At 38.8% G+C, this 71,854-nt stretch overlaps 3 protein-coding genes and 1 long non-coding RNA gene across 6 annotated transcripts; 2 read left to right on the top strand and 2 right to left on the bottom strand.

Annotated features, from left to right (window-relative positions):
- The first annotated feature begins 38,321 nt into the window (after positions 1-38,321).
- zc3h15 (zinc finger CCCH-type containing 15) lies at positions 38,322-45,851 on the top strand. Its single transcript, XM_080868433.1, has 11 exons — positions 38,322-38,533; positions 40,218-40,319; positions 40,492-40,603; positions 40,703-40,855; positions 41,442-41,533; positions 41,875-42,057; positions 43,281-43,361; positions 43,532-43,597; positions 43,695-43,802; positions 44,622-44,757; positions 44,887-45,851. The coding sequence occupies exons 1-11, from the start codon at positions 38,459-38,461 to the stop codon at positions 45,072-45,074; spliced, it is 1,296 nt and encodes a 431-aa protein (XP_080724559.1). The 5' UTR covers positions 38,322-38,458; the 3' UTR covers positions 45,075-45,851.
- A 765-nt stretch (positions 45,852-46,616) lies between these two features.
- rbm45 (RNA binding motif protein 45) lies at positions 46,617-56,131 on the bottom strand. Of its 2 annotated transcripts, none has more exons than XM_080868762.1 (12): positions 55,993-56,131; positions 52,629-53,136; positions 52,141-52,263; positions 51,642-51,768; positions 51,343-51,468; positions 51,062-51,232; positions 50,415-50,544; positions 49,397-49,487; positions 48,941-49,098; positions 48,594-48,669; positions 48,352-48,491; positions 46,617-47,167 (listed from the first exon to the last, which is right to left on the bottom strand). In XM_080868762.1, exons 2-11 carry the CDS (start codon positions 52,902-52,904, stop codon positions 48,375-48,377), a joined length of 1,395 nt encoding a protein of 464 aa, XP_080724888.1. In that variant the 5' UTR covers positions 52,905-53,136; positions 55,993-56,131; the 3' UTR covers positions 46,617-47,167; positions 48,352-48,374. The 2 variants fall into 2 exon arrangements, with proteins under 2 accessions (XP_080724888.1, XP_080724889.1); XM_080868763.1 differs by having other exon boundaries at positions 51,194-51,232.
- Positions 56,132-56,143: 12 nt separating this feature from the next.
- On the top strand, positions 56,144-60,396 carry LOC308388198 (cytochrome c). 2 transcript variants are annotated; one of them, XM_080868769.1, is made up of 3 exons: positions 56,144-56,293; positions 57,545-57,719; positions 59,246-60,396. In XM_080868769.1, exons 2-3 carry the CDS (start codon positions 57,551-57,553, stop codon positions 59,389-59,391), a joined length of 315 nt encoding a protein of 104 aa, XP_080724895.1. In that variant the 5' UTR covers positions 56,144-56,293; positions 57,545-57,550; the 3' UTR covers positions 59,392-60,396. The 2 variants fall into 2 exon arrangements, with proteins under 2 accessions (XP_080724895.1, XP_080724894.1); XM_080868768.1 differs by lacking the exon at positions 56,144-56,293 and adding an exon at positions 57,206-57,350.
- Positions 60,397-67,788: 7,392 nt separating this feature from the next.
- LOC308388462 lies at positions 67,789-70,988 on the bottom strand. Its single transcript, XR_013970102.1, has 4 exons — positions 70,720-70,988; positions 70,462-70,570; positions 69,762-69,863; positions 67,789-69,166 (listed from the first exon to the last, which is right to left on the bottom strand). It is a non-coding gene; the product is annotated as an uncharacterized lncRNA (long non-coding RNA).
- Between the last annotated feature and the right edge of the window lie 866 nt (positions 70,989-71,854).

Here is a 71,854-nt window from a genome sequence, read left to right as displayed (position 1 = left end):
AGAAATGTAACATTGCTGACTGAATAATGATGAAGCTAGTGGCAAAAGCTTCATGCACTGCAAGTCCCTGATAATTTGATTTCCAAGTTTCTTGTTGAGTAAAAACAATTGTTGTTTTTCAAAGCAGGGGTTTTACAACCCAGTGGTTTTAAAACATTTTAAAAAATATTGTTGCCCAAGGCACACCGGAAGGCAAGACAAACATTATGCCATATTGCTCTAATAGTATCACGCAGTTGCTGCAGATCTAGCAGCTGAACATCTATGGTGCAAACCTCCTGTTCTACCACAGCCCAAAGGAGCTTTATTAGAGTTGGATCTGAGCTCACTTTGGTTACAGTGAAACCGTTCAGTCATGTTAAGGAAACCAATTTAAGATTACTTGAGCTTTATGACATGGCGTGTTATCCTGCCGGAACAGCCATCAGAAACAACATTTCTCAGGTAGGCTGTGGCGGTTAGATAATCCTCAGATGATACCCAAAGGACCGAAAGTATGCTAAGAAAATATCCCTAACCATTATACCCCCAGTACCCTTGAACATTCATACAAGGCAGATGGATCCATGCTTCTATTTTTTGTATAGATTCTAACTCTTTCATTTAAATCTGTTTTTAGAAGTAGAAACTCATGACCAGGCAACACTTTTCCAATCTTCTGGACTCCAATTTTCTAAGCCCACGTGAATTATAGTCTCAATTTCCTGTTGTTATTTGACAGACTCTTCTGCTTAACTTGGTTGTAAGAATTTGAGTTTCTTTTGCATTCTTATTAATTCAAAGCAGCCGGGTATTCCTCCTCTGACCTCAACAAGGCATTTAGGCTGAGGGAATTGTGGCTAACTGGATAGTTGATCTTTTTGGGACAATTTTCTATCAAGCCTAGACATTTTTATCTCAAAAGATCAGCAGTTTTGGAAGCACTCATTCTGGCACCAAATATCATTACATTTTCAAAATCAGTTAAATCACCTTTCTTTACTGTTCTGATAGTCAGTTTGAATTTCACCAGATCATTTTGCACTTGTCTCCATGTCTAAATGCCTCGAGATGCTATTATGCGATTGGCTTAGTTTTTGCTTTGAAGAGCAATTCATTAAGTGTATCAGTGATAGCACAATATATGTTTGCTTCAAAATCTCAAAGCACACCTCTTTGCCTCGGCAATCTGACTTTACCTAATTATTTCATTTATTTTGTAATATGTATGTTACAGCTTCTAATAGGCATGTTTATGTTGAAATACACGTACCTGTAGAAAGAGTAATGTCTCATTCAGTAATGCTTCTGCAAAACACAAACAGTGGAGCTCTTGTTACTTTCAAGAGGCATGTTGTTCATAATGTAATATATCCATGTAGTATATCCCCAGACCTGTGCTGAACACATCTGGGGATGTAGATGATATTGAAGTTTCTACCTTAGTGCCTTCCTTGAATTATACAGTTTAAGAAAACACTGACAACAAAGAAGTCAAGATTTGTATGAAAAGATAAAAAGTCAAAATAATTGTGTAAAAGTCAGATGAGGAGCATGTTTGGACACGCGAGACAAAGCAGGAAGGCACAATTGGTACTGGTGTATCAAACAGTTTGAGACCATTTCAAATATTCGAAATTTATATGCACTAAAAAAAATCAATATTTTCAACAACATCGAACTGTAGTTTGTACATAAGCTTCAAATTGGGAGAAGATTTGGTGCGTGAAAGTGTGTTTGTCAGTGGAGTAGAGTGTGGAGGCAGTGTAGGAGGTAGACAGATGTTTGGATATAAGCATAGAAACCTTTAGGAAGCAGTCATCCATTTGTGCCCATAGATTTCCAAGTATAATTTCATCATATTCACATGACTTGACTGGACAAAATCCTGCACTTTAGTCAATGTATGCAGAAAAATTCCTGCATGAAGGGCTGCAAAGTTAATTTTGTTTTGGGTTTTCTTTCAGTTTATCTGGTCTGGAACATTGAATTTCATAACCTCTAAGTGAGCACTTAGGGGCTTTCCACTCTAAATCAAGACCAGCTGAACAAATATTTCATCTGAATTACTTCTTAATACATAATTTGGATCCATAAAAACTTATTTCAACAGTCTTTCTTCTAACCACAGTTTGAAATCTTTAAACATAAATCAGAAGCAGAGCTCTGAGTGATGAATTTGTTAACATTATTTAAAGAGAAGCACACCTTTACTTCCACAGTGGTGTTGATAGAGAGAGTCTTGAATGCAGCCTATTTAAAAGGTAATTTGAATGGTTGAATGTGTCTAAAATCAATGATTTAAAAAGATTGGTGTCTTTTGAGAAGAAAACACATAAAGCTGCAGTGGAATAATTCTGAATGTTAGCTTCAGTATGCCATTTAAAGTTCAAAATGCATAATATCTGTATTTATTTAAAACATGAATTAAAGCATATTTAAATTAATTGTACTCGTTTCTTTTACGCATGTCTGTTTTAAAATATTTCACTTTATGTGGTTCTAGCACAACTTTTGTTTCTTTGTCATTTGCTATTAGCTTCTTATGGTCAACTTTTACAGTGCTCAATCCACTTTTGTACTTGAAGTTCAAATTTTATGCTTTGTGACCATAATATCCACTTTTTTTTATAGTGCACCTCTGCAAATGTCACAGAAGATATAATAATGGGCTTACTAAGCCATAGAGGAAATGTACCGCATTGCTGCATTTGAGGGTGCAACTGTTTCAAATCAGTTAATCACTATGGCTACGAAATTTTAGAAAGCAGTGAAAGGGGTCAATTACCTAATATTGTAAAGTGGAAGTTAAGTTTTTATACAGCTATCTTCTAAAGAGTTTAAAAACCAAATATTCAGTTTACTTTTACATAAGATAATGAAGAAGTATGGTCTGATCCTGTCACGGCGGTGGAACGGACTCAGGCGCAGACTGAGAAGGCACGGTTCAAACAGATCTTTATTAATCACACTGGTGCCCTATATATATACATGTGAAGCAAAACAACAAACTGGCCAAACTAGGCTGGCCAGGGAGGCACAGGGACCATGATAGATCCTTTGTTGAGAAGTACTTACATGCTTCATCCATTACATTTTGATGGAACTGGTGGTAAAATTATATTAGAAATTGAAGTGGTTAAAGTGAAAGGTGGTCTTACAAAGTGCATTACTGCGAAACCAGAGCCTGAGAGGTGCACTGTAAAGTTACCCTGACACAGCAGGGTAACGTTAACCCAAGGTGTCACAATAGTGGTTCAATACTGGGCTGCCTGGTCAAGGTAACTTGATGGGCTGTGCACCTATCCCTCTCTATGCATGGCAAGAGACTGTGGAAAGAAGCTGTTTAAAACCTTCTCAAAGAAAAATATTGACTAGAGCAGTGGGGGCTGCTTTTCTGTATTAAAGCACTTGTTGACCTTCTAAGATTTCTAAGGCCTCTGTCACACATGCCTAGAGAGTGGTTAGTGACAGCCTGGCAACTATGGGTTGCTAAGGAAAAATGTGTATTCCCTGGCAGCCACAAGACAGAATTGGTTGCAAAGAGGCATATTGTGCTTTGTGTTAGCAGAGCTTTGATTGCTAACAAACTGGTAGCAACAAGTTTGGATAGAAGACACCAACTTGTTGGCAAACAGTAGCCAATTACTACCTGAGCCAACATGGACTTTGCTTCATTTTGGTTGAAGTGACAAAGCTCAACTTTTCCTTTGAAGGTGAATGGGCTCCTTTTCCAGTTTCTGTTGCAATTTTTATTGTTTCTGTGGCGGGGCATGGTCTGCGGTGCTGTGCAGGGAAGGCGGACGCCCCTGTACGACACCCTCAATCATGCTCTGCCAACTTAAATATTGTACTGGGTTCTGTGTTGGGTTGTTGTTGGTGATGTGTGCAGCTGGCAGCAGGAGAGCTGCGGCCATTCGTGTGGGTTTAACAGCAATGGTGAAATAATAATAAAGTATGCTGAAAAGCATGTACAGTGGGGCAAAAAAGTATTTAGTCAGCCACCGATTGTGCAAGTTCCCCCACTTAAAATGATGACAGAGGTCAGTAATTTGCACCAGAGGTACACTTCAACTGTGAGAGACAGAATGTGAAAAAAAATCCATGAATCCACATGGTAGGATTTGTAAAGAATTTATTCGTAAATCAGGGTGGAAAATAAGTATTTGGTCACCTCAAACAAGGAAAATCTCTGGCTCTCACAGACCTGTAACGTCTTCTGTAAGAAGCTTTTCTGTCCCCCACTCGTTACCTGTATGAATGGCACCTGTTTGAACTCATCATCTGTATAAAAGACACCTGTCCACAGCCTCAAACAGTCAGACTCCAAACTCCGCCATGGCCAAGACCAAAGAGCTTTCGAAGGACACCAGGAAAAGTATTGTAGACCTGCACCAGACTGGGAAGAGTGAATCTACAATAGGCAAGCAGCTTGGTGTGAAAAAATCAACTGTGGGAGCAATCATCAGAAAATGGAAGACATACAAGACCACTGATAATCTCCCTCGATCTGGGGCTCCACGCAAGATCTCATCCCGTGGGGTCAAAATGATCATGAGAACGGTGAGCAAAGATCCCAGAACCACACGGGGGGACCTGGAGAATGACCTGCAGAGAGCTGGGACCAAAGTAACAAAGGTCACCATCAGTAACACACTACAACGGCAGGGAATCAAATCCCGCAGTGCCAGACGTGTTCCGCTGCTGAAGCCAGTGCATGTCCAGGCCCGTCTGAAGTTTGCCAGAGAGCACATGGATGATACAGCAGAGGATTGGGAGAATGTCATGTGGTCATATGAAACCAAAGTAGAACTTTTTGGTATAAACTCAACTCGTCGTGTTTGGAGGAAGAAGAATACTGAGTTGCATCCCAAGAACACCATACCTACTGTGAAGCATGGGGGTGGAAACATCATGCTATGGGGCTGTTTTTCTGCCAAGGGGACAGGACGACTGATCCGTGTTAAGGACAGAATGAATGGGGCCATGTATCGTGAGATTTTGAGCCAAAACCTCCTTCCATCAGTGAGAACTTTGAAGATGAAACGAGGCTGGGTCTTCCAACATGACAATGATCCAAAACACACCGCCGGGCAACAAAGGAGTGGCTCCGTAAGAAGCATTTGAAAGTCCTGGAGTGGCCTAGCCAGTCTCCAGACCTCAACCCCATAGAAAATCTGTGGCGGGAGTTGAAAGTCCGTGTTGCTCGGCGACAGCCCCAAAACATCACTGCTCTCGAGAAGATCTGCATGGAGGAATGGGCCAAAATACCAGCTACTGTGTGTGCAAACCTGGTAAAGACCTATAGTAAACGTTTGACCTCTGTTATTGCCAACAAAGGTTATGTTACAAAGTATTGAGTTGTACTTTTGTTATTGACCAAATACTTATTTTCCACCCTGATTTACGAATAAATTCTTTACAAATCCTACCATGTGGATTCATGGATTTTTTTTCACATTCTGTCTCTCACAGTTGAAGTGTACCTCTGGTGCAAATTACTGACCTCTGTCATCATTTTAGGTGGGGGTACTTGCACAATCGGTGGCTGACTAAATACTTTTTTGCCCCACTGTATGTGTCGCCAGTTCTGCCATGGTTATATGCCAGTTTCACTAAGGACTTGTGTGACTAAGACCTAAACCTCTTCAGTGGTTTCATTTTTATTTCATATTTGTTCTTTACTTGTTTCACGATCATTTAACCAAACCAGGGTCACAACTGAAACAAGAAAAGCTTGTTTGTCTCACTCAAGATGAGAAACTACCTAACATATCGATATGATATGCCTTAAAGTCATTTTGAAAAGAATCAGAATACTTTATTTATCCCCAAGGAAATTATGTGGTTACAGTTGCTCCAAGACAATAACAGTAACAAACTGAACTAAATTAAATAATTAAATATATCACAAAATTACAAAATATAAAAATTAGCTCTAATATATATAAATAGCTCAATTATTAACCCACAGTATTACAAAGATTAAATATATATGGTTGACATTTTAGTCTACACTGCAAAACTTTGTTATTTTTTCTGTAGAAGGTGTAACTATTGCATTGTGTACTGTGCATTAGTGCATTTGGGTGATGTCCTGTCTCTGGCCAGCATGTCATGGAGTGGGTGGGAGGTATTGTCCAGCATTGTCCTTATCTTGGACAACATCAGCCTCTCTGACACCACTTTAAGAGAATAGAGAAAATAGAGAGAATAGAGAGAAAAGAGAGAAAAGAGAGAATAGAGAGAATAGACACGACTGCAGCTCTTCCTGTAGAGTGCAGTGGTGTTTTTAGTGCTGTTGTTGAGCCGATATTAAAAAAGAGCAGTTTGGATCCAACTCAGCTTAGGAATTATAGGCCTATCTCTAAGCTTCCATTATTATCAAAAATTCTGGAAAAAGTAGTTGCAGATCAACTTACCACTTTTTTAGAAAAACATGAAATTTATGACAAATTTCAGTCAGGTTTCCGTAAAAGTCACTCAACAGAAACCGCATTACTTAAAGTCTCTAGAGACTTTATGATGTCAGCTGACTCCGGAGCATCCTTGGTTATGGTTTTGTTGGACTTGACATCTGCCTTTGACACCATTGATCATACCATCCTGATTAAAAGGCTCCAGAACGTAGTTGGTGTGTCCGGTCTGGCTTTGAAGTGGTTTCAGTCATACCTCTCCAACAGATCTTTTAGTGTTTTTGCAAATCGGTTTATGTCACATTCTAAAGATCTGACATGTGGGGTACCGCAGGGTTCAGTCCTGGGTCCTATTCTTTTCCTTTTGTACATGTTACCTCTAGGACTTATAATTAGGCAGTTCCCTGAGGTGTCTTATCACTTCTATGCTGATGATATTCAGCTCTATTGCTCTTTTAAGCCGATGGAAGTCCATAAACTGTCCTCTTTAATTAAATGTTTAGCTTCCATTGAACAGTGGCTTGGTGACAACTACTTACGGTTGAACTCTGAGAAGTCAGGAACATTAATTATTGCCCCCGACAACCAGATATCTCTAATGAAACGGCATCTTGGTTCTCTTGGCTCATCTGTTCACCTGTGCCTCAGGTACCTTGGTGTGATGTTTGATTCTGCCATGTCCCTAGAGCAACACTCTCGCCAGTTAATTAGGAACTGCCTTTTTCAGCTAAGAAACATCTCCAAACTGCGAACTCTGCTGTCTAAGTCTGAGTTAGAAATGGTTATTCATGCTTTTATTTCTTCTCGCTTAGATTATTGTAACAGCCTTTTTCTTTGTTTGAGCAAAAGGAATCTTGACCGTCTCCAGTTAGTCCAGAATGCTGCTGCAAGGCTTTTAACTAAGACACGAAAAAGAGAGCACATTACACCAGTGTTACGTTCATTACACTGGCTTCCAGTACATTTCAGAATTCATTTTAAAATTTTGGTACTGACTTTTAAAGCTTTGAATTGTGATGCCCCTGCTTACATTTCTGATCTTTTAGAACCCCACGCTCCCTCTCACAGCCTGAGATCTTCTAATCAAAGGCTGTTGGTAGTCCCTCGAACATATTTTAAAACCAGAGGTGATAGATCTTTTAGAGCGGTGGCCCCCAGGTTGTGGAATGCTCTCCCTCCATCATTACGTTGCCTTGATTGTATTTATTCTTTTAAAAAGCAACTTAAGACTCATTTATTTAGATTGGCTTTTAATTAGATTTGTGCTGTATGTTTTATTATTAATGTATTTTATGTATTTCTGTTTTATATTACTGTGAAGCACTTTATGGTTTTTATCCTGTGAAAAGTGCTATATAAATAAATTGATTTGATTTGATTTAACCCAGTGCAGTTTATGTGTACTCTGAGGTAGTTACAGTCCTAAGCATGTTAAGTCTTCCACACAGTTTGCTTTTGTCAGTTTTCTCCCCTACCTGGGGCTACAGCAGCTGTGTTCCTTGTAGTCTATATTACATTTTGACTTCAAGGTACATCTTTAAGTATAGTTCATTCTTTGTGTGAAAAACATGCATATCTACACCTGTCCAATTTTGCAGCTGGTCATGTGGTGAAAACATTCCTATTTTAGGTCAGTGTAGCTGCATTCAAAATGCACAGACTTGGTCAAAAACCAAGTGAGTCAGAAGCTGTTTTCTCATAACTTCCATATGCAGTCACACAAGTCATCCCCTTCTGCTGGCTTTTAGAAGGAATGCAATAAGGCTTCACTTTTCAGACTTTTTTCATAGTCTATATACAGTCCATAGAAAACTTGGGTTGACTTAAAGAGTTCATAAACACCATCATGAGGCTGTTTAAAATAAGTAAAGCCAGATATTCTGGGGATGTTAAACTTGTTTTGCAGTGTAGACTCCCTTGAGTTTCTAATCAGACTCCCATCTGTAGTTTGTTTACCTTTGAAGACAAATTCATGTGAACATTTATTTGGACAATCCTATAAAAAAAAGTTTTTCAATAAATTTTCAGTGACATGCATTTCTGGTGTGCTGACAGATGGTTCATCCCAATACCTGCTCGGTATCTTTCTGAAAATGACTCCCTATGAGTGTCATTTATCCACAATCTTTCTGCAACAGTCTTCCATTAATATGCTTCATGCATAGCTAAGTAACCCGAAAGCTTCTCAAACTACATCTTGTTTTTCCCCTTAGGCACTCTTGTCATTCATTGATCTGATTGGTGGAAGTCAGACCGCAGTAGACGGTGCTAGACATATGGATCATCCAATTGTGTTTTTTAATACTGCCAGCCCTTTTCTAAACAGTTTACAAGGACGCTTCCGATATGGATCTGAGTAATAAAGCTTCCAGGGCATCAGATTAGTTTAAGACAAGAAAAGCACTTTGGTTAAAGCCAGGAAAAGAACCTTATTTACATTAAATATTAATCTTGTTGCTTTTTCTTTATTAAATCAAACCATGATCTTTCTTTAACCCCAATGAGCTGCTGTCAGTGCCTCATTATAACCATGAAATCTTTAAAAACTGCAGATACTTTACTTGGAAATCACAAAATTTTTATTTCTATGATCCTCCAATGTGTTCAGCATCAATACTTGGTTTGCCAATTAACATTTTCTCTTACTGGTCCTGCTGCTTTTATATTAAAATATTTTCAAGAAAACACAACTGATTGATTGATGAGTCTAAATTGCCTCTGGTGTCAAAATGAGCCTTAACAGCTGTCTGTCAGCCATTAAGAAAATAAACTTTTCAGGTGCATCCTACCCAACAAATGCTACAAAGGAATTGGCATGGATGGACAGTTGTGGTTCTCATCTCCATAAATCCAACTAGTTCTCATCACATGCTCGACTGTTGAACACTCACTATCATAATCCTTCATGTGTAGCACAGTGTGGGGGGGGGGGGAAATCAGAAAAGCAGGGCTGAGCAGTGCTGATAGTGTTATTAAAATGATGAAAAAAAACCAGAGGTTCAAAACATAACTCACAAACAAGAATTAAAATAACAAAGACTGCAAATGTAACTTGGCAGCATTAACAGCCCATTTATCGAGCGCTCATACACAGTGCCTGCTCTGCATCTTTGACTGATGGCTGTAGAAATGATGGTGAAAGGAATCAGAAAACTCCCAGCTCTTCTCTGCGAGGCCAAATAAATCATGCAGTCACAGTAAATGACACAAGCTTGTCATACAGTTGACTCCAGTTGGAGAGTTTGCCTCCTGTCATGTGCATTTAATCTGATTTTATTTTTATGTTGCTCTCTAATAGCAATGCAACATTGTAAGTGAGTCACCACCAAGGGAGACAATAACAATAATGCCTCCCTCTGGCTCTTGGTGTGACAGTATTGCCTCCCATCGAGCTGCACTGTTTTCACCCTGCTTAAAATTCAAACATTCTGTCTTGACATACCAGACGCTTTTATTGAAGTGTTAATAAAATTCAAATCAATTTTTTGTCTGGGTTTCTTGTGGCTGTTGTTGTTTTTATTAGAGGACTCTAAAAAGTCTTTGCTAATAAAGTAAAAGAAAAAAGTGGATATATATATATATATATATATATATATATATATATATAGTTGTTAAGAGTGTGAATTAAGTGAACTTGTGCCAACTGCAAGTTACTGCAGGGGTTTTTCCTTTTTGTTTTCCTTTAAATTTGGCTTTGCATGATTCACAGTTCACAATAATCCTTTTTATCTTCTGCTGGACCTTGGTGCAGCCTCTGTCTGAACCTTTTTTGATTTAAATTTCTACAGATTGGCTGCCCCTTGAGTTTGAACAGCAGGTGTGAAGCTTCTGCGCTCACAGCAAAAAACTATATGCCTGAGATCACCATACTGGGGATATCCACCCATTGACATTGCTGAGATCTAAGAGTAGAAAGAACTGAAATCTAAAATCTAAAGGGCTCACAGGGGTTCCTTGTACATTTGCTGACCTTCTTATTTGAAATTTTAAGTGAAAGCCTAACTCTTTCCAACTCAAGAATATTTTTATTTTTAAATGACAGAAGCACAAGTTCTTTCTTTTGTTATTTTTATTGCTACATCACATTGACATTGGCGCAACCGAGGTTTATGTCCTGCCCCGGGAGTACACCAGGTGTGCATCTCAGATACAGGTTTGTAACTTTTTTTTCCAAAGCTTGAAATCACGTCAGGGGTGTTTCAGAAACACAGGGCTTTTACTTCGAAAGCTGGACAGATTGTCTAACTGTTCTCGTTTCTAACTTCATGCCTACTTCTTCTACTCAGTTCAGCTTGACACTTCTACAAAACAGCCTGTGGCACATGTTGTAATTGGAGGCTCTGTCTTGAGTGGGTACAGAGATGACTTTCATATAGAGGTTATCCAAAATCCAACCTAAATGATGTGAGATCTCAGCTTCAGAAGGAACTAGGTGTCATGGCCGGGCAGCTGGTGTGTTTGCAAAGCAGACCCAAAAGCAGACACGTAGGAGAGGAAACTAAGTATAACAAAAAGCAAGCCATTTATTTAGGCTGATAAAAAAAAAATAGCAAACCAAGGCGAGACAAAACAAAGACAAAACTAAACTAAAACTAACTATGAAAATGAGGTCAAGAGACAAGAATATGAAACTGAGCAGGAACATGCAAAAACATGACTGAAACAATCCGTGCATGAGCATCCTATGCCATCGAAAACAAGACTCTGTTAGCATGACTTGACATGAAGACAACAGACGACCTGACAAAGAACACAACGAGACAGAGGACTTAAACACACAGAAGAGTAATGAGCGAATTGGAAACACCTGGGGAGACACATCTTGGGCTAATCTGACATAATGATACAAAGGAAGCAATACAGAATACACTGACATAAGACACAGACTTTCAAAGTAAAACAGGAAACACACGAACACAGAGTCAAGGAAAAACATAGACACCTGAAACGTGAGCAGGAAAGCACAAAGTAGATCTAACATGGAGCACAGAGAAGGCACATAAACAAAACCTAAAGACTAGAAATCAAGAAATACTAGAGAACTCAAGGAGCTAGAAATACAAAATAGAAACCAAAACACTAGCAGTGATAAACCATAATGACATCAAAGATTAACAATAACACAAAACACAGGGTCTCAGACACAGCCCCTGACACCAGGCCTCAGGTACATGCGAAGGAGGGGCACTGTGCACCTTTACCCCACTGCAAAAACTCAAAATCTTACCAAGTATATTTGTCTTATTTCTAGTCAAAATTATCTCATTACACTTAAAATAAGACACAATCAGCTACAGGGCAACATTTCAGTAAGCTAAAGGAACTTGTTTCAAGACAGTGAATCTTGAAACTAGAGAAAAACTAGAGATTTTTCACTTGTTCCATTGGCAGATTTTTTTCACTTAATACAAGATATTTTAGCTTAAAATAAGTGAAAAAGTGTGTGAATACCTGTTATGGGGTATACCCCATAACAGGTATTCACACATCGTGCAGTTGTTATATAGCCAGAAAATATTGACAGAGGCTTTTTTCTGCTGTAAAACTGGACATTTACAGGGCAGGGATAGCTCAGTAGGTAAAGTGGTCGCCCCATGATCGGAAGGTCGGCGGTTCGAATCCACTTAACGGCTACCCTGAGGTACCCCTGAGCAAGGTACCGTCCCTACACACTGCTCCCCGGGCGCCTGCTTAGTGGGCTGCCCACTGCTTCACTGAGTGAATGGGTCAAATGCAGAGAAAAACAAGTAATTTCCCCATGGGGATCAATAAAGTATCCATTATTATTTTGTCTCCGGGCATTAACTGGCTTTGAAAGCCGGCCTCAAGTGGCCACTCCAGTTATAATTATTTGTAATTTAAAATTTCACATCTCCATTTACTGTTTTAAGGACTTCTACATCCACCATGATAACACTCTTGAAACTTGATGAATCGAATTTCCCAGAGGAACCCACCCGAGGGATTAATAAAGTTCTATCTAATCTAAGTATTCCATTGTTTTAAGCCACACACGTTGTCCCCAGATGCATGTATCTTTTCCTCTCTGCGTGTTTGTGTGTGTCACGGTGAGCCTTTAGGCCCCGTCCCCTCTCCATATGAGCTGAATTTATGGTCCATATTTTATCATATTTATCACACTCATAACACTACAGCTAACCTCGGCTGACTTTGATAACTCTGCATGGTACTCGTGCCTAGGTGTGTGTTTCGCTGTGTGTGTTTGTAAGTCTGAGTTTGACTTTCAGAGCATCTGCTGGGTGCGGACATGGCAGGGGGCACAGGTGGTATATTGTTTGTACCCACACACATACACACACTCGTACACACTGATGAAGCTCACAGATGCTGACCTTGTACGAGGCCAGACTCCTGGACTGTCAGCACTTGTCACACAAATACACACACACATATATACACACACGCGCTAAGATGAGGTGCCCATTTACTCTGGGCTTGTCAGAGGCTGCCATCCTTCCCAGTGGGGGTATATGTGTGCTGCTGGTGAGGAAGAGGGGGCTCGAGGTGGGAGTATTGATGAATAATGCTGCAGGTAATGAGATGGGTGATGATGGGACAGAAACGCAAGCAGCCAGCAACTTGTTTATATGTGCTTTGCTGTCTTATAACTTTTTGAATTATTTGTCACATTCTTGGGGAGATAAAACCTCACATTCGGGGCTTGGAGTCAAAGCAGAGACACATGAATGCATTCACACGCTATGATCCTTAAGGTGCTCTCAGATAAGCCTTACATAGCATTTCAAAGACAATCTCCATACAAACAGCAGAAAGGCAATGTCCAGGGAGAAGCTGGGGGAACGGAGAGTCTAGCATTTACCATTATTTCTCCCTCAGACTTGCACAAGTGTGCATGTACTTCTCTTCACTTCAGGAAGTGTACTAGTACATGCATCATATAATAGTGTGACTCAGAGTGCAGGTATTACATTACATATAAAAATTTGCACATACAGCTGGATTTTCTGATTAACTCTCAGACTAAAATGTCACGATAGAGACTGAACAGAATAAGTAAAAAATTAATATTTAGGTGCTACAATTTCCAGAGTTTTAGGCGGTCAGTTGCTTCGATTTTGTGCTTTTGTTTAATACAATTATACAATGCTTTATTATTAGGAATAAATATTGGTATTATTAGCTTGCTAGTACTGGGTTAGAACCCTTTTGCTTTCAGAATTCTTTGTGGCGTAGATTAAATAAGGTGCTGGAAAGATTCCTCAGAGATTTTGTTCCATGTTGCCCTGAGAGCATAGAGGAGTTGCTGTAATTTTGCAGGATGCACATCCAAAATGCAAATCTGCCCTTCCACCACACTCCAAAGATGCTCTGTTGGACTGAAATATGATGACTGTTGAGGCCATTCAAGTACACTGAAATCCCTGTCATGCTCAAGAAAGAGCTTTATGGCAAGGCAGGTTATCCTGATAGATCCATCCTTCAGTAGATGGGTACAGTTGGTCTTCAAAGAATGGACGTGATCAGAAACAATACCGAGGTAGGCTGTGGCCAAAAGTGTGCCAAGAAAATATCCTACACACCATTGTGCCACTGCCACCAGCCTGAACTGTTGATACAAGGCAGAATGGATCCATTCTGATCTTTCCATCCAAATGTTACCAGTTTACAGTAACAATTACAGTTCTTAACTTACAGGAATGAGATTTGGTGTAGACCTCTGCTGATGTAGACCATCAACTGTTTGATGTGTTATTTTGGTTTTAAGAAGTTCTTGCTACAGTTAGTTTTCCCCTTCCTATTAGCTCAAAGTAGTCTGGCTGTTCTCCTCTGACCTCTGATATAAACAAAACATTTTTGTCCAGAGAACTGCTGCTCACTGGATTTTCAACCCTGGAGATGGCTGTGTGGGAAAATTCTTACAGATCAGCAATTTCTGAAATACTCAGACCAGCCCATCTGGCACACTCAAATTCTCTTAAATCACCTTTCATTACATTTCTGGTGCTCATTTTGAACTGAAGTAGACTAGTGACTACATGCCTAAATGCGTTGGCTTACTGCCATGTGATTGTGATTAGATATTTTAGTTAATGAACAGTTGAACAGGTGTACCTAATAAAGTGGCCCGAGTGTAGTAAGCATTTTAAGCACAAATAAAAACATTCTCTTGTTCCAGTTTCTCAGTTCATGGATTTGCTGCTTTGCATGTGTGTAATGGGATAATTGCCTTCACTGTATTCTTGTGGTGGTATTAGTTAAACACCAAATGATTTATTTTGGTTTAAAGGCATTTGGCGATTACTATTTTTTTTAGATTAGCAGTGAAAATAATTGTTAGTTGCAGCTCTATAACTGGGATAGAATTCATAATCAGCTCCAAATGAGAACCAGCTAACAGAATGTCTAATCCGCTGGAATCGTGCCACTACGGTTATCACTGCCAATGTTTTTCTGATAGTTGTATATTACAAAACAAGGACCTACAGTAAACCACCTGCATATCTTTTTTCTTCTCTTTCAGACAACGACAATAAATGTCTGGGATGAGTCTAAGAGGTTGTGTAGGTTCCTCATTTTTTCCATAGAGAAAAGTGAATTAGGAAACAATAAACAAATCAATACACAATCAGACTTTAAGCACAACTGATAATGCGATTGGTGTCAATAAAATCTTATCAGTAACAATCTGTGTCAATATCCAAGCAATTGTTTTGTCTGTGTTACAAATGAAGAAATATTGATTACGTAATCAAACAACAATTTCTGCATCCAGAAGGAAATGTAATGCTAAACAGATTACCGGTAAGTCTTCTATCAATTAACATAATGAGGAAAATTTATATATTTGTCAAGTTGCAAAATGCAATAAAGGAAATGTTGACTGGCAAGTTATTACAGCAGTTGATTGAAATGCTTTATTTTGAAATTCTACATAACTTTGTAAAAGATTTCAGTTGCACTTTTAGCAGAGAGGTATGTGCAGTGCAGAACGAAGCTGCCTCTGTGCAGAATTTCAATAAACAGAATAACTCAGACTTTGTGGGGTAAAAACTGACCTAACTGAAGCACTCAGCTCAACCCATGGCCTTGAAACAATTTTCACGTTGCCACAGTTTTTGGTCTCGTTCTCAAACGTGGTTTCTGAATTTACAATAATTTTTAGTACTAATTAAAGATGACTCAACTCTCATTTAGTCACAGTCCCAGTTTTGAGAACTTGCATAATGACCCCAATTCAACTGCAGTTTATTATTAGCACCGACTTTGAATTGTTTTCTTTGGGTTAGTAATTTACCTGAATTCTCAAGGAGACAGATGTTTAGTTTAGCAAAGCAAAATGACAAAATCATCCACAAATAAAACCTGGACCACAGCGACATGTTTATGTTGTCACAATCCTGGGCTTTATATGCCCACCAGCCACTCTGACTACCACTCAAAAGTACCATCAGCTAGTGTTGTGCAATACTGCAAATGTTGGTGTCAAACCAGGTAAACACAGTGCCAGTATTGCTGATACCAACACCGATACTTTTAGCCTATATATAAAGGCAGCTTATGCAGGGAAGAACAATGTATCATGGCTTGTGAGATAATCATTACCAATTTGCAAATTCTTAACACGTAACATTGCAATTCTTACTTTTTTGGAGACCTAGAATGGAAAAATTTTCTGTCTTTAAAGGACTCTGGATCAGCTTCTGCTGTTTAAATGTTCTATAGGCTATAAGTAAAATATACGTGACAGTGGATACAAAAAGACATTTCTCATAGTGCATGTTCGAGCTGTATTTTCATTTCCCCTCAAAAATAATAATAATAATTTAACACAATTCAGTGGAATACATACTGAAATTAGAGAATAGAAACAAAGTATCAGTCCTATCATGCTAGTATTGATTGATATTGATACTATCCACCCACCTCTAGCATCAATGCCACAGCTCATGCATTCTGGTAAATTTTGCCTCTGAATCTAATTGAGTCAGAAATTACATTTTCCCCTCTCAGCATCATTTCAAAAACATCTTATAAATATAATAACACAAATGTAAGTTCTGGGAGGCTGGGTGTGGGAGTAAAGCTCTTATCTTAAGAAAGAAGCTCAAATATAGAATCTGCATTTCATAAGCCAGCAACACTGAATAGAGATGACAGTGAACAACAAATGTGGACTGGGGTTTGAAAATGTGTTTGCGTATATTTCTCTTGCAATTGCAGCCTCGAACATAATGTGAGGCGATTGCTTTCTGCTGCCCTCTCCTTTGTACTTCATTTAACTATGTCAATCTTCCTGAACGCTGAAAGCTCTTTTATACCACAAGAGCAACTGACATTATTTTTATTATCCTCAACATAAACCAGACATGTTAATTACACTCTTGGTTACAAGCACGGTTCAAAATTACAGCACGTCAAGAGGAAAATGGCAGTAAAGTTTGTCTTTGGCAGATAAGTCCGTTAGGGTCACTGATACATTGACTGTAAAACAGAAAAGTGTCTCAAAGTCTCCATCAAATTCACACTTTCTCACTGTCAAGTCCAACAAAAGAAAATAACTATTGTTACGGATCTGAGTTATTACTTGTGTCTAATTGTTGAATAGTTGAAGGTAACTGCATAAATTTGCTATTTGGAAGCATTTATGTTGGACTTGAAAACTTCAGTTTCATTATATTTTATACTTCCACACATCACATGATGAAATAATACTTTCTAATACTTCATCTACATTTATGCTGCACAGTTAGTGGTTACCTTTAATATGAAGGTTTTAATCAGTGAATAAAATATAAAGAAGATTTTACATTACAGCACACTGTTTAATGTTATGCTAGTGTTGACACCCTGTGAGTCACATTTCAGATGTCCTCAAAGTCTAAAAGTATGTTTTTCTTATTTCCTCTGCTCTTCATTTTCTTACAACCTTTCGATTACAGCTGATGTTTCTGCATATCAACAGCATATAATATTTATAAAATATAAATTACATAAAGTCATTTAAACTAGTGTAACTCTATCAGCTACCCACTACAATGCTAATATTAAATGTGTGGTGGTTCAAACAGAATTGAACAATAAATGTTCTGTCTAGGTGCTGCGCTTTTTATTTTCACTGATTAGCTGTGATTATAGTTTTGAGTTGAGTTAAATCCTGTTTTGTGTGGTAAAAAAACAGTTAACAGGAAATATACATTAGCCAAGTTAAATGCTGTAGCTTTTGTCTAAAAGGAAAACAAGACCCATTGTTTAGGGGTGGTAGAGGGTCAAAAGGCAGAGACCCTGGTATTCATGACTAATGACAGTGTTCAAGGCTTACACAGATAATATCTTTATGTACCTTTAGCAAGGCAGAAAGTAAGCATGTAGAGGTTGGGTGATAGATGGACGTGCAGGGCAGTTGTGGCTCAGGAGGCAGAGAAGGTCCTCCACTTATTTGAAGGTTAGTGGTGTGATCTCCATCTCCTCCATTCCACATGTCAAAATTGTCCTTGGGGCAAGATGCTGAACCCCAAATTGCTCCGAATTACCCCATTACATCCATCAGTGTAAGAGTGAGAGTGTGGGATAGATAACCTACCTAAAGAGTATGGAATAAAGAACTGTGTGTGAATGAGTGAGTGTGGCTTGTAGTGTCAAAGTGCTTTGGGTACCATTTACATGCAGCACCTATCTCAGAGACCAGCAGAGTTTCACTCGTTTAACACTTACGTCACCTTACTTTGCCATGATCTATTTTGATAAATACATTGCTCATCTGACAATGGGCAATGCCACTATACATGTTCAGAGCTTCAGTTCAACTGAGGGAAAAAATAACAAAAACTGAACAAGTAAACAAAATGGGAGCCCAAGGCAAAAAAAAAGCATGGGGAGGGGGGGGGGGCTTCTCCAGGACTTACAGACACTCTGAGTAAAGAGCAATTTAAGTATGATATGGAGAAATTAAATTTAAAAAAATATTACAAAGCATTCAGAATCAGATAATATTTCCCGAAGGACAGCAGAGGATTAAATGCAGAAAACTGGAACTGAATCACACAGATGACGCATCTCATCTCCTTATCAATTATAAACATTCGCCTTACTCATTAGATAAATGTTTAGCGTCTGCATTATCTTTCCCAAAAGTTTAGTTTTTCTTAGAACCATAACAATTTTTATCTGATATTAAGAATGGCACTCTTAATTTTTTAGCTGAGGCGAAGCGTCTTTGTTAAATCCTGACTCTACAGTATTAAAGTGGCTTCTGCAAGCTCTGCAGTTGAATTGTTAACCTGCAAAATAATGATGCAATACATGCAAAGCAACTGTTTGCAAGTTTTTAACCTTTAGGGGTTTTTTTTATTGCTCTTGAAGCAAGAATGGATATTTGCATGAAACTGCTCACCACTGTACTTCTTTGATTTGTTTTCTGTTAGTTAGAAGCCAGTTCTTGTGGTTAAACTGAGCACATGGGATGAACAAAAAAAAAAAATCATTTTCCAAGCTTTATTCAGCTATTGAAATATACAGTGATTGGTCCAGATATCGATTCTACAGATCAACTGAGGACAGAAAGCTCTCAGATCTGCCCAGTTTAACCCTGCTGGCTGTTGGTGCTCGGCAGCTCTGATTGAACAGCTGGAGGTGAAATACCTCAGTCAAGGGCAGTATGATTGTACTGTTGAGAGATGTTTCAAAAATGAAATCAAAAACAACTGGCTCTTTAAAAAAAAAATAAGAAAACAACAACAACATAATGGATTCAATGTTCTGTCCTATGGAAGGAGATTTTAACCTTTCTCTGCAGGAGTGCGGGAATACTCAGCTGCTCCATTAGTTGCTCTGGGGACCCACAGTCGCCCACATTTATTTCCGAAACACAGAAAACACAACACTTCCAGGCCACCCTGTATACCACCGTGGCGGACCCATGTAATATTATTTCTCTATGTGCCCAAGGTCATACTTCTCAGGACAAATGTTTCCTTGTCTCCACTTATTGATATTGAAAGCTCCTGAAAACCCGCTGTGTGCCAACCTTGAGTTTCTGTAGGAAAAAACACTCTGAACAGAACGAAACAGATAGAAATTGATTTCATGTACTATTATGACTGCTTGCCCCCCGACTGAGAAACTTCTACTGGTATCAGAAACTCAGCTGGTGACTGAATGTGAATGAGGCTCAGACACCACAAAGCCAAGAGCTGATGGTAGATTAAGAACAGCTGGTGTGTTTCGTTGATTCGGTGATCTGTAAACATATCCTAGCCGATAAAGGCAAAACTTCACTCTCTACTTTTATGTCATTACCTTGTAGTTTGATTCAATTTCAGTGCTTTGGCTTTTTAGGTAATTTAATTTAATCCTGGTTTGCTTTCTTTAATTTAGTTTTTAAAGCTATTACTGTAAATGTCATCATACATAATACGTTGTCTTTTTAAAAGCTTATCAAGCATTATTGATTCAGTTGCTCTTAATTTACTGATATACTATTAGGTCACACTGTGAAAAATCAGTAGAAAAAAGTAACTGGCGCACACCGATTGTGCAAGTTGTCCCACAGAAAAAGATGAGAGAGGTCTGTAATTTTCAGCATAGGTTGACTTCAACTGTGAGAGACAGAATGTTGTCTGAGGCTCATCTTTTTAAGTGGGATAACTTACACACTCGGTGGCTGCCAAATACTTTTTTGCCCCACTGTATATACTGAAAAACATCCAGTATATTGACAGTAATGTAGCTATTTTTACCTTCATACTAAGAAACGTTTCCAAGTTACAGGCCCTCAAAGCACACAGAGGAGGGCTGGAATTTGGTGCTTTCCAATTTGCCAAAAAAATGACTATATTAGAAAGTAATTTTCACCCAGAAGGAAAAAGGAAACCAGAAAATGTTGGTAAAAAAGAGACCTCTCATATGTTTTTCTGTATGTGTTTTCTAACTTTTTACTTGTTTTCTTTAACAGCCATCTCACCCACATTTCGATGACATAAGATAGCCTAGTTCAACTGGGTTCAAGAAAGCTTAGAGACATGTAACTCTGAAAAGCTTTACAGTATGAAGATAAAGTTATGTAATTATAAAGAAGTTATTATACATACAAGGTGATCAAGGTTGATATGTTTATGGAATGACGCTACATATTTAAAATTTTTGCTTTATTATGTTTTCTGTTTACAATCTTTAAGTTGCTTCTCATTGTTTCCTGGATTAAACTGCACAAATAATGCTATTCAAATAAATTCTGACTAACTGAAAATGCACATCTAGTAGCTTTGCCATGTCCTTCATCCTTTTCTTAAAAGAAATTTTAATGTTCTTTATTTTTTGACAGCCTGTTCTTCAGCCACAGTCAATGAAGGCTGCATTTCAAGGGTTCTTATTCAAACCATTTTATGGTTTCTAAAATAAACTGTAAATTGGTGCTGAAAGAAATTATTCTTTATTTAATAACAGAAAATTTGTTAACCAGTTAGAGAGGTAGTCTTTGTGGAAAAGGATGCATCTACACTGCAGTTTATACCACTGAGTAACTATGATTACATGCCGTGCTTACAATGATTCTTTTACATGTAACATAAATGTAGTCTATGTAGTCTAGATATAGTTTACTAAGTATACGTAGTCGTGTATGAACTATGAAATAATTTTCAGAAAATTCTATTATATAAAACTGGAGTGTTTATTGAGTCTTTGAATTAAAGACAAATTTGTATATATGACCTTTAATTTTTATCATGTTTGTGGATTTTATTCATTCAAGTGTATTTTTATTTTGTAGGGGGGAAAATCACACTGATGATGCAGAGGTCTTATAAACTCACAAAACCCATGTATCATATATGATACATTTGGCAAGGCAGGGTCTTCTTGTTATATCGCAGTAACCCAATTTGAATTTGGTACATTCCACCACTGACACAGAGTTTGTAAGGTCATATAGTTTATCTTCCACTACTGCATGTTTGTGTATCTCCCATGGTATCACTACATTGTCCCCCCTCAACCTGTTGGCATAGTCCCCCGGGGATTGTCGGATCACTGGGGTTCTTTCTCTAATGCTAAAGCATCTTTACCTTGGGTTATAAAATACATTGAGATGATTGTTAAAGTAAACTGGTGCAACCGGCTTGATTCAAGCTGATTCATGACAACTGGTATTGTGTGGAGTGTAACTGTTTGGAGCTGTCTTAATAATCCAACCAAAATGAGGACAAAAAAAATGTGTTTTTGTTCTTTTTAGCTAAAAAGTTTCAAGGACTTCCTCATTCATTTCAGTCTCTTTAAAGAGTGTTCTGAGTAACTACCACATACCTTTATAAACCATGAGAACTGTGTGACAATTCAAAATAGGGTTTCTGTCTGGCACAGAATTGGCTTCCAGGGTGGCAAATATTCAAGACAATAAGCATCACTGCATTATACCCTGAAGCAAAAACAAAAGAAAAGAAAAAAGATCAGGAAAAGTATAGGTTATTTGACAGGATATATCATTGTTTTTGTGAAAAATCAATAATGAAAAATGTATATTATGCTTGAATAGATGAATTCTTATATGATAAAACTGGTTACATTATTATAACTTTAGAAAGAGATGGTCATTTTTCTTTGGGCTCAGTAACAAAAGTTAATAGTTTTCTGTAATAATACCAATTTTGAGCTACTGTGTTCTTCACACATTTTGATAGTGATTATTTTGTATGAATTTGCACATTTGTGTCATATAGAAAGCATACACTGCATCTATAAAGCTTTCTGGCTGTATGAGAGTAGCTGAACAAGCTACACCCTGCACCCTAGGAGGTCTCTTCACTGTGCTGAGTGAGTGGTGAAAAAACATTTAGCCCCTATGGCCACTGAATGTGCGTACATAATAATGCACCGGCAGTACCGCAGCTACAGGAGGCACATGAAACATTCAATTTAACATGTCAATATTAACTACATGTAAGATCAGAGCTCACAATTCATCTCCTGTTTTTGCTGAAATAGTCTCATTAATGCTATGTGGTATCCAAATGAAAACATATCACAAATGAATATTTATTTATATCTGTTATATTGTATATATTTTTTCAATTGCCTTAAATAAAGCAAACAAACATTCCCTATTCTGCCAATAAGTCACTGTTCTCATTGTAGTCCAGCTAATTTTTTTAGCAGAAATAGCTTGAGGTGATTTTTTAAAACAAACACAAGAAAAAGAAAGAAACCAAAATAAATACTGAATAAGACTGTGTCCACAACTTAGCTAAAGACTCATTAAAGCGCATAAAAGTTAAAAACGTTTTCCCACCCAAACAATTAAAGGCCACACAGAAGTTTGCAGTGAAAAAGTTGCAAATGTTCAACTGTGAGAAAAGTGCATCAGGTCAAGATGCACACTTTAGTGCACCTTTAATTTTTTACACAGCACATTAAAAATACCTTTTTTTTGTCCACACCAACACAATCGCCACCCACTACCTGCCTTACTCAACAGAGTTGGCTCCATGCAAGTTAAATAGTTACTTGGTTTTATGACAGATTACTTTTCAATCCCTGCAAAAAACTGTTTCATGTTGCTCAAAAGGTCTGTGCACACAGACTTACGTCCAGAATGCTTTTTGTAGGTGGAGCACCAGAACTTGGTGGAGCTGCAGATTCACATAATGCAACAAAAATCTGCCGTGTCAGGAACACAAGGTGAGGACTTTTGCATTTTACTGAAGGAAAGCATGTCCAGTGTCTTCAAATATTAGAATCATATCTGATATCGCTTTTGAAACGGTGCATCTGATGTGGCAATGGAAATACAGAGGTACCCATTGACTGTGATCACTCAGCAGCTGCAGCTACAAAGACGTGGGCACAGCCGCTTCTCGCTCTGAGACTGTTCAATTAGCAGAATTTGCATTTTGTACCTACGTCTAAAAGGTTTAACATCAAAACATGCTCACCATGCATTAGAAAATTTCTCAATGCTTCGGTTTTTTGTGCCAATATGCCTTCTTCTTGTCACCAAAGTAATTATGCCACTTCTTACCGTGTGCTGAGAAACACATTATCAGGTTACATAAGCACCTTAGCTATCACAGCGAGTGTAAATCCTGCGCTTTAAGAGGGGGCTTTAATTATAAAGTGGCTCTTGCTAGTATTTCTATAATAACCATCTATCAAATGACAACGTGAAAACAAACGTGACGAGGTAAGGTTCGCTCATACTGATAAACATACGGAAAATGATCAGCTGAGATACTGCTCCAACATCTTTCTAGGGCTCGCATGACCTTACATGTTTCAGCAACATCTGCTGCTTGTGATCACATTGCAAGCATCACACTAGTTTCTATAATAGGATTTGAAGACTTACAGAGCTTGTAGATTTTCTTCTACAGCATCCTCACAAACACGGATCATTATTTAGCAGCACTGACTGGATCAGCTCTCCTGCACAGTGCTTATTATCATAAAGCTGACTGGTCAAAATGTCTTGGTATTTGTCTGTTTGTACAATTATTATATTACATCAGATGCTGTTTGAATGTAGTTCTTTAAAAGGCACACCAGCACAATATTTCTCTCCAAACACAACAAACACAAGCCTCATGACAGGATTACTGTGTAAAAAAATTATATTACCATTTATGCTAGCTATAACCCATTCATTTTCTACCACTGATCTTGGTCTCTTTAGACTCCTGGGACGGTGGTCTAAGCAGCAAAGCCCAGACCTCCCTCTTCTCAGACAGCTGTTTAAGCTAAGAAACATTATCTCTCCAGCATGATCTGGGTCTGCCCTAGGGTCTCCTTGTGGTAGGGCATGCATGAAACACAGCACCATGCTTTACTTTACCAATAGTATTAAAGGGTTTCATTATTAAATCGGTATCAGACAAACAAAGCAACTGCAAAGATCATTTTTGTCAATAAACCACCTTATGGGCAAGTTGGGATATTGGAGACATAATCACATCCACCTTTTGATCAGGAGACTGGAATGCTAAAATGGCTTTGTTACGTGAGGATCAAATATAAACTTGAAGCACTTTTATAATGTTAAACACGTCAGTTTTCTAACTTATCAGAGTGCTGAGCTCAGCTCCTGCTTAAAACTGATGACACCGGCACATATTTTACATATGCTTATACACCCTCAACACAATTTCACAATAAGTGATCAATGGGGTGGAGAAATCTCCTTTTTTTAAAAGTTGTTAAAAAAATATCCAGCTGATAAGTTCACATCAGCGTGCCGCATGAAATAATTAAACTATTTACAATGAGCTGATGAGGTTATTTGTCTTTTTAATATCTGTTAATTTTGGACTTACTTGCACCAGGTGTCTGGAAACATGACTCTAAATTAATAACTTGATGTTTTAATAAGCAACAGATATCAAAGAAGTTTGGTATAAAGGTGAAGAAAGGCTTATCTTGTGTTTTTATGGCCTCAAGTGGCAAAAGTATCTGTTGTGGAGCTTTAATTAATCTACTTTTCATAGTCACAGGAGATGTAAAAGAAAAAGCCTTCTTAACTTGTAAACATATCCAAGAAGCTCCACTGGCTCCCTGTAAAATCCCTCCCCGAATTTTTTTAAAGATGTTTCTTTTCACAAGTCCTGAATGATGCCATCTGAGCACTCAGAGTGGAGGTAACCTGTGGTTCTTAGTTTCCAGCTTCCAATTTTAAAATTAAATTTGGGAAACAAAGATTATCTCTTTACCTTTAAGATTAGACTTCAAACTTGCCTTTTTAATTTAGAGCTGGATCAAGTATTGCATGTCATTAACTCTTGTCTTCTCTCCACTTTGACAGTTATTCATCATTGAAATCTATTGACTAGAAGACCTACAAACATCCCCCTCATTGTGTTTGAGGGGATTCCATAAAAGACAGCCAAAACAGCCAGTATTCAATTTCCTTTTTAAAGAAAAATCTGGATAATACATTATACATGTCCACAGTGCCTAGAGGGATTCTCAAGTTTCACAGTTCAACAGGTGACTGAACAAAAACACTAATTGCATAATTAGGGAAATCTTGAATTGACTTAGGGCCTCAACAGCAGGCTCAACTGCTGTTTGCTTTGCAAGCAAAAACATTCAAGCATTTCAGAGAACACAGAAGAGAATTTAACCTCTATAAAACAAGCACTCAGCATGTAGTTAAATACACACATCCAGCTGAGGATGTTTAAATACCAATTAAGAAAGCTGCAAACACAGATAGGTAGACATTAGGTGTTTACTGACTTACGTTAACTGATGCTGAAGCCCATTCTCTTTTCTCTTCATAGGAGCAAAGTGGTGATCTACTGTCTTTGCAGATGAAATGGTGTGGTTGCTGTCAGAACCTGTTGTGTCCATTTAATCATACTGGCTAACTAAATTAACTAACTGAAGCCCATTAACAACACCCCCCTTTTTTTTCATTTAAATTGCTTGCTGTCTGCTTCGTTTGTTCACCCCACAGTGTTTTGTTCTGACTGTCCTGGTACAGTTTTAATTCATAGATCGTCAGCATCCTGGTTTCCCTTGAATAGACACAAAATTATCTACTATGACAGGTCAATGCTTGATTTATTTTTGGAAATTCCTGTAAATTAAATCTAACAGTGGCCAAAAATGAAGAAACAAGTCATTGGAGAGGCACTTGGATGCTTAACACAGGCATGAGGTTTACTACAAACTGGAATGCCATACAGTGTCCTGTTACTAGAAACCTATCTGTTTATCGTTTTATTAATTTTGCTCTCCAGCTGAAGAAAACCTCGATTTCCTCAACTTTTTCTCTCCTTTTGGATTATAGTCATTTGCTCTCCATGAATGCACCTGGCACAGCAGGTAAAGGCAGTAATACTGTTTACCATTGTGTTTTATGCTTTAATAGTCCATAGAAATGATCGAAATCGCCGTTTCCTGTATGCTGCTGATAAGTGTCGCCTCTCTGTGTCCACAGATTTTCTTATTGGTTATTTCTAAATAAAAATATCTGCTTGGGCTTGCACACACTTATCTGTGTACGCACATTTAAAACCCATAATCAATACGGCCTTTGCTTTCTCAATATTATACAAATGTTTGCCCTTGGAGCCAGAAGAGAACGGGTCAAAATAAACTTTTAAATATGCTGCCCATTTTTCCTGGAAAAATCGAAAGAAGGTGCTAAATTCGTGAGAACTGGTTATCATGCGGGAGTTTAAGTCAATTCCAAAGGATTGAGAAAAAAGTTGCTGTTGAAGCTGTGCTTCTTCTCAAAATGTTGTTGCATATCATCTGGATGTGATGTTCGCTCCCTTGCATCGTGTGTCAGTTGTGTTTATTAATGCTGTTAAAGCCTCTACTGACTCCTTGTGCAGGTCTCTCTTGAACAACAGATTTTTAATGCTTGTGGTCTTAATATATACAAATGTATCCATCTATGGCCTTCATGGCAGTGAGCCACAGTCCCACTTTCCAGTATTTTATATTGCTGGTTTAGTATGAGGTCTCAAACTCAGTTACTCAGAGGCCAACTTTGAAAATGACAGTCACATCACGGTAGGCATGTATCTTTTTTTGGCATGTTTTCATTTAATATAAATGGATATCTCACATAGTCTGCTCATGTACAATTTTGCCCACATAAAGCCCTCAACCAGTCAACAAAAACATGCTTGCATTATTATCGGATAAGCTGTCAATCTGTATTATTCCTAATTAGATTTTGCTCTACTCTGACCTACCCAGAATCTTAAAAAGCTGCTTGTGATTTAATGCATTAGTGGTCCACTTTAGATCAATAAAATAAAAGTAAAACAACACAGACCACTTTTTTATAACACACAAGCACGTTTATGTATGAAAAACTGGAATGCATGACTGATGTGGGCATTTCTACATGTGAAATATCTGAGTAAACACTGACAGCATTGATCATGATGGGTTTATTTATTGCAAGTGAAGTTGTGGTGGGTTTTGTGTGTGTATGTGTGTGTGTGTGTGTGTTCAAACATGGTGTGCACTTAAATTATGTGGAATTATGTGGATTGGTGCTCTTTTCACTTAATTACTGTATATCATGCTGCTTCTAGTGGAGGTGGTCTTGGTCATGAAGTCAAATCCCAAGATATTCTAAACCTTGTGTTTCAAATTATCATCAGGTACTTTTTAGAGATGATTTAAACTCCTAATCATAACTTTTTAGTTGTTTTTTTGGGGAAGTAGCATAATAACAAGGCCTTCCAGGTTTAAAGGATAGGGTTCTAATTGAAAATGAAATTGAATGAGATTCTTAGTTTCAGTTCAATTTTGTTGATATCGTAACAATTTACAAGCATCTCGAGGGGCTTTATATTGTAAAGTAGAGACCCTATAATATTAGAATTTTTAAAAAATTCTGATTTTTATTCTTTTTTCTCCAGGATAATCAATGCTTTTAATTCATGAAAATGTGAATTATATGGACGAGGTGGACTACATGCATTTTGTATGGCTGATTTGATCTTGATCCAATTCTAAATGTTTAATTTTGTTTTAATTTGCACTAAATGCTTTCTAAATAAGTCAATGTATATACAAAACGAATCCCTGTGATCTAAAAGTTCAGGCTTCATACTGCTCTAAATGCTTTGTTTCAGGGAAGTTTTCCTCCTATTCCAGGGTCTGTATGATGTTAGTCAGAGGGAATATCCCTACTACGCTTCTCAGGCACACAACCTTGCCTGTGAGCAAAGAAGCCCTACACAATCTATTGTCCAGCCAATCAGAAGAGCTGCCCTGAGGACCAGTAAAATATTAATAAGGATTATTTTGATGCAAAGACACTCTAAAAACTTCAAGAATAAAAATATTAAGGCTAATAATAAAACAGGACTACGCAGTGTGTCCACATTTAAAGAGGCAACATCTCAAATCACCTTCACTTTCACTGCGTGTGTTTGAATTCGCAAGTATTCAGACTAGATTAATTGTTTTTAATAAAACAGGAAGTGAGAACAGAGACACATGAATAAACTTGAGGATAGACCAGTAAACAAATAAGTAAATAACATAAACTCAAATACTAAGGCTAAATTATAATAAAACTAAAGCTTCCAAACATGCTGAAGAAAACACGAAGGTCAAAAAGCAAAACTATAACACCAAACAAAGTATTCACCATCAGAGGTTCAAAAGCCCACAGTTGAACCTGGGATCATAACACAAAGATTTTAAACTAATAAACAAGAGAAATAAAGAACAAAGATTGGACATATGAGGGACAATATGGTGCTTTGTAGCTGTAGCTGGTTACTAATGGACATTCCAGGCTCTGATTTTGTTGGTACATGTACCTAAATATGTGAGTCAATTATGTTTTCTTTTCCAGTGGTACCTTATTAAATTGCTTGCTCTATTTATCATTCTTAGTTCACCAGTCATCGCTACAGGTCTTTGAAGTTCACTGACATGTCACTGTGGTGTCCGGTCCCATGTAGCTCTTGGTGTCTTCCTGTTTGAATGCACCTTGATACTGTGTTCAAACTGACTGCATTAAAAGGGCCATCCTTTCAGAAAAAGAACGCACACACAGGTCAAAGGGAACAAAAGTCAAACTTTATTATTACTGAAAACCCACAGTGTAAGCAAGCAACAGCAAACTAATCTTCCAGTTAAAACAGGAAATGACCAAAAGATAAATAACAGAAACTGTGACAGAAAGACTAATATTAAAGATGACTAACAAAGGTCTGTGCCTGGAATAACAGGGAAGTAAGGAAAGTCATGATAATTGAGAAACCAACATCATGCAGCAATAGCCCTTCAACCACGTATTCCTGACCGACAAGACTTTTTTACCAGAAAGTTGATTTTTTATCATTTAAATCATTATTTTAACATTTAAAGATAAAATAACTGCACAACTGATAACTGTCTAGAGCTGCTGTATTTTAGCCTCTGATAAGCCTTCACTGATCCGTTAGTCATACTGGACTTTGGTTTTCATATCTCACCTATCTCTGAAATAACACGCTTCCTCAATCAATTTTGGGGTGTCTAACTTTCAAATTTCATTTGAAATCAAAAAATAGTTTGTGGTACTGCTTAGATAAGAGTGGTTTGGACATGTGAGGACCTCTAATCTATCCAACCTTACACTGTGGAAAATTCAGAGCTAGCTTTGATATATGTCCTGTGTGCTGCGGTTAGATGGCTGTTCAGCAGGTTTTTCCCTTTAATTTTCACCTCATCGGGGAGCTTGGACAGAAAACGTCTCTTATCACCTGTTTTAATGCAACATGTGAAGTTAGACTAAAAGAGAAACTTGCCATCCAGCAGCATGAAAGTGGCACGCACACACACACACACACCTGAATGCTCACACAGGTACTAACATAACCTCACAAAGAAACAGATACATGCATTCCCACATCCATTACACAGAGAGTCAATAAAGAAGCACACACAGGCCAGGGGGGAGGGCTGGGGAGACACAGAACTGAAACACATGCACTCATGCAGTGCACCACTGGGGGTTCGATCGCCTCTCTATGTCAAATCAGTGCATTCCTTATTAAAGGTCCTTTTCTTCTCTCCCCTCTTCTTTTCTCCATCCCCTTTTTTCCTCTCCTTTTCCCTCCTGTCTTTGCATCCTCTTCCTCCCCCCTTCCCTCTCCCTCTTTCCCTTTCCATTCCTCTCTTCCCTCCCTCCCACTCCTCTGTCAGAGAGCAGATCTGCCTGAATAATTTCTTCCCCCTGGACCAGCTCTGCTCTTTAATTCATGAGCCAGAGCGCAAGAGTGTGTGTGTATATATGTGTGTGTGTGAGAGAGAGAGAGAGAGAGAGACCGAGAGCGAGCGAGAGCTAGAGCGACAGTGTTTCAGTGTTTGTGCGATTGTGTCAGAGAATGTGTGTGTTTGTGTGTCAGCAAGTGAGAGAACAAAAAAGAGAGCTAGTGACAGAAAGTGTGACACCGGCTGTGTGTGTGAGCAAGTTTCTTTTTCTTTTTTCATTTGAAATTTCACAAAATGTAATTGTGGTGTTTTGTGGTTCCCGTATCTTCATTTGTGTGCATTTGCATGGTGACAGCACGTGCACCAATAGCCATGCATATGTGCATGTGGGTGTGCATGCATATGTGTGCAGTGATCTTCTTCAACCGCTGAAAGTCTATTTTTAACTTCAGGATGAAGCTGGCTCAGAGTCATTTAGGACCGACTCCTTTGAATGAATCGCTTGCTTCCATTCAACATTAAGCTCCTTCCACTTCTTCCCAGATAAATCATTTACTTCTTTGCCACTCTCAGAAATTAATCTTTTAGCTCTTTCCGAACACTTCCAAATTAATTATTTGGTTTATTTCAGTTGTTCTAAATTGAGCCATTTAGCTGATTGCAAATCTTAACTGAAACGCTCAGATCATTAACACGGAGTTCATTTCAACTCTAATCAAAATAGTTGGAGTTGAGCTGCATGCTTCTCACACAAGACGTGACTGGACTCCAGAAGAGCATCGCTCCCTTTATTTATTCCAAGTTTAAACAGTTTATGCTTGTAAATTATCCTCCATGTTGTTTTAATAAAAACAAAAGAATATTAAAAAGCAGGCATGCCTGCAAGGCTTGGACAAGCTGTGACTGGCAGCAGGTGAAATGTTCATCTGTATTCTTTTATTGGCAATAACAAGAGTCTCACTCATGGAACTGAAAGTGATTTACAGGTTTCATTTCAAGCTGCAATAAATTTGTCCTTACTGTCTGAATTTCATCTGTTAATATTTCAGAAACACAGTTTATTAAGTCCTTAACTTGTAACAATTCGCCGAGCGAACGTGACACGACTCCTAACTATAATAGTGCTGAGCTTTACTGCCAGCAATCATCTGCTGGTAGGTGGAAAATATATATATATATCTTTTTTTTGCCAAGTGGCAGATATCTAATTTTGGAATGAAAGTCTTCATTTTTTATTTGAAATCTAATTATCTCTGGGAGTTTGTAATCTCTGAACATTCTGCTATAATAATCTGAGTTTTTATTGTGTGACTTCTTCTCTTGATTTTTCATATTCTTTACTAAACAGTTGCTGAGTTTTAAGCATTAACTTTATAGAAAGACATTTGGTTATCTGTTAAATAGGTTTAATCTTTGAGATGATGTACAGTATTGAGTGGTAACTGATTAAAATTAATTCCACATTATTCATTCACATGTGTGAAACATTTTGTAGTATCTTTACACCCCGTTCATTTTCAGTGCATGTCAGTGTTTTTTTTATTATTTAATCCCCATAAGGTGAATTGCGTCCAACAGAGTTTGCCCTGTTGTGGGTGTTAAATTTCCATTTCTTCCAAGTCATATCTCACCCCCGTTTTGGCTAAACATTTGGTGGGAGATGAGAAAAAGGGCTAATATCTGCGCTTGTATTACTTTTAAAAATGACGGCAAAATGAAATTATTTAAATTTCACTTGAAACTGTCTTTTTTTAAGGGATTAACAAATTTTTTTAACATAGATCTTCCTGCAGTGATGGAACCAAATGCAGTCTTGAAAGCGAGTGCAAATGATTCTTGCAGGTGCCCTAAGTTTTGATGGTTATGTATGAACTTCCTGTACAGAGGCAGTGCTGAAACAAACCTTGTTACTACACCCTCTGAAGCATTATTATTATGTCATCATTCTAATAATGTATGTAATGTGTGACCAGTAAGTGGTAATGTTATCCAGAAGGATTTAAACCTCAAATGCAGAACACTGAAAAAGGTCAGTAGTTTTAATGAGCAATTCTCTGAGCAACAAGAGCGGGGAATACTTGCAGGTAAACAGTGAAACAGATTAGGTAAGTAATCTTTCTGGTAAGCTGATCATTCACAAGCTGCAGGGGACTTGGACAAGTTTCTAAATAAGCAGGTAAGTATACTTTAGGCAGGGGGCAAACACTGTTACTGCAGTTTTCCTCTCTTTCCTCAGGCTAAGGTTTCCAATATTTGAGTCCTCAGAGTAGAGATGTTACAGCAGCAAGGGCAGTGAGAGCGGGTGAGGCACACTCTCCAGGTGGGCAGACAAGTACAAGGTCCATGAGGATACAAACAAGCAGGTAAGCGCCATGCTAACGTATGCATAGGTTAAAAATCTGGCAACAGGTGGTGGTGGAAGCCAGCTTTAAACACTGGTGCGCCTGCCCTGGGTTTCCTGACACCATGCTCAGCACTGAAACAGACTGGTTAACTCACAACATTGCCTCCAGTCACATGGATAGGAGAGAGAAAGAGAAACAGACAGGCGCCACACCTGGAAGACTGTGACAGTAAGACTGTATGTGTCCCTATTTTTTTTTATCATGTGTAATTGAGGCTAATGTAGCATTTACTTAAAGACTTACAAAGACATCAAATTAAGTTTGAGGATAAAGTTTAAACTTCTAAAGTTAAACCTTTTCTTGAGATATTTCTCAGGCGGTGGAGTTCAAGCTCAGCTCCAAAACCTAAACACTATCATTTTCATTTTGTGAGCACTTTAAAAGACTTCTTATCTGATTTTTTTTCTGTTTTTTACTGATAATGTGCTACGGTTTAAAGCCATGAACACTACTCTGTCTAATCCTTTGACTTTCCCCACCAATGTTCTCACTCATTCATTCATGTTTCCAGTTATCAGGCAGTAAACCCCCACCTTCCAATCTTCCCTGAAACGACTGAGTGCGGTTCAATTCAATATTTATTGTCCCCTGAGATGAATATGGTTTGCAGATGGAGTTAACAATAAAATAATGAAATAGGAATACACAATAAAAAGGCACAGAAGGAATGCAATAAAATGTAGGAATGAGTAAAATCACAAAAACAACCAACAGTTTTATGCCACACAGGCAAGCATGAGATGATAAAACCCTGCAGGGAGTCAATAGCCGAAATGCTGAAAACCTAAAATCGGTTATCAGTGCTGCTGGTGCTTCTGCTAAAATGAATTGGTGGTAGCACTTATGACTGACAGTAATAGGTTTACAAACAACTTTATCCAATTGTGAGAAGAAGCCTGCGTATTTTTCCTGCAGTGAGTGAATAATGGGACAGCTAGTTAGAGAAAAATCCTGCTGAAAATAGTTTAACATGTTTTAAAAATAGCTACTGGTAAATATCTCAAATGTTTCGAGCCCATCTTCTTGTTTGGTGTTCTGTTTTTCCATAAATCACTCCAGATATTTCCAGTGTAGCTACACTGATATTGAAACTTAAAAGCACTACAATTGCAGTCCCACATTCTTCAGTTATCTGAAACATCAACAGTAAGCTAAACATCCTGTTTTGGTGTCAGTCCCTTGGGATTAGCGAGCAAAGCGCTCCTTTCTAGACTCTTCATTTTGCACCGACTTTCAACTCTCACACGGCGAGACAGAAATCCACCACGAGAGCAGGAATACACAGCAATCTCTCCACCGACAGTAGCCTCAAGGGACCTGAGTACAATGCATGCAGCAGACGAGTTGTGTTATCAGTAAAAGGATACGATTCTCCCCTTTTCCCAGATAAAAAAAAGCACCGTCTCTCGCTATCACTCTTGCTACTGCTATTGGTTATTACCTGAACACAGAGCATAAAGCTAAATACAACAAGTTCACATCTGTTCTCTTGGGACTGTCAGAATTGTAAGAAACCATCTTCTGAAGTAAATGTAGACAAGGCAGGTTGAGGGGAATGTGCATTACACCAAAAAGAAAAAAAAGAGAGGAACTTTAGCACTGAATAAGTCCTGGGTTGCGGGGAGCACCGCGGGATGATGGGATCTCAGCAGTGTGCAGAGAAAAAAGCCCTGAGGTGATGGGTGGTCAAGGTCTTTATGCAGCAGAACACTTTTCCCCAATCTACAGTGGAGTTACATGTTTTTGCTTTTGGAGCAGGAGGTTGCCTGGGTGGGCCTGGCTGGAGATTATCGTTCCTGCCCTTTTCTTCGCCCCTGGTGTCGTGCAGCACCTTGATGGGGAGCAGCTGACAGCCGATGACCTGCTCAGCAAGTTAGCGGTACAGACAAGGTGCTGCAGTTTGTCCTTGGAAGCAGGAGGAGGCTGAGGCAGACTGAATGCCAGGATGCTTTTGATTATTGCCTCAGAAAAATGAGACGGTTACAGGTTGCGCAGTGTCAAGTTTTCTCGGCTACCATGGGAAGAAGATCGACTGTTGTGCTTTCTTAATTAGGCCGGAGATGTTTTCTTTCCATCTGCAGGCATCTCTGGATTCAAGTGCATTCGAGTGTGTGCTTCAGTGTGTGTGTGTGTGTGTGTGCTTCAGTGTGTGTGTGTGTGTGTGTGCTTCAGTGTGTGTGTGTGTGTGTGTGCTTCTGTGTGTGTGTGTGTGTGTGTGTGTGTGTGCTTCAGTGTGTGTGTGTGTGTGTGTGTGTGTGCTTCAGTGTGTGTGTGTGTGTGTGTGTGTGTGTGTGTGTGTGTGTGTGTGTGTGCGTGTGCGTGTGCGCGTGACATAATGCCCTCTGCAGAGAGGATCGATGTTTGTATGAATATGAAGAGCGAGGTTATAGGGAAAATGCTCTTCTAGCAGATATAGTGATTTATTATACTCCACTCAGAGAGACAAAGACGTTCAGAGAGAAAGAAAAAAGGAGGAGCAAGAGAAAGAAACACACAGGGAAAGTTTGCTTGAGGCAATATTACCAGCCTCTGTTGTCTTAAAATCTAGCCTTCAGCCATGCAGTCAGCGGTAGTGTCAATATAGGTTATTGTATGCACACACTCGCGCACACATAGACACACACATATTTGCAAGGTGGAAAAGCGCCATGCATGATAAGTGTGTTAGAAATAAAAAGTCTCCGCATTGCATGGAATAAAATAAAGTTGCAGCAGAGCATGCGAGCAGAGAGAAATGTCTGGTAACACATGGCTTTATAACACATTTTCAGCCAAGGATGCTGTTACTAGAGTTAATTCATTGTCTCACTCTGGGACTCATTAAAGTGCACAACTAGTACTGCCATTATAAGAGCACCCAAACTGAGTAAATGTTGTCCCTTACCCTTGAAAACCAGGACTCATTAAAAGACATGAGCGCAAATGAGAGCCCAAAAGGAGCAGGCATGTGTGACCCATTTTGGCTCTTGTCTGTGCCTCGGTTTCTTGTGCGACACATACACACATTTGCACACACACACGTTCTGAACAGTGAAGTGGCCGATGAACCGAGGCATGATGTGGATGAAGGCCACACATTTCAAATGTGCCAAACCAAATCACATTAGTAACTTAAGTGAAATCTAATTAAATCAAGTTAAATCAGCAGCTGAAGCGGTAAAACCCCTGCTGGTTAGTTCTCCACCTCGCAGCGATGACAAAGGGGTGCTTTTCTTTCTTTTCTTCTACAAATGCACCCAACTGTAGCTTTGTTCCTGCTCTTTCTCTTCTTTTTGTGCTTCCTATAATTTTCCTCACAGCAAACCACAGAGGGTTTGCAGATAGGGGCTGATCCATTACTCAGCCAGTAAAAGTCATACCAAAGTTGAAATTAATTGACTAGTGGTCTAATCAAACGGTGAAAAAAAAGAGTAAAATGCTAATAAAACAGTCTTATTTTCAGTGGCCAGATGGTGGCTCTCTAATAACCTTTTTTATCTACCGCCTATGATAGAAACACACATCTCCTTTCTGCTGATTTCTCAGTACCCGTGTAATCAAATACTCCAAAGTCATTCAACCAAACTCCAATTTAGGCATGTGGTCCTTCTCAAGTCTCCTGAGTTGAGCCACTTCTTGATCTTTTGGTTGCTGTTTGAGGCTGCAACATTAATCTGTCAAAAGAAACTGTAAAGTAAGTACTCTCTCATAGTGGCCTCATTATATCACCTCACCTTGCAGGCAGCATTTCAAATAATTTTGAAGATGTTTTTGTAATAACTAAATACTTGTAACACTGCAGATCTGTTTTCCTCATTATCCAGTTAGTTTTCCAAAACACAGAAAGTCCGTGCCCTCAAATAATTCTGGGCTCTCTAACAATATATGTCTGAATTTTGTTTACACTTGACCGTTAAATGAGTGAGGTCCTCTTTTCTTAATGTACAACTTCTTGAAGCGTCTTGCTTCAGCTGACATATATTGCAATACTGACACCAGATGGTTAAATCTTATAACTGCAATCAAATGGCTTCAAACCCGGTATCATAGTCTGCAGTATATGCACACTGAAACTTGTGAGTAGGAGCCAGATGCAGACACTCAGGTCCTGAGCCTGTTCTTGTTTCTGATGGTGAGACACGGCTGAAATGAACTGCATAAGACGAGACACAGGAAGTGAAACCAAAGGTAAAGCATGAGTAACAGTAAACTCACAAAATAAAGCAGGAGGTGAAAAGAAAACATACTGGGAAAATAAAGACTTAATACAAATTGATACAAAAGAAATGACACGAGGACCAGTGTTGGTCAAGTTACTTGAAAAAAGTAATCAGTAACTAATTACTGATTACTTCCCCAAAAAAGTAATCCCGTTACTTTACTGATTACATATTTTAAAAAGTAATTAATTACTTAGTTACTTTTTAAAAACACGATTTACAACCTGAATAGGTGATAAAGCAATAGATCTTTTAGCCCAATTTTACTTTTTCTGCATAATCCATCATACAAAATGTAATCAAATGGAAAAGTCTCTTTTTAAAACTTGTTTTATTAGTTTTAATCTTTTAACTTTATGCATCAACCAAAAATTTAATTATATGCAACATTCTCTGACTGGAAGAAATTTGTTTAACATTTAAACTTATTTTCTGCACATTCCAGCACATAAAATATACATTTTTGTGTGTTTACACTCACTCTTTCAAATAGATGCAAGTAAAACACAGCAGAAAATAAATAACATCAAAGACTAGCGGTCCTGTTGCTCTATTTTCACCTGTAAAGCAGGAGTGGGGTAGGCGGAGGTTTACCCTGGTGCAGGTGTGCCGCAGCGGTCAGTTGAAGAATCCGCGAGTTTCTCTGTGAGTTTCCCATTACGTGGTAGCGCACTCCCGGTGCTTGCTCTGAAGTTTAGGGGTGGGGGGGTTTCGCTGTAAAAAGAAGTTTTCTTCCCACGCACAACGTACACTAATGCTTTTGTCACTTTTTATGGAATCAAACTCAAAGTAAGGTCAGTACTTCCAAGCTTTAAATGCTGCACGCTCATACTCTCTCCTGCACTCGATATATGATCCACTGTTGATCTGCACACAGCTGTTGTCACGAACGGCGCACTCGCTTACATCACTGTCATGAGACATTCTCGCAAAAAAAATCATGGTTTTAGTAACGCAGTAACGCAGCGTTCCTACGGGAAAGTAACGGTAATCTAATTACCGTTTTTGTAATAGTAATCCCTTACTTTACTCATTACCTGAAAAAAGCAATCAGATTACAGTAACCATCTCTGCTGAGGACAAGCAACTAGTTTGTGAACACTCTGGGAACTTTGCTCTGGATGGTTCACCCCAGGTATTTAAACTCTACCTTCACTGCATCTGCTCTCTGCAGCTTCACTGTTACACCTGTCTTCCTGTCATCCACACACATCTTTTACAGACTTTCATTCCTCTTCTCTCCAAAGCATACCTCCCCCTCTCCAGACTCTTCAGCCTGCTACCTTATATCACTATAGATCACAGTGTTGTCTGCAAACATTGCAGTCCATGGACACTCGTGCCTGACCGCAACTGTAAACCTGTCCATCATCACTGCAAACAAGAATGGGCTCAGAGCTGATCCCTAAATTAATCCTACCCGCACCTTAAATACATCTTACCATCTCACCATGTCTTCATACATGTCCTGCACCACCACTGTAAGAAGAAGAAGAAGAAGAGGAAGAAGAGCCTTATGTTTGACACCCCTGAACTAGACGTGTTTTGCAATTTCCTTAGGGATTACATAATTTCCTTAGGGATTAATAAAGTATTCTGAGTCTGATTTTTCTACAGACTACAGTACCCATCCTGCCTCTCGGGGTGCGTGTTGACGTCACAGAACATCAACAACTCACATGTGGCCTAGAAGGCGCTGTTGCGGTGCTAGCAACAAGCGGGTAATGTGGAGCTGACTCCCCTGCAAAATCACCATATTAATAAAGATATTGAACAGCTTCACGCATTTTGAGAGAGCTGTACCTGAGCCGGCATGCCTCCGAAGAAACCCGCCCAGCCCGGGGGAAATAAAAAAACTCAGGAGAAGAAAAAGGAAAAGATTATTGAGGTAAAAGTTACACGAGTTAGCGTGTCGTTGATTAACCCTAGCTGATAAGCTAGCATACGGCTAACCCAGGCTATCGCAAGTGCTGACAGGTGAATCGTAAAGTTGTTCTGGCCTCTGGGCAGTTGTCAGTGCCTTCTAATTGTTCGGTCCATATTTCCATAGTTAGTAGTATTCTACTAAAGGCCCCTTCGGGTATAGTTAAACCTAAAGCTAGCTGACTCTCGACGAAGGCATGCAGCTAACCGATAAAGCTAAGCTGCTATCAGGGCCGTCCCGCCGCATGAGCAAGTGTCCACAGTTATTGCTTTAAGGTTAATATCCCCTGTTGAAGACGCATGTAAGAATTACAAACATTATGTTAAAGCTTATGTAGTGTTTTATGAGGTTTTATTCATGGTTTTAAACACAAACGGGCACGAAGGCGCAGAGTGAAAGGCCTGTTTTCTGACCGGCCTCAGGACTGCTCAGGAAACACATTTCAGTCTGTTTCAGTGATGTAAACGGGCTAGAAATGAGTAATTTCAAGCTCAATTTGTGTGTATTTAGTTTTTTACTGAAACAACACTTAATGTTATCAGCGTCTTCCGGTCGCTTACATGTTTTCTGTTGTGGTTAAGTTTAGCAGCGGGAATTTCAAGTAAATTTTGAAAGGGGCGCAGTTTGTGCTCGAAGTTTTTAACATGCAACTTCATAATTCAGTTTCCTTAACACCAGACAAGCAACTCTTGCTTTCAGTTGCAAAGTTTTTAATTTTACAACAGAAAATGGTGTTGAGCCAGGCTGTAGGTGTGACTTTTGTTGTTGGTAAAATAACTATTTAAACACATAGATGAGCCACATATTGCACTCTTGGTTCAATACCACCTGTTAAAATCAAAGCCTACTGTTATGGTGGATGATAAATTGGGCCTGTGGGTTTTTAATAAAGAATGAACGTGAACTAAATAAAGATGAAACTTGGGATGAGTGCTGCAGGCAAGGTAGTGCCTAAATAAAACATTTAGACAGAGCGATACAGTGCCGCAGAAGGCCAACCATAGCCTTCAGTTCTAATCGCTGTGAAAATTACCCTGAGTAATGATGTTTAGTGAGCTAATTTTTTATCATAGCTGTATGTCAGATTTTGAACAAGTGTGTCAGTATTTGTTGAATTAGACATGCATTTATGATCTGTTCCTTGTCGATAGTCTAACTTTTCACAGACTTGGTCTGCTGAGACAAATTTTGGTTTCTCTGAAATCCCTGACCACTGGCCTCATGTTGCTGTTAGTCAAACGAAAGAGAACAGATGCATCAGCATTATTTTAAAGGATCTATGCAATAAAAGCAAACTTGGAGGTTATGCTTTGCATAATGAGCCTAACAAGACTGAACCAAGACTACAATCTCGGTTTTGGTTGTGTGATAATTTTTGCTGTGATATGTGCAAAAGAAAATCAATTCACTCATTCTTTAAGCGATCTTAAAACTTTAGAGTTTTCACCTGACTAGCACACTTCAACTAGGTATGGATGGAAAAGTGAACCATGGCCTGATATTGCAGATGTGTCAAGTGGATTTCACTGTACTCCTTGTTGTTGTGATGTAACACTCACTCAGGCTTTGTGTTTGGAATTGTATTATAAAAGTGACAATTAATAAAGATTTGTTTGGGCTCTTGTGTTTGTTTGTTTGTTTTTTGTAGGATAAGACATTTGGCTTAAAGAACAAAAAAGGGGCCAAGCAGCAGAAGTACATCAAGAATGTTACTCAGCAAGTCAAATATGGACAACAAAGTGCCAGACAGGTTGGCGAACTGTTCTTGCCTTCTGTATTTCTTTCTGCCTTCATCCTTGTGTATCTTCTTAATCCTTAAGCCAAACATTCTTCTCTTACTTTTGCTCACTCTACTTGCTGTCTTCCTTAAATCTTTTGTAAGTAAGATAATCTTTAAATGTGGCTGAATTTGTCGTGTTTAGATTGCCCAGGCTGAGGCAGAAAAGACCACCAAGAAGAATGATAAGAAGAAAGAGCTGGATGAACTCAATGAGCTTTTTAAACCCGTAGTTGTTGCTCAGAAAGTCAGCAAAGGTAACACACAGCATGTGACACACAGGAGATGAATCATTTGATGTGTTAAATTTGATAAGAAAAGATGATTGATCTTTTTTCTCTCTTTATTTCCTGCAGGTGTTGATCCAAAATCAGTGTTGTGTGCGTTCTTTAAGCAGGGTCAGTGTACTAAAGGAGACAAGTGCAAGTTCAGCCATGATCTATCCATGGAGAGGAAATGTGAAAAGAGAAGCGTCTATGTAGACGAAAGAGATGAAGACCTGGAGAAAGGTTGGTAGACATCACAGTTAACCTGTACATATTGAAAGGGGGGTTATTGCTGCATGATATCAACATCTGCATCATGATTTCTCTTAGCAAATCTGTTTATCATTTTATATTATTCAGATAAATTAAGAAGACAACCATCTGCTAAATATGTAAACAGCTTGATTTGATATTTAGTTATGATTACATGGGTCTTAAGCCTACTTTATGGCAGCTTTGTTTATTTTTCCTGAATAAAATAGTCAATATTTTCCCCTGTAATGCAAATAAACCTCATTCTGAGTTTATTTCAACTACTGATATCTGGACTTAAAATTCAATGATGAACACTTCATTAAATTAACCAGGCCTTTGCCTTATCTCCTTTATTGACTTTACCTGGACGGGTGGTCCATCATGCCTACCATGTTTGTTTGTTTTTCCTTTGAAAATTAACTGAAAGTTCTGCTACGTCTTACTATCTTAGAGCCCCATCCTTGTACAAAAAAGGCCAATGTGAGCTATTTTTATGAGCTACAGGAGGGTGTTGGGCATTTTAGTGATTTGAATTCATACCCCATGCTGAAAGACTGTGATGTGCTGCTTTCAGACACTATGGAGAACTGGGATGAGAAGAAACTAGAGGAAGTCGTCAACAAAAAACACGGAGAAGCTGAGAAGAAGAAAGCCAAAACACAAATCGTAAGTCTGTTAATTAGTGAATGAAGACAAGGAGCTAGATATTTGCTGGTCGTCTGTGTTTTCATCAGGTGGTTTAATGAGAGTGTGGGAAACGGACTTGTTTGTGTGGTAAGGTGAAATGCAGGGAGTTCAGGATGTTTGCTGGATAAAGAAGAAGCAGAGAAAACCAAATCTAGGGAAAAAAATGTGCTTTTTTCCTCTCAGTTTGTTCCCAAGAGTCTTTTGGCTCTAAACAAAATTCCTCAAAGACAGTCCATCTAACAGTTCAGTCAACTAATACCAATAATAATACACGATTTTGTCTGCTTTACTGTTGCTAACTCACACTTGTTTGTCTGCAGGTGTGTAAGTACTTCTTGGAGGCCATAGAAAACAATAAGTACGGCTGGTTCTGGGTGTGTCCCGCAGGGGGCGACAATTGTATGTACCGGCATGCTCTGCCTCCCGGTTTTGTACTGAAAAAAGACAAGAAGAAGGAGGAGACAGAGGAAGAGATCTCGTTGGAGGAACTTATAGAGAGTGAGGTAAGGATAACTACAACAGCGTGCTTTAGGGAACCTTTGAGGTGAGTAACAGCAGCACAGAGTTCAACTATTGAATGAGATGGACTGGAAGGTGTAAAAGTGAGGCTGCTGTCTTGGGTATTGCTGATATGCAAACCGTTTTTACCATAGACAACTTTGCACTTTTCTCCTTTAACTTCAAAAGGCTGGCTCAGCCTGGTGTGGAGGTTCACGTACCAAACCAAACAGAAGCTGTGAAACCTTTATGTGGGTGCTGAATGATTAAATGCCTCAACTAATGCTCCAAGTAGGCAGGTCAATAGGAGAGCGGTAGTCCCAGGGTCCACTGGTCAGTTGTTGCTCGATATGGTCCCATTAGACCAAATTGTCATTGGTTATACAATTACTAGTGTTACTTACAATATAAGAAACAAATCGTCTGGGATTGAGCCATTGTATTTTTTGCAGCTAGAGGAACAGACTGGAACCACTTTGATCCAGACTGATTGACACCATGTTGAAGAAGTCACTGCATTTTGTTAAAACTTTATAGCAGTTTCTGTTGAAATCATGTTGGACAGTTTAACTATTAAAAAAATGCCATCTGAAACAGAAAGCTAAGTTGTCTGTGTTTAGAGCTTCTGCAAACATTCACGTCTCCAGCTTAAAGCTTTACGTGTGAATGTTATCACTACTGGTGTTTCTGTAATGGCACACACATCACAACCAATAGCAGCAGCCTCACCTAGTCCAAGCTGAGTGCAAACATGTATCTGAATCGGTTATGATTTCTTAAGAAAAGTACGTTTCAAATAGTTTAGTCCAGACAGATGAGATTACGTATCATTGCAGACATCTAGACATTTAGTGACAGCAGTGCTAATAAATGTGAGCAAACTATGTGACCTCTGCAGGGTAGTGGAACGATGTTTAAACATGAATACAAAACTGCTTAATATAAATTGGTGTCGCGGTCAGTGCTGCTGTTTTGGATTATTTTTGAATGTGTTACTTAGGATGTTTGCTAACAATTCAACATATGTAATTATGAAAGTAAACTATTTCTACTCAGTATTGAAAAACAGCAAAACTTGCTGTTAAGAGAGGACATAAGCTAAGACTGAGATATTATAATTGAATGCTAAGAAATGTCTCTGTCTTCAGATGTTGTGGCCTCATGCTGTTACCTCAAATTAATTAATTTAAGTGCGGAAACTGAGATTTCTTTCTTTGTCTCTCTCCAGCGTGCAGCTCTGGGTCCAAATGTCACTCGGATAACTCTGGAGACTTTCCTGGCTTGGAAGAAAAGGAAAAGGCAGGAGAAGGTTGGACACATTCAAACATTGTAGTAACATCAGGTTGTCAGAGCCAAGTCCCCACTTTTTCCCTGATATTATTAAAGACTTGATTCCTCGGGGGGTTTTCAATGACTGAAATCATTAAAGCTTTTTCAAATATTTTTGTCAAGATATACTTGATGCTTTTGTTTTATCAGGTGGACAAAGCAAGGGAGGAAATGGAGAAGAAGAAGGCTGACTTTAAGGCTGGCAAATCTCTGGTGGTGAGTGCAGTGGTTGTGAAATTTCACCTTGGCAGCGGTGCCGAAGCAAAAATGTCCAAACGCAATTTGTATTATTATCTGTATTAATTATCTGCAGGTGAGCGGCCGTGAGGTGTTCGAATTCCGCCCAGAGCTGGTTGATGATGACGATGATGAAGCTGACGACACTAGATATGCCGACGAAGAAGAAGAGGAGGAGGAAGAGGTAATTGTGAAATTTCCAGCAATTGCATAATGCAATAAACTCACAGATTTGGTTGGAGGCAGTTTGAAAGAAGCTCTGTGTTTTAGAATAGACAAAAACCTCCCACAGTCTTGTTTTTCTGTAGTCTGTCTGTGAGTTTATATTGATTTCAGCTCTGTGGCTCTCACACTTGAAATGAGATGTCCCCGCACAATAACCTGTGTTTGGTGTCTAATATAGTTTGCGTTGTTGGTATGAAATATAAATGTTTTGATGTTGGCATGCAGTGTGTTGGTGTTACCACTTCAAGCGATTTATTTTAGTTTCTCTGTGAGGTCAGTGTAGTCAGGCAGATATGTTAAGGTACTGATTTATACTGGAGAACAAGCATTCAAATATGAAGCCAGTATTTCAGTATTTTATAGCTGGTGAAAAAAGACTTATAGGTGAATAAATATTAATATTACTGATAGTATTAATGATAGTTGAACCTTCTTACCAGTGATTGGTTGAGCCATGCACATCTGTCCCACATATCGAGACAATGTCAGTGTTTTCTTTAGTTAAATCCACACATGCAAGTCTCCCAAAATTCCCTTTTTGACAGTTGTCTTATTGTTGCTTTTCCAATGTAGTCACAATGGTTTATGCTTCCTAGCTAGACTAGTATTCAGATATTTTCTAATTTTATGGAAAAGGAAAAATGTATACATCAAAGATAAGAATTTTAATATTACTTTTTTTTCTTGCAATTTTATTTGGACACTAGAGTTTTTTAAAATTCACATTTCCAGCCCTTCCACGTTTTTTCTTTTCTTTCTTTCTTCTTTTAAATTTCAGATTGATACTACAGACATCCAGGACATAGACTTATCTCGCTTTGTTCCACAAGAGGTCGACAACACAGGTATTACTGTAGCATCCATGGACCGGTTCACCTCTAGGAATAAGACAGAGACGACGGAATCAGATGACGGTGAGAGAAAAAACACACTGGTCAAAGTTTATCCCTTTTTTGTAAGAGAACAAACACAGTACTTCTGAGTACTTCTGATGAACAAACGTCAGCTGTGTGAGTAGCATTTTTTTCCCCTCCTGCTTGCAGAGGAACAGCTGAACGGAGCTTGTGGTGGCGCCGAGGCCAACGGGCTTTCAGAGGAAGAGGGCGGAGGGGAGGATGGAGGAGGGGAGGATGAAGAGGAAGAGGAAGTACCGGTAGATGAAAACCTGTTCACGGGAGAAGATCTGGAGGAGCTCGATGAAGAACTCAACACACTGGCGCTGGAAGACTGATGAGGAGGGAGCAGGAGGTAGAAGTCAGATGGACTAAGTGGCAAAGGGATGGACTGATGGATGCATGGAGCTAAACATCAAAGAGACCAGACGTTTGAATGATTTTAAGTTTCAGAGACTCCAGTAATAAAGCCTGATTATATCTTGACATCACTGCCTGTCTCTGCCCTCTGTTTTCACCGTACATCATTCTGTCCTCTGGGTGTCCAAATTTCCACGGCAGGGCCAACTCCACGCATCTCTGCTGAGGAGAACTTTGCTGTGGTTGCACACTTTTTGTTGCTTTATAAACTTGATGGCTTACACTGACATTTGGTAAATTAGGCTTCAAGTGTTTCTCTACTTGATCAGTAAAATATTGAATATATTGATTTAAGGGAAGTGTATCAGATTTAAAATTAAAGAGCTATACCTGTTAGACTGTATTATTAAACCAGACTTCAGTGGCGAAGAAGTTATACAAGTGGAAGGTGAACACAACTCACCTGCTCTCATGCCAAAAAGCTTTAGTTAGGAGATGCACTTTTGTGATTAAAGTAGATTCAAGATTTCAAGATTGTTTTCCCTTCAACAGATCCACTATTTCATTTAGCTGAGGTCACAGCTCTGCTGAAAAAATCTCTTATTTTTAGTAAAAAAAATGTTTGAAGGAAAGGTCCAAACTGAGCTTCTTAAATGTCAGCTCCCTGATCTGAGACCAGATTTGTTCCCAGTGCCAGCCTGGTATTGTAAATAATGTTCTCATGAGTTGCCTAAAAATAAAATAAAATTACTGTACATCCAGTGTCCGTCTCTTTTTGGATGCCATTGCTAAATAGCTTGATGCTGTCCCTTTTCTGTTTAACACCCATATTTCAGTGATTGTTGTCTGCTCCCCTCCTGTTGTGTACCATAAAATAAAAGCAGTGTATTTTCAGTGATTCAGGGTCAGCTTTACCTTTTTAGACCCTCTCTCTGGGCTAGGACCGGGATAACACACAACCAGCGCCAATGCTGAGAAGAAAAAAAGATTTGGAGCTCTGTAAACCAACCACCTCCACTCTCAAAGTCTGTGGCCCCAACCAGTGGTTTTAAAGTTGATTAGTAGAGTTATACTTTATGCCAAACCCACTCAGTTATTTATAATATCTATATGTTGAAATCCAAGATTGCTCTTAAGCCAGAACAGGAGACTAGATAAAGCGCTAATTAAGAAAACATGTATTTCTGAAAATGCAACCTAAGTAAAAATCCACCCAGGTTTTTAGTGTCAGATATATGCACATGGGTGAATAGCCAAGTCAAACAGGGCTTCCCCCTTTAGAGCATCAGAGGGACACTGCAGGACAAAGACAAGTACAACAGAAGGAAATGAAGACCCAGTATCCAGATGGTCTCTGGGTCATCATCACATATTTTTTTAAAAACTACAAACTGAATGCATGACCTTTTAATTTAGCAAGCTTCTTAGCATAGCAGGAGAAATGATGGTTTTATAATTTATTTTTTATTAGCTGTTCAGTTAATATGTTGTAAAAGAAGAGATGAGACAGACAATGTGTTCAACTATATTTTTATTGACAAAAAAAAAAAGTTTCACAGTCATTCAAATCACCACCTTTTAACCGAGACCTGCACAGGCTACAGAGCGTACCATCAGACAAATAAGGAGGACCAGATGTGAACTACAAACTGTCCACATCCAGCTTTATAAAGCCTGTTTTTCACAGCTTATCAGTAAACTGCAGCCTCCTGCCTGCAGATTTTCATAAAGTAAAATGCTGCACACTGCCCGAACCATGAGACTTCTCACGTCAGCGTTTCTTAAATAATCTGTTAAATCAAAGAGCAGTGTCGAGGCTGACATTTTGCACTTAGAAAGCACGAAAGTATGACACTGACCACAAACTACACAATTGCTATTCACAGACTGTTTACGATTAAGACTTCAGTTTATTAGTGTTATAACACTGGAGCGTCCTATCAGTGAGTCGCTGCAAGGTCACTGACCGGGAGTAAGGTCAGACAGGTGTCAAAGGTCGTGTCAGAGGTCGGGAGAAGGTCTTGATATCGGTCTGTCAGGTCAGGTGTCATTGTGTCATGGCAACAGTCGCCTGGGGAACAAGAAGCTGCAGTGTTATTCACAGGAAGAGAAACGACTGTCATCAGAAACTTCTTGACATCTTGTTAGAGTGTCGCTTTTGTGACTCATGAGGAGAGAGCTTCACAGGAGTGCACAGGTGGGTGACGTGAAGGAGCTCTCACACAGTTTAAGTTGCAAATAAATCATAAAGGGCCTTCGCTGTGGGTAACATCGAGGTTAAATATTCTAAACTAATAACCTGCAATGGAAGCAGAGTAGGGGTGCAAAGCTTGATGTATAATGATAGAACTTTCTAATGATATGATTAATAAATACTCTTTTACTACTTTGAATTCTTTTAGCTTATAATCAGGCTTTGAAAGCCTTCAACACAATTTGAAGACTCTGATCTGTGTTTTTTTGCTTTACTGACCAGACTTAGTATTGCAAGAACACTTATGTACAACACATGCTGTGACATTGCTAATATATCAGGAAAAATCCAGAAAGTTGGTGTTTCCTAGTGTTTTATTTCATAAATACTTTGTTGTCTGTGTAGTGCTTCCTAACGTTTTCTTTTTGCACGTCTACCTGCCTCCATGATACCACCTGTTGGATCAGACATCACAGCACTGCAGAACTTTCTTCCTTGTGAACTGATGAAGTAGCACTGGTCCTTTGTAGTTGGTTAGCCTGCCTACACACTGAGCCTTTCTTGTCGCTGAACAGACCCTGACAGGTGATGTAGAAAGCCAAGAGTTACGCTTGTTTCCCACTATTACGCAGCTGAGATTTGAACTCCCAGATTACTTCAAGCCGTCACCTCACACTGTCCCTGATCCTTTCCCTTTTTGTACTTATTGTGTTTATATGCTTCATTTTTGATCTTTTGTCGACGTTTGTTAAGAGCGTCTTTACTTTGTGGTCAGTCAACACATATACCCGAAGCATCTGACACTAGAGCACACACACACACACACACACACACACACACACACACACACACACACACACACACACACACACGTGTTGGATTAAATAAATCAGAATTCCTAATCAAAAATATAAGAAATTATTCTCGTTGGCAGTGTGTCTGATATTTTCTTAAACAAACATGTAAACAGACAAATTACGTGTACAGTGTATATATTTTGTTTCCAAAATACTTCCAATTGCACATACTGGTGAGCCTGCAGTAGAAGACTGCACACTTACCACTGGTTCGTGTCATGTAGGCTTCAGTAGGTACGAGGACGTTTATGAGATTCCTCTCTGGGAGGATCAGCCAGCATCACCTTCATCTTTACCCCGTTAACGACGCGTCCGTGGAGCGCTGCCATGGCCTCGTCCGCACACTGACAGAGATGAACACAGTGATGAAGAAGAGTTTGAAGTTTACTTACATTCTATTCCTTCATTAATAAAACCCACAAGTTTATCCTCAATCTGAGCTTTACCTGTTTATCTGCATACTTCATGTATCCAACTTTCCTCCCTGGAACCAAGTGGACTTCAATGAGGGAGCCAAAGCGACTAGACAGACAGACACAGGGAGGCACAGACGAACAAATAACATTTAATTGTAAAGCAGGAACATTTGCTAATTCTGTCTGTTTGGTTTAATAGCAGCTTTACTCTGTTATTTAAGAGCACTTAGCCTGATGTTATCATCCACAGCAGTTTGCACTGATTGAGCCAAGAGTCGTGATCAAGCAGACCTTTAACCGTCCCGGTAATGCACTGGTTTTTTTTGTTTTGTTTGTTTTTTACTTTTAGTGATTGAGTCAGACCACAGGGCACTTACCAAAAAACATCCTCCAACACATCGGGGGGCAGCGGGGAGGGGCTGAACACGACAAACAGCCGCTCCTTGGTTTTGCTCTCAGGCGGAGCAAGCTTCTTCAGCGACGGCAGGTTGGCGTCGGTCTGAATTCGAGAAACTGACGAGACAACAGAGAAGCCCTGGTACATACCAACACAGAGAACACAGGATCAGTAATTTAAATGTCACATACTGTTCACACACTGCATATCCCTCAGAAAAGGAGATTCTAGGTTTGATCTGTTGAACTACTTTTAATCTTTATGTGAGCACAGATTTTTAAAAGATAAGCTAATAAGAATTAAAATATAGCTTTTTTAGAAATTTTCTTATTATCATTGCTAAAAAAAACCATCTGAAATGTAAATAAAATGTGCAGAGTAACAAGACGATGACCTGACACAATTTTGTAAATCAGATGTTGAATTAATGACTCACAGGTTTCATCACTTGGCTGCTGGATGGTCCGTTCCAGACCGCTGACATCATCTGTGCTGCAACAAACTGCATGGCCATCCGACCTACAGGACTACACACAACAGCAAACATACAGGCTGTTTCCAGCTGTGGACACGATGGGAAAATTAAGTCTGCCTCAAGCACCCAGCACAGAGGTGCACTGGTCGCTTGTAGGGCTTCGTCTACATGTTATAGCTAAATATAATCACAAGGGGGCAGTGTTAAAACTCTGTGCAGCAACTATAATGAGAGCGACTCTTTTTCATGTTTGTGATGTTAAAGACAGAAGGTGTTTAGAAGAAGAGTGTTTAAAACACTGTGTACTGTGTAGTAGTGCATGCTACTTTAATCTCTGATGGCTTTTTGTGCTTCTTCCTGTGTTGCGCTGTATTCTACTGATGTGTAATTTTCATGTTCAAGCCAACTTGAACAGGAAAGGAAACACTGGTCCTACATTGCATAGTTAGAGACGCTGAGGCATAGCATATTGAGAAACAGCAGGGGGAATGACAGCTGTGCATCTCAGCCCCAGTTCACTGTCACTATATAGTCCACAAGCACCAAATTTAATATCCTGGCCAAGTTAACTAGATCCATATTGTTCAGGATCGTCTTCTGCCTGTTCTTCTGATGTCTTTTACTAGAGAGAGTGTGAAGTTCATGAATAATGTGAGTGTGTATCGCTAACAGCTTTGAGATCACGTAATATTTAAAAAGGCAGTCACGGCACTCTGAAAAAACACTGCCCGGTCACTACAACCCACAGGGGACAACTTTCACCTGTGAATATTTAACAACAAATAAAATGTGGCCAAGAAGGCATGCAGACAAGGTCGCAGTTAATTATCAGTGGCATTTTCGTTCCTATCTTTTAATTTATGGATATATTAACTTTAAAGGGTTTTTCTTCTCTGAGGCTCCAGTAATTTGTGACCCTTCTGCAGGCTCAAAGTTAAACATATACTGTTGTGTAGTTATGTGTGCATTGTGTGTATACCTGCCGCGGTCCTCGCCATCGTCAACAAAATTTACAACCAGTCTGTTTCCAGGTGGATATTCAAAGCCATTTAGCTTTTCTCTGGCATAAAGTGCTGACCCAAGATTGCTGTAGCGAATCAAAGCATGGCCTGGAGGCAGGTGACACACAGCAAAGAAAAGGTCAGAGTGGAATATTTTACAGTCATCAAAATAGAATGGACCACATCAACATCCACAGAGAACCGATACTGCAAACTAGAGTAAAGCTGATGTAGTGTGTAAAATAACCATCAGCTCCATCCAGTTTTTCAAATGTGAGGGTTTGCTCCTTTTAGCCATCTCATATAATCACAAATACAATATTTTTAGTCACTCTGTCACACTAAGAAAACATTCATGATTAAAATCTTGTCACATCTGTAGAGGATTAAATTGATAACATTGGTGGCTCTATGTTCTGTAAGAGCTTACTTTGAGGTTACTGTTCCCAACAATCTGCTCAGTGTTTAGTGATTCCTTGGCCCAACAGGTGAAGTTGGACAGTTACCGTCCCTGAGCCTCATTCTGCAGATGGTTCGTGTTAAAAGGGGTTTTTTTCTCCTCAATGCAACAGATTCTGACTGGTGTAACATGTTGGAGGTATATAAATAACATTGAACTGTTAACCTTTGTTCATTCCATAGGCATCCCTCTGCAGCTCGCAGTACTCCATGCCAGGTATAATGTCAAAAAGAGAAAAAATCTGCTCTTGATTGAGTGCAATGCGCGTGGACACAATGAGACAGCGTGTGAAATCACCGTGGCGGTAATCTATGACTGTGTAGTTCCCAGGGTCGCCTATACAGAGAAGAAGGACACCAGGGTCAGTACCAAGACAGAGGATAATACTAAGACCTTTACCCTTTCCTTCCTGTGGTAGTAAATTCTGATGACAAAGAAACTCATACCCAACGTGTACTGGTTCATGGATTCAGAGCCGCCAGCATAATCATTTCTGGCTGCTGCTCCTCCAGAGCTGTAATCTTCTGTTGCTGTCGATTTGCTTCGAGGCTCAGCCAGAATGGCCCTGTAGGCTAATAACATCATTTCCACAGTTTTAAATCATAAACATAACCTTTACTAAGTGTTAACAGAAGTGAGAAGTCACCACAGCTGTAACCGTTCACCAACCATTCTGTATATTTGATGTTCATACAGCTGCTTCTACCAGGATTAATGAACAAGTAAATGAGTTTGGCAGACCTACCTTTGTCGCAGTTCTCTATGGCGAGGGCAGCTTGGGAGGGTTTGTAGTACCTTACGTAGCCGAGGCCTTTACTTTCTCCTGTAAACTTGTTTTTGATGATCACACAATACTCAATATCCCCATACTCCTGCAAAACAGAAAACAGAAAGAATCTAAATGAGCATTTAGGGGTGTCAGTGAGTTCTAGAGAGCCTCAATTAAGATGGCCTAAAAGAACACACTATATACGCTAAGCATAAGTGGTCTGTATATAGTTAAAGCATGTTTTTTGTTCTTACTTAACAGAAGTTTATGCATTTTTAGGCCATTTGATAGACAAATATAAATATATTTAGCTTAGAGCAAAATACTTTAATCACAGTCCTGGTGTAGGTTCTTTGGTAGATGGCCAAAACCTCTGTGCGTGAGCACAAAAATATTTTTCATAAAGGAAACACAATACTGACATTAAAACACAGGCAAACATAGAGCTGCAGAACCACAAAAGAAGAAGTATTACTTTGAATGTTTCTTTGAGGTCCTCTTCTGAGAAGGATTTGGGGATCATGACAAAAATCCTGGTCAGCTCCTCATCCTCAACATCTCTGTGTCTCGTTGATGACCGTGACTGGGCTATAAACACCTAAAGAGCCAACATTTGCAAACAAAGAGACACAAATTATGCATTAAAATAGCGGACGATACACGTTAATTGTATATTTTCGAAGAAGAATCGCAACTATGATATTTTCTTATGTAAAGTTAAGAATAAGATTTATCCCTCGCCAATAAATATTCCATGTTTTGTCTTCTCAGTTCCAAATATTTAAAATTTAAACAGCATTTTGCACAGAAGAGTGAGATTGTAGATAATTAAGGTTCCGTGAACTGAAAGCAGCTAACGATCACGCCCCTTTAGCTTGCTAGCTATACGCATATTATAAATCGACCGTCTGAACTGAAGCAGACAAAATATAATCTTTTTGGAGACCTAACCATTGACATTACCTTCACAGGTTTAGTCCCTTCCACCAGGACTTTTCCGTGCATTTCTTCCATGGCCAAGCAGGCCTGAGAAGACTTGGCAAACTTTATGTAGGCAATGCCTTTGGACTCCTTTGTCTGCTTGTCTTTGACAACCCAGACCCCCTGAATGTCCCCAAACACGTAGAAGCTTTCCCGCAGCTCATCTTCAGTGATGGACCGACTCGTCACCACGAACAGTCGGCTGTTGGGAGGATCGTCGAGGTTTTCGGGCACCTGTTTGGAGGGATACTCCTCCATCTTCGCTTCCCTGTAAACACTAGTGATGTGTCGGTCGCGAACGAAATGGCTCTTAGATCCGAATCTTTGACGTGAACGACGCGAGACGGCTCCTTATCGCGAGCCATGTTTTTTTTTTCCTTCTCTCATCCTCTCTGGAATTTTTTTCCGCTTCACTCCACATGCCAGCCTTGTGTTTTGCGCTGGGAAGAGGGGGGAGGGGCGGTAGTTACACAGTAGCACAGGAACAGAGCTTGAGGGAGAGACAGAGAAAGAAAGCCAGGGACAACAACTCACATTAGAAAGGTATAGTAGTCATCCACAACTATTTTCAGTTGCGGATGATAAAGGATTCAGAAGGTTTATTCATGCAGGCCTATATGACAGAGAATGTGCATCTTCTTTTTGTTTTCATATTTTAATTTATATTTAATTGTGTTGTGGTTTGTGTTGTGCAGTGTTTTGTGTTGTTTCATTTTACATTTGTTTGAAAGGAAAGGGCTGAAAATTTAAATAGTTAAAAGTTGAACTGTGACTAGTTGGTTTTTGTATTATATGATTTATTTATTACATTTTATGTAATAAAAAAGTATATTTATAAAAGTATATTTATAAAAGTATATTTACGTTGGCCCCTAGAGACAAAGCATGTACAAACTTCAAAACACGTACAAACCCTGAAGCACGTACAAACTCCAAAACACGTAAAAACTCAGAAGCACGTAAAAGCTCCAAAACACATAAAAACTCAGAAGCACGTAAAAACTCCAAAACACGTACAAAACACAACAGAAGTGCTCCAGAATGCTAGGCGCAGTGTTGAGCTTTTGTTACTTAGAGGCTACACAAGCCAGCAAGTACTAACGACCGGATTTGGTGTGTGGTAGTAACAGGTTAATGAACTTTTTTTTTTTTAATTATTTGAATGTATATGAGTGCTTGTGTATAAATACACAAACAATACACATATGCTTTTAATTGTGTAATTTAAGTGATCTAGGTAGCTCTGTTTTGGAAGTTCAGTTAACGCTAGAAATGTGTTTTGGAGTTTGTACGTGTTTTGTCTCTAGGGGCCACTGTATATATTTATATATAAACATATATAAATAAAAACCACTTCTTTTACATTAGTAATTCTTTTTGTGCATAATTTTATATTATTGTTAATAATAAATTAATTAAAGCAACAAAACAACCTGAAGAGGCGGTTGGGAGCCGAAAGAGCCGACTCTTTTTAGTGAGGCGAGCCGAAAGAGCCGGTTCTCTAAAATGATCCGGAAATCCCATCACTGATAAACACAGCAGCGTTGCTTGCAGTTGTTAATGGTGCCTTCATGTGCTCCGCGGCAATTTTTTAAGTAAAATATAACGCTCTCGTTATCTACGTGTTTCGAAAGAAAAAGCTTTTGGAAAAGTAAATTCCTTCATTAACATTATTTAGATTGAGACTTAAAAATTCACGACTTACCGCTTGTAGTAGCCATTTGCAAGCATTTGAAAACGTTATGAATCAGAGAAGCAATGAAATTGAATCGTGCATAGAGAATGTTTATAAGGCATGAGATTAAATCTTGTTTTAGTACTTTTGTTTTAAATCTTTAGAAAGTGAATTGCTTTGTTCGCTGTCAAATGAGAACTTTAGAGAATTAATTGTAGAAATTCCGACAGTTTTAAATGCATCCGCGGCGCTGATGACACGTATTTGCGTTTACTGCCCTCTGCAGCACGGGAAGGAGAAATGCAGGTGTTACAAAATACCCTGGTGTTACGAAAAGATGCTGCAGAGAGGTTTTGTAACTAACACGTTAATTAACATGAGTAATGGGACTTATCACCAAACGAGAAGCCCTGATGGTTTATTAATCCTATTAATCGTGTTCTATAAATACCTGACACAGGATTACACTCATCAGGGATCAGCTGTGAAATAGTTACCTGAGCTCTTTCTGTCTGCCTCTGTGTGTGTTTAGTTAAAGAAATAAGAGGGAGCTAGCCCTTCGTTACAGATGATAGAGTTAGTCACATTCGTGCTGGGGACAGGCGACCAGAAAAGTTGTGGGGTTATATCTATAATGTCAGACCATGATATTTAAATAAAACACGTGCTGTTAAAATATGATGTGCTGTACAGGAGGTAGAATATTATTTTTGAAAGCATCCTAGTTTTCATGTTCGTGCGCGCGCGCGCGCGATCGCTGGTGTCTAGGTGTATTTTTAGGCGCTTACGGGTCACGTGCTGAATGACCCTTCTGAGCACAAACGTTTAGATTTTATAGCCACTTTCTGTCATAGTATTCCAGTTTCACATGTTGTGAATGTTGATCGCTATATTTCCTTGTGTTTAATAAAACAAGTCTTTTTTACTATCCTGGGGACACATAGGGTTACCTTGAGAAAACACTCAAGGGTTATCACTTAACCTTTTTATTTATTTATTTATTTTTTCATTTTCTTTTGTCTTTCATGTTTAATATAAATATCATTTAGGCACATAAATTTCACTTCGCGAGTGAGGGTTCATTTTGGGATAAGGATGTAGAGTGCAAAAGGCAATGTAAGAAACTACAAGTAGAAGACATAAAAAGAAGAAAATATAATTTATTTAATAATTTGTAAACATTATGCGCACATTTTCTATTCGTAATTGGTTTGTGGAGAGTAAATGTACCTAAGTGTGTACGATCATTGAGTGACTTATTAAATTACGTGTCAGTTTTGTTAAATTAAAAGGCTATCTTTGGTTACCAAGTTAAACGTGGAGTACTTTCGGTTGCCAAAATCCTTCACGAAACTTCTCCAGAAAAGCAGGTTCAGTTTTCCCCATAAAGGCTCTGGAGGAAATGCGACAAGATTCTTGGGACCTGTGCTAAAACTCCCTTTCGTGTTCTTGCTCTCAGCCTCGTCGCCTTGCGTGTACACACATAACAAGACTTAGTAAAACCTTACATATAGACACGAAATTAGTGTTTCTGTGTTTAAATTGTATTTTTTTCATAAAAAGTAAACGACTTCTTTATACAAAATTAAAGCTATGACATGGATGAGGATACATATTGATATTTTGCTCTTTTCTATTTATTTTTTTTAATTTATTTTTCTTCTACTGTACCTTTCTGCTGAGTGACTGTCTTCTGCTCGTCAAATACATTTCACTGCGATGTTGACTTTGTGCTAACTTGCATATGACAAATAAAACTGAAAACAAAAAAACATAGAAATGATACTACACGACACGTAATGGTTAAGCGGTAATCTCGCGGCACGTGATTGGCTGTGATGACGTCGAAAGCCGGTGCCTTTAAAGTGAAATGACCTTCTTTGCGACCGTCACAAACTGCTTGTCGGCCGAGGCTGAGACGGTTACTTACCTACAGTAGAGTATTTTTAACCCGACATCTTCTCATAAAAAGGTAACATTTCATACTTTATAAATGTATTTACAGGGGAATGGAGGTTATATTATAAGTAACAGGATATGAGTCGCAACAGTAGTATGTAGCGGGAGTTAGCGCCCACGTTGGTGAATAGCCGGTTGTGTTCTCATTGCGTAGTCCGCTATGGGGGAATAATAAGGTAATTTAAACGTTATAGACATTTTACTTGGGCTCTTGTGTGATTTGGGAAAATATTTGGGCAACACAGCAGCTTTGAAGTGCAATTTCCGTACGCCGACATTGAAGCATCCTTGACAGCCCCGGTGGGCGACCCATACCCGGCTTATCGTACTACTAGCACGATGGTCGGCCCAAGCTGAGTTCAGGCTGAGCTTGAGTCAGCGATTCGAAGCGTCAAAATCAGGCGAAAATGCCACGTAGACCGCGAATACACGTTGATACTTGTTGTAAAGGGTGTATGCCCTTGATATTACGTGAGGGGGATGTCATTCAGCCGGCTGCCGCCATGTTGGAGGCTACGCGGCAAACGATGTGGTGCGGTTCGTCTCTTAAGAACTAGAATGAGAAAATTAGCCGCTATGTTATGTAATTACTAAAATACTGGCCGTTTAATGATAGCTGATAACTAAAATGTTGATTTGTAGGTAGTTTTAATGAAAAGGGGGCGGTAGAAGGATTTTGGGGGACCGGGGGTCATGTTAGTGGTGTTGCACTAAAATGTTTCCCCCAGTGATGATAGACCATCATTTTTAACCTCGAAACTCAAAGTAGAAGCGACTTTATGGCAGAAACACCGGTCGGATCTCTGCCACTGGTGCTCTAGTAATTACAGCACGTTTTCCGCTAAGCACATTAACCTTGGCTCCCCTCGGTAAACCTTTTGCCTCATGGCGCAATATCATTAAAAAGGTCCTCCTTTACTCGCCAAACCTGGCAACCTGTCCCCCCTGGAGTAACTCGAGCTGAGGCCCTTCGTGGCTAGCCGGGTAATCTCGGCGTCGTGCCAGCGCACAGGGCAATGCGATCACTTACCTGAATGCATTGTAAAGTTAGAGCCAACGATAAAGAAATGGTAAAAGTTATGGAGTTGTGACCTTCACAAAATGGCGCTGGGGTCAAATTAGAGCTTTAAGCTTCCTAACTGGGCTATGGATAGAAGACTGTCTGGTGTATTTAAAGAGCCCTTCATAATTCTGTATACTTTTACTTTTTAAACTCCTTTTTCATCTCATTCTGTTCTTTTTCCTGTTGGCTTTGTTTCTCCAGTCAACTATGGGAGACGCTGAAAAGGGAAAAAAGGTTTTTGTCCAGAAGTGTGCTCAGTGCCACACAGTAGAGCAGGGTGGCAAGCATAAGGTGGGCCCCAACCTCTGGGGTCTGTTCGGAAGGAAGACCGGACAGGCAGAAGGCTTCACTTACACAGACGCCAACAAGAGCAAAGGTGAGTTCACTGGGTCTCTGAGTAGATTATAAATACATTTGTATGCTAGATATAGAAGGGAGACTGACATTGTCTGAAATCTAAGTTATTTTAAAGGTTTTTAAATTGATTTGCGGGGACTTTCTCTGGAAACTGCCTCGCTTGACTAAGTGTGTAGACAGAGGACAATGACTTGCATCTAAACCTCTATGTTCACAAATGTTTTTGTTTTTTTTATTCAGAAGTCTTTAAAGGGCTATTTCGTGTTTATATGTTGTCTCAGTAGCTTACAAGCTAAAGATTTTTTCTGTCTTTTTTTAAAACCATTTTATTAATTTTAATAAGGCAAAGGATTCCCATTTAAGCATCTATATTAAAAGTAGTCAAGCTTTTTTTTTCTTTTTTTTCTTCAGGGCTTTAAGTCTCATATCATCCTCCGTTTTCACATTTTGAGGCTTGCACGTTTTCAGCTCAAATCACACACAGTTTGTACCTGAAGGTGTATCTCTGGTCTTTCTCACTCTTGAAGTAAAGTTAATAAAATGATCTCCTGTGGCCCTTTTTGGAAGAGTGCCACATCTTTCTTGCCACATCTTTCTTGCCACTGCCTTGGATGCTCTGATGGAAAAAAAAAACCCAAAACAACATAACAACCTGCTGAGGTCGTTATGTTATGCAGTGCACATTGACTATAATGGTGTTGGATTACTTGAACATTTCTTTCACATTTTGCAAATGACAAAGCCATTTTAGGTTTCATAAAAGGTCTCATGACACTCTTTCACTGTGCACACAGGCCTAAAGATCCCTGCGATTTTTAGCACCCTCGCCATTTGTTTTCTCTATAAATCCTGCTGAAGCTGGGGGCCAACACGCTCAAAGTCCTTTGTGTAAAACTGCCCCTCTGTGGTGCTTTCCTTCCTTCTGTAACTTTCCCCTCCCAACTTCAAACTCAAGAAGGGGCAGGTGTGTGATATCAGTCAAGATAATGGTAGATGCGATAAAGACGTGTTCTCGTAGCTTAGCAACAGTAAGCGCTTGAGAGAAGTACTCTTAAAGGTTATGGGTGTTTAAGGACAAAAGGACGGATCTTTAAAATTTCCGCTATTGTCTCAGTGTGACTGTTTTGGCATCGCAGCCTGCTGACACTAACAGATATCCTGTATTTGTGGTGAAGCAGTATGTCATCTGACAAGCCATCAGATACTTAAATATTTGGAGTACACAAACAGTTTGTACAATAAACTATTCAATTGCTACAAGACTGTTTAGAGTTGTAACAAGTCTCTAGTGAGATTCATTCAGAAGAAGCAGGCAAATGAGTGGGAAGTGTTAGGTGACATTTATTTTCACCTCAGTTAATTCGTTTTGAGTCTAAACTAGACTTATATAAATGGCAGCTTTAATTCCTTTTTTTTCTTAAAGATTGCATACAAGCTAAATGCTTTTTATTAATGTGGCCTCTTTAAAGCCACACATTAAACTGGTCACTGATACTTGGTGTCACCTGCTTGCTACTTGACTCATTGATGACCATTTTCCCTCAGGTATCATTTGGGGTGAGGACACTTTGATGGAGTACCTGGAGAACCCCAAGAAGTACATTCCTGGAACCAAAATGATCTTTGCTGGCATCAAAAAGAAGGGAGAGCGCCAAGACCTCATTGCATACCTCAAGTCAGCAACGTCATGAAAAGATCACTGAGATCACAATATTTAATGTAATTTTAATGTTTTTTTTCTGCCATTACACATTAAATATGATTTTATGTTTAGCCATTTGGACAGACGGTTAATGTATGTTCTCAGACTGGTGTTTGCTGTAATTTTCACTTCCTGTTAAGGTCAGATGAGTTTTGAGCAGCTGTTCAAGTGACCAAACATAAAACCAGAGTCCTGTTTTCGTTGAGTCTGTACGAGTACATACTAATCACATTATTTAAAAAATCTCTTGGGAGGATGGGTCTTCTCTCATTCTTTTCCATGACAACATGTGTCTGGTATTTTTGACTAACAGAGCTATCACCATATACTTTATTTTCAAAACGATGAATAATAAAATTCATCTAATATCAGCTACATGAAAGTGAAATGGCAATGAAGCCTGTGTGGAGTTTTGGTGGAAACTGGTGCTGATTTTGAATCTGCCCTCAGCATTCATATTCAAGTTGTGAGTGTCTGACCTTTGCACAAATGTGATTAAAGACTTCTACCTGCTGTGAATGCTCTTAGTTTGTTGTGGACTGAATTTGGGAAATACCGCTTTTGTTAACACTCCTGAAACTGCCCCTCTGAGCTCCTGTTTTTACCCCCTGCCTGTCATCAGGCTCCTTTGAAGTTTTTAAAGATTTCTTGCTAAAGGTGATGTATTTATCTGCCTCCTTACAGCCAAGAATTGTGGGGTTGTATAAATATTACATTGATGCCTTGAAACCCACCACCATGCGGAGGTACAGTGAAATCAGCTGGCATACAAGCATCACGAGCTAATATTGTGGCGTGACTTTATAATGTAGGGTAACTATTGTGGGCACCATCTGGACTGAAGGAAGATGTTATTTACCTGGTTTCACAGGCAGGACAGTTGGTTTAATTTCTTTTACTGTAATTGGTGTTTGACTGTAATGTGGTAGCTGAATGTTGTTACAGATAAGATGGTTAAGGATCAATTAAAAGAAAACGTACAGACATGTAAAAACGACTCTTCATTTCATGGTGTTTGTCAGCAGCTGACAGCTTGTCCCTGCAGCCGGGTGATGTTCTGCTCTTTTAAAAATCCCTCCAGAGTAAAGGCAATAAACATCACTGGTCTTATCAAACCAGTAATTTTTATTAAAGATAAGACCAGACTAATTTTACAGTTGCCTCAGCCGATTTGTTAAACAAATATGAAGCCAAGCATGACCCTAAATGTGGATTTGACATTTTTGTGTTCAGTTCATCTTAAAGCGAATTAAAGACGCCGTGGTGAGCAAATATGTGTAAATCTTATATTATCAGTGTAGTAAGTTACATCTGCTACTGTAATAACACTATTTGGAGTCTTGTTTCCTGTATGTATATGTATATATATATGTATGTGTATATATATATATATATATATATATATATAAATAAATAAATAGCAGATTAGACATTGAATATATCCACTTAAAGTAACATTTTGTGGTGCACTCCCTGTCTCTTTAAAGAGAGTTGAACTCTCAGTCATACCCAGAGGGCCGCTCTTGCTGGTAAGGTGTCAGTTTACTGCTCATGAAGTCATTCTAGAAAGACAGTCAGCTGATGGCAGCCCAGGCCTTGCTTTACCTCTGGATCAAAGATCAAGTAAGAGCAGAGACGTGACTGGATTTGTCTTCAAACAATGTCTCTGTATGCTGCCTGGAGACAGAAGGCTGAGTAAATTTAGTGTTTGAACTCTTAGGCTGTAAACTCATTACATTATTTAAGGATCTAGTTTATGGAAAATCTAATTAGAAGAGCCCTTTTCTTTGCCCATATTACACCTCTCCATAAACTATGTTGGTTTTGAAAGAGAAGCTGGGACACCCAGAACAAGTTGATGAGGATTTGGAGACACCTGCTGGCCCATGAAGATAATACACAACAAAATGCCTTTTCATTGTTGAAAGATAGAGGGGCATAATGTTCTGAACCTCAGATGGAAATAAGGTAAGGCAGAAAATACCAAGCCTCTGAGAGGCTGATAGGTTCAATTTAATGTCACAATAAACCTACACATACAAATACATCTTTAAAAAACAAATAAATGAAAAGCACAAAAGTGATAAAAAATACACTAATTCATCATCAATTCAGGACAGTCATGCTGATAAAAGACAGTATCATTGTAAGGAAGCAGTGATGTGTGAGGGGCAGAGTAGGCAAAGGACTAACAGGGACGTGTACTGTTCAAAACGTGGTTTTTATTTTATCTACAAATATGAAAACAATCATATCAAAAACACAGCAAAGAAAATAAGTTGTTCTAAGAAATAAGTATAAAGGAGTTAGCAAAAAAACCAAAAACCACAACGCATAACAGACTGTAAAAGAAACAGCCATAATAATAGAATAGTATGTAGCTCAATAAAATAGAATTCTTCATCAATATACTTTGAGGTTGTATCATATTTTACAGTGTCCACCAGGGGAGGGTCCAACACTCAATTAAATTCTGTTTCCATGGCACCAACATAACGCCACAACAGCCACCTCAAGTTTATTTGTGTTGTAATGCAAAGATCCTGCAATATTAGATAATGAGACAATCCTTTATGAGCAGCACTCGCCATGGTGGGAAGGAAAAACAATTCTTTACTAGGAAGAAACCTCTGGCAGAACCAGGCTCAGGGAGGGAGCAGCCATCTTCACAACTAGTTGGGGGCCGAGGGGGAAGAAAATACAAAAAACAAGACACAGAGAGACAAGGACACAATGCAAACTGTGAGGCAGAGTGAATAACATGCAGTACTAGCACATAAAGACATGGGGAGTAGAGAAGAAGTGCATAGTACGTGATGGAAAGTCCTCCAGTAGCCTATCTAATCGGTGGTCGGAGTCACTTAATTCAGCTGTAACTATAAATTTTATCAAAAGGAAACCTAAGGAATCTGGTTCCACAGAAGAAATGAAGATTCTTGCTTTTGGAAACTCTAGGAAGCACAAAGTAAGCCCACAGTCTGAGAGCAATGTGCTCCATTGGAATAATGTAGTACAGTGAGATGGTTAAGATAGATGAAATACAGTAATGGGGTCTAATACTGAGGTCAGTAGAAGAGAAGCAGTCTTAAGTATTTTTTTTCTCTAGTTGTTATAAGTTTATTAGCAAGAAATTCAACAACAGTTTTTAAACTGGTCAATGAAAATACACCAACCTTTTGGCCTTTGAGCCATTCCAGATATACTCCACTGCTCTTTAGATGCTCTCTACTTTGAAATGATTGGCTGGACTTTCTTCTAAACCATATCAAGACACGCCCCTCTTCTTCTCTTTGTAGTTTCACTTCATATTTAATGTTGAGAAACATTCTTTTACAAGATATGTGTTGTTGTGCCTCTGCAAATATTTCTGTGCAACTTTTAGAGTAATTGAGACACCTTTCTATTCAGGTTAGCTGACAGTGTGACAGTTTAGTACTACATCAGTGCATTTTGCCCATAGACTGTTTATAGAATATGGGCACAGCTTAAAAGTGAAGCCAGTTTACAGTGCTGGCTATTAGACCAATCCTGGCGTTCACCAGTGCTGCCCCTGAGCCTTTTCAAAGTCCCGTGTCACATCACAAAACTTGCATATCTATGCTGCCAGACAATACCCCATCAGCCTTTCCAGGCTGAGGGATAAAAATGACGATTCACTATTCTTCTTATGACCAGCAGGGGGCGACTCATGATTGCAAAATGAAGTCCTCTTGTGGTGAAGTCTATACAACCATGGTCTCCTTGGCTCTATGACCTCAGTAAACATTTTTCTCATGAGTTGATCTGCTCTGTTGCCAGTTCATATCTCATTTAATCATTTTGTTAATTTTATGAATTTCAGCCCCTGTTATTGTCAAAAGGAATCTTTAATACACAGTCTATAATTTTAAGCCTGTCATGACCTATGAGAGTATAAGATTGCAACAAGATAGAAGTTGAGGGAACTGTAGGATGAAGGTGGCCTGAATTAGAGTTTTATGATTTTACATATTTATGAAATCTTTTTTTCTCGAAATAACTAAACTAAAAGTAGCAAGCCTGTTCTGAAAATGTAAGGAGTAGAAAGTAGATATTTGTTTTAAATTATAGGGAGGAAAAGTCTGAAGTTGTCAGTAAAATAAATACTCAAGTAAAGTACAGATAGCCTAAGTGAAAATTCTGATTTGTTACTTCCCACGTCTGCACTTTTAGTCTATGTCAGTGCACAAGCAGCAAACAGACATGGGGCTTTGTAAAAAATATCAGATGAGATAAATTCATTACAAATTCTTCTTTTTCACCAATTTTCTTTAATACTAATTATGATTTTGATTTCTCAATAAAATTATATACATTACACTTTTCTGATGCTTTGTTAATTATTTGATCTACAAACCAACAGTATTTATAAATGTTTGTGTATTTACAAAGGTTAAAACAAGTTGCACCAATCTTTAGTCATTTGATCCATCCCAAATATACTCTGCTACGTTTTAGATGCTCTTCGCTGTGAACACTGAAACAACTGCTTGGTTGAGTTTCAGTTTTTCATCTCAAGCATAATAAGACACGCCTCTCTTCTTCTGTTTGTACTTCTGTTTCTTTGTAGTTTTCTTTATCTTTAAGAAAACTTCTCTATGCATTATCAAAGTGGTCATGAAACTAGATGTATAAAGGCCAATTTACAGTATGCAGCCCTGCTAAATAAATGACATGACAATGTCTGTGAAGCTGGATTTAAAAAAAAAAAAAAGCACTCAAAGTGTTTAGTACATGTTTGGCCCTTTCTTGTGCCAATACAGAAAATGGCATCACTGGGTTGGTTGGGTAGTTGGTTTGTTTCAACAATAGACACAAAACAGTTTTTAATGGTAACAAACTAGAGGTAGAACCAATAATTCAGAGGAAAATAACTGCACACATCAGTTTAAAGGTGTCACTTGTACTGCTCCTGGGTGCAACAACTATTAAGAAACAAAGGGTATGCTGTCCACTCTCCCTCTTTCTCTTTTACTTTTATTGTCATGTTACTCATCAGCTTGTTTGTTCACTGTAAATTTCACCAGAATTACCCCCCCCCCCCCACACACATACACACACACACACTCGTGTACATATCTCTAAACACTTGTATACATGTCTCCGTACAATTTTTTCTATTAATATTTCTGTACAGTGTTACCTGTATATAGAAACTTCATTTGCTTATGTATATAGGACCACTTTGTGTCTTCCTTCTATATCTCATATAGATATCTTATATCTTACCCAAATTTCTAATTCGTGGGATAATAAAGGTTTATTCTATTCTATTCTAAGCAGTAAGTGGTTCTTTGCTGTTTGACTAGCTGCAAAGGGCCGCAATAAACTAAAGGAAAAAAATTCACGAAAAATGTGACGTTTTTCTGGAGAAATAAAAAATGTGATTGAACATAAGCACATGTGACAAGCTAATAGTAAAAAACTAACATTCTTCTCCCACCCCCATTCTCTGCGGCCTGCTGGAGCGGGGGGCTAGGAGGAGGAGTTGGCCGTCCGACTGGGGTCTGGAGTGTGGGGCCTCCCTGCTGCTGCGGAGTCGGGGCGGTCTGCCTCTCCCCACCGCAGGGAAAAGGGTAACACCACCTGGGTCTGGGTGCAGTTCCCCCCTCCAGGGGCAAGGGTACCTAGACCTGGTTCGTAGAGTACGCAAGGTTTGGAGGCCTATCTCCCCCCACCACTCCCCCTGCCAGTGGCGGACTCCCTCAGGTGTCGGTGCGTTGGTGGTTCTTTGTGTCTGGGGGTGGGCGTCCGGGTACACACCGGCTCACTCCTTGGCGGCCGCTTATCGGGGCCTGGAGCCTGGGGCTCGCTCGGGCCACTTTGGAGGTGGGGTGCCCCCGGCCTCTCGGCCTGGGGCTCGGATGAATCCCTGGCCAACGGTATCGTACTTAAATCAGACTACTGAACCAGCCACATCAGCCTATTGTGAGGTCTGTTTAAAGTAGACTAAAAATGAACTGCAGGTTCTTGAGAATTGGACTATGAGCACAGAAACACATGTTCGTACATACAGCTGTAGCAAGCTTACAGTAATTTTAAATAGTCTGCAGAGAAATGTGTGATTTACACACCGGGAGGAGATGCACCACAAGGCTGGATAGCTTGGTTGATCTCTGGATTGTGGTGGCATATTCTTTTGAAAATGGTTATTCCTGTTGCGTTGACTGTTAACATTGATTTGCTCACTTGTAGGATGCAGTTTACTGTGTGTGAGATCAATGAGAAGATAATCGCAAGCATGTTTAGTACATTTATCAAGAGTGAACTTTTTCAGCGATAGGAGGTGAATGACATGACAGAAGCTTTGTGCACATGGTGCATGGGTGGACATTTTAAGTACAAAAACAGCAAAAAGGAGGGATTGTTAGAGTGAATTGTTAAAAATTGCCCTTTTTCTAATTTTAATATGAATATTGCATGTTATAGTATTCATATATATCCACATAGTATTCAGTGCCTTTTAATCATAATATATAGTGTGGCAAAAATATTTGATCGTTTTGTTAATATTTTAACGTGTGACATTTATTCAGAGGTAATGTTTGAAGTATTTCTTTTACCCAGAAATCTTTTAGTCACCTTTAGTAACTAAATGTATACCAAATATTATTACTATTACTTATTGCACTTGAATCTCTCAGTACACAGTACAAATTCACACGCTGTGCTGTCACACATTTTCCGAGACAGGATGTGTTTCTATGTTCTGTCTCTGAGAACAAGATACAGTGACCACAGATTGAACCTCACATAAACTTAGGTCACGGTAGGTTTAACCTTCATCTGTAGGTTTCAGTTTTCAAACAACTTGTCTGTGGTGTTGTTGCTGTGTCTGACCACATTAGCACATTATGAACTTTTAAGAAGAACATGCCGCTAAACATCCTGTTCTGATTGGGGAGGGGACCAGAGAAAACTACAGAGTCTGACATTGTTTTGGCAAAGTTACACACCGATTCAATATTGATTTTAGTGACCTCTGATTGGCGTAATCAGGTGTCATTACTGCCGACGTGAATTATGATTTTACTGATTTTACGTTTACCCTTAGCCAGCAGTTTTAAATTTCCTTCAATGTCGCCTGCTCTGGCCCCTGGAAGACAATAGACTATGGTTGCCGGTGTCTCTAGCTTCACATGTCAGCTAGCGGGGACTTCGCTACCTTTGCCTGCTCCAACTACAGGGGCCTGGCTAGCTATGGGTGTCTCAACGGTGTCTCAAGGGTGCGAAGCCAATTCAGCCTCCAGAGCTGCAAATAGGCTACATTTATTACAAGTATCATTACTGCTAAAGGAGGGTGAGGAGTAATTAAACATCTGACAAAATGAGCAGGAAATTGCAGGAGGGACAGGTGAAGACTAACAGTTTTTATTGTTAATACAGCCCTGATCAAAAGTTTAAGACCACTTAGAAAATGGCAAAAAAAAAAAAAAAAATCATATTTTACATGGTTAAATCTTAACAAGATTCCAAGTAGATGCAATGCAATTTGTTGAAAACAACTCAGCACCATTACAACAGCACCATTACACCTCCTCCATGCTTCACGGTGGGACCATCTGTTCACTTTTTCTGCGTTGCACAAAGACACTGCAGGTGGAACCAAAGATCTGAAATTTGCACTCATCAGACCAAAGCATAGATTTCCTTGTGTTTCTTGGCCCAAACAAATCTCTTCTGCTTGCTGCTTTTCCTTAGTTGTGGTTTCTTAGCATCTATTTCACCATAAAGGTCTGATTTGCACAGACTCTCTGAAAAGTTGAGCAGTAGAAATATGTCCGCTACTGGAACTCTGTGCAGCATTTGTCTGGGCTCTAATCTGACATGCTATTAACATGCAATTTCTGAGGCTGGTGACTGAGATGAATTTATCCTCAGCAGCAAAGTTGAATCTTGTCAAATAGGGATGTCAGCTGTGCACCAACCTGACTTCTGACAAACACAGGTGATGGTCCCAACCGCATTAGGAAGGCAAGAAAATCCACAAATGAACCCTAACAAGAAAATACGTGTCAGAGAGAAGGTGGCCAATGATAAAGATAAGTAATCTTCTGTGATACACTACTACAATTCAGACCGGTATATCCTGCCTGTCATTCTGTGACAGCTGGGATGGACTCCAGCTCATCAGTCACACTAGATAAGTGAAGGAAAATAGATGGATGGATGAAATATATCTTATATGTAATAAAATGTATTTTGTATTTATGTCGTTAAAAATGACAAGTGATGGAATTTAGCTCAGTTGACTCAAATGCTTCAGTATACCTCTACTACACTATGTTACAGACAAATACTGATGTACTGCAACGACTACATTTTTCTAAAATCTTTATTTACTTAGATTTAAATACAAAATGGCATACTGTTACAAAAGAAAGAACAAACAAACAATCCAACGAAAATTATCATTTTGTATGATTCTGATGAAATCAAGGATACACTGTAGTATTAAACATGCCTTTATGGGATGAGAAAGTCCTGCCATTACATAAGGGTCTTAAGTTAGATGTATAAGGTACTCAGAACAGGAAACAGACAGATTTTTTTAGAAATGGGTCTGACAGGAAACAGATGGCATAAACAAATAAGACCCTTATAAAATATAGAATGCTACAGATTAAGCTACTGAAAAATTAAAAAATCACGTAATCATTTGAAGAAGTAAAATCCAACAACACATAAAAGTAAACACCATATATCTCACATAGGTGAAAACAAAAAAAAAAACAGTGACACTGGTTATTTAGCTTAACATTTGACTTATGTAATGTATAACTTTTTAATGCCCTTGATACTTTTATTTTACAGTTTGTACAGTTACTTTGCAGGGAGATTCACAAGGAGCAACTCAGGCAAGCACGGAGATTTGATAGGTGTCTGTGTTTACCAACGTCCAGGAGCACCACGGATTCCTCAGTTAGATAAATAAACTTTTTTTTTAAATGTTCTTTCCATTTCTGTATTTTCAAAATAATCCTCAATGCAATTCCCAGTTTCACTGGTATATGTTGTGTGGTAAATACACAAAACAAATATTTAGCAACTGTTTAAAAATCTTTCACCAGTCATGCAAGAAGAGTCAACAGCCTATTTTCTTGCTGTTCTCCTCTCCATTTCTAAGCGTTGCTTTCAGGTGCCCTTTTTTGTCCTGGTTTGTTCCCAGGTTCTTGAATTAACTTAAACTTGGCAAAGGAATTCAACCACAACAGTTTTTTTTTAAAAAGCACAAACTTTGAAAGGTATCGAAAGTTTGTTAACTTGTAGGATGAAAAGACTGGTGAACACACATACAAACTTTGCATTTTTTAATCAAACAGAAAAAATAAGAAAAGAAAAAGCAGGGCGGACAGATGCAGATCCTGCAAAAAAGTAAGTAAAAGTTAATCAAAGTCCACAACACACCCCTCCTAAGCAGGATACAAATTATAGTCTCCTAGTTGATAAGCATCTAACCCTTTCCACCTCCACCTGCACAACCTCAAAATGTGGACTCTTATCTCTCAGTCTGCAATATTGTCTTGACCATTGGATGAAGGATGATACAACTAAGGAACCTTTGGCTCTTATTTGACATCGGTGTGGCACTGGTGGCTAGTACAACTTCATTTTTTTCACTCTTGTGAAATATGAGAAAGCCACATCCAGACATCTGTGTGCATAAGATTTTTGAGTCCACCAGAATAATCTAATACAATCGTGACATAATGTTAATGAATATATCCCGGACAGGAACTGGGGACCTGCGGGGGAAAAAAAAATTACTTTGGGCGCCACCACCTTAATACTGCAGACACTGCCAGCCCTAAAAATATAAAACTGTGCATACATTAATTCATATTTAGATAAATAGATTTATAATAATAAATAATAATAATGGATTGCATTTATATAGCGCTTTTCAGGACCCCCTGTTTATCTTTTTGCAAGCTTGATGAGATATGTGCATGCCATTTGTTACATTTTTTTTTTAAACATTGATTAGTACTGTACACCAACTACAAATATTTTTGACTTTAAAATGGTGTAAAACACAAGTTTAAACTCTTTTATTTATAATGTAAAGTACTGGCACATATACTTCTTTGAATGTCAATTTTTAAACAAGGTATAGCCAACAAAAATATGTCCCTGTAATAAGACTTAGCAAAATTCAGGTTTCAATATGATTTAGTTTACTGAAGTGTGCAAAATATTGTCCAAAAATGCTCTGCTCATGTGGGTTATAATTATAATGTATTATTATGTATTAAAAAATAAATAGTCTGTAGAATAAAAATTTAGTTTCCAAGGGGCTTTCTGCCAATTAGACACATTGTTTGACATAAAATAACTCACCTATTCTTCTTCAAATATCAGTGGTGTTGGTGTCAGTGGTATTGGTACGGAGAAGAGTGAGCGTGACAGCTGAGTCTGAGCCACAGGGTTGAGCTGTTTGGCCTGGCAGCAGGCCGGCAGATGCAGGAAAAAGTATTTAAGTAGACATATGTACAGGGGGGGCAGGGTCAGAGGCTGACTAGATTTTATTCTTTGTTGACAGAAAACAAAACTCACGCAGGGAAACAAATATGCTCATAAGTACCATGTGAAACAAACATTACTTTATGGTGATAATGGATACATTTTCATAATAATAATAATAATAATAATAATAATAATAATAATAATAATAATAATAATAATAACTGAAGTTTAGTCATGGCCCAGAATCATCATTACCTTTCTTCCCTTCTCCTCTGCTAGCACAGTTGCGCATAACAAGGTATAAAGCACAATCACTTAATTCTCATTATCACTTGTAGTAATATAAACTCAGAATACAGACAACAAGGTCAGGTTAACATGCATTGTAATTACATGTTTCTTTTCATGCTAGATTTATACAACTAATACTGTGTCTTAACATTCCAATAATATTTTTGTGCAAAAAATATTTGACATGTAAAGAGTTAATGGAAAGACAAAAACAAGTTGTGGATTGTAATTTATTAATCATTTTTATAATCTGTACTGAATGCAGGTTAAAGTGAACAGATACCTGGGGGAACTTGGTGACTCTCACTTTTTGCAGGAGGACTGGATTGCTCTTTCAGGATGTATTTTATGATCAGTAAGATCAAGACCACGATAAAGGCAATTCCAGCCCACTAAAATGAAGAACAGAGAAAGGAAACAAAACATTAAAATCAAATATGTCATAAATGCTGTTCATAAACCACATTTTGTAGAAAGCAAATGACCTCATCTCACATATCAATTCTCACTCTAAAATTTTAAAAAACAGAATTTTACGTACCTGAGAGTAAACGTACCAGTCCTGAGATTTCTTCAGTCTGTCCTGATATGAGGTACCATTTTCTGGTTCACACCATTTCAGTGGGGCAGCTGTGTCAACAGCTACATACTTGCCTGACCAATCAGTCATTGCACAAGTAATGTAGCTGCCATTAAAGAGCAGCAGGATTGTCCACAAAAATGCAGGGATAGATCGGCGTAAGATTGTCTCTTTATTGTCTGTGTCACATGAGAACTTCTGTCCTTGCAATAAAGCCATCAGCACATAGGCCAAACCTCCAGGAATGATGAAGAATGTAGCAACAAAACCACCATTCAAGTATGGCCCTTCACAGGGGCACTCAAATTCCAGCTCCACTAACTTTTCGACGGCCATCATAACAAGTGCAAACAAAACATTTGATGCAATTGGGCCATTTTGAAATATTGTTTTCAATATTTTCAGCCACCCTGCAGGCATAGACAAAACCAAAAATTAAAGTCAGAGAGATAACAAGTTTATAATTCCAAAGATACTTTTTGTGATATATTAATACTAATCATAAACAATTACTCCCACAATGGATTACAAATTGCCTTCAATGTCAACCTGATAATGGAAAAAAAATGTGCACACCGTATAAACTACAAAAAACACTGAGAGAGAAGCTTTATTGATGGTCACATACACACACACACACACACACACATACACATATATATATTAGGGGTGCAACAATACTCGTATCAACATTGAACTGTTCGATACAGTGCTTTCGTTTCGCATATGTATCGAATAATACAAATTTTTTTATTTATTTTATCAACTTTTCTTCTGACATGCTGTCTATGTTAAGTGCTCAGTGGATCTGCATTCGACTACTCTGCCTAGGCTGCACTGTCGAGTGCAGATCCACTGAGCGCAGCGCAAGCTAGCAAGACAGAAGCTAAGCTCGTTGCAACATGGCAACTGCCTCAACGCTACCCGAAGTTGAACCTCCACCACCCTCATTCAAATCTGGCGTTTGGAACTATCTTGGTTTTCATGTGAAGCATGACCCTGATGGTAAGTGCGTCATGGACAAAAGTAAAACAGTATGTCGGATGTGCCACTAAAATATATATTTATAATTTTAATAACTGACAAATTAAAAAGG

Source organism: Rhamphochromis sp. 'chilingali' (assembly GCF_963969265.1).
Source record: "Rhamphochromis sp. 'chilingali' genome assembly, chromosome: 20".
Taxonomy (NCBI): Eukaryota; Metazoa; Chordata; class Actinopteri; order Cichliformes; family Cichlidae; genus Rhamphochromis; species Rhamphochromis sp. 'chilingali'.
Note: the sequence above shows the minus strand (reverse complement) of the source record. Positions and strands in the feature narration are given on the sequence as shown.

Excerpts from the sequence above, each read along its gene's own strand:
- zc3h15 (XM_080868433.1), top strand. The coding sequence starts at position 38,459 with ATGCCTCCGAAGAAACCCGCCCAGCCCGGGGGAAATAAAAAAACTCAG. Across the intron at positions 43,362-43,531 it reads AAAGGAAAAGGCAGGAGAAG|GTGGACAAAGCAAGGGAGGA; the intron begins GTTGGACACATT and ends TTGTTTTATCAG. Across the intron at positions 44,758-44,886 it reads GACGACGGAATCAGATGACG|AGGAACAGCTGAACGGAGCT; the intron begins GTGAGAGAAAAA and ends TCCTGCTTGCAG.
- rbm45 (XM_080868762.1), bottom strand. The coding sequence starts at position 52,904 with ATGGAGGAGTATCCCTCCAAACAGGTGCCCGAAAACCTCGACGATCCT. Across the intron at positions 51,233-51,342 it reads CATGAACCAGTACACGTTGG|GCGACCCTGGGAACTACACA; the intron begins GTATGAGTTTCT and ends TTCTCTGTATAG. Across the intron at positions 48,492-48,593 it reads TGAAGTATGCAGATAAACAG|TGTGCGGACGAGGCCATGGC; the intron begins GTAAAGCTCAGA and ends CATCTCTGTCAG.
- LOC308388198 (XM_080868768.1), top strand. The coding sequence starts at position 57,315 with ATGCATTGTAAAGTTAGAGCCAACGATAAAGAAATG. Across the intron at positions 57,351-57,544 it reads GAGCCAACGATAAAGAAATG|TCAACTATGGGAGACGCTGA; the intron begins GTAAAAGTTATG and ends TTGTTTCTCCAG. Across the intron at positions 57,720-59,245 it reads AGACGCCAACAAGAGCAAAG|GTATCATTTGGGGTGAGGAC; the intron begins GTGAGTTCACTG and ends ATTTTCCCTCAG.